This window comes from Jaculus jaculus, chromosome 1 (genome assembly GCF_020740685.1).
Source record: "Jaculus jaculus isolate mJacJac1 chromosome 1, mJacJac1.mat.Y.cur, whole genome shotgun sequence".
Classification (NCBI taxonomy): Eukaryota; Metazoa; Chordata; class Mammalia; order Rodentia; family Dipodidae; genus Jaculus; species Jaculus jaculus.
The window spans coordinates 141,373,656-141,443,004 of NC_059102.1; the positions used below are offsets into that span (position 1 = coordinate 141,373,656).

General features: G+C 49.0%; 3 protein-coding genes and 1 long non-coding RNA gene across 22 annotated transcripts in view; 2 read left to right on the top strand and 2 right to left on the bottom strand.

The window, feature by feature from the left end:
* Positions 1 to 424: 424 nt before the first annotated feature.
* On the bottom strand, positions 425 to 2,967 carry LOC123457630. The gene is made up of 2 exons (XR_006635088.1): positions 2,836 to 2,967; positions 425 to 2,316 (listed from the first exon to the last, which is right to left on the bottom strand). It is a non-coding gene; the product is annotated as an uncharacterized LOC123457630 (long non-coding RNA).
* On the top strand, positions 1,994 to 9,715 carry Kif12 (kinesin family member 12). Of its 8 annotated transcripts, none has more exons than XM_045141654.1 (19): positions 1,994 to 2,133; positions 2,223 to 2,288; positions 2,372 to 2,450; positions 2,725 to 2,846; positions 3,079 to 3,154; positions 3,470 to 3,604; positions 3,766 to 3,901; positions 4,628 to 4,719; positions 4,879 to 5,035; positions 5,697 to 5,815; positions 5,902 to 6,006; positions 6,498 to 6,627; positions 6,726 to 6,816; positions 6,965 to 7,051; positions 7,369 to 7,453; positions 7,529 to 7,627; positions 8,469 to 8,569; positions 8,993 to 9,111; positions 9,351 to 9,715. In XM_045141654.1, the coding sequence occupies exons 1-19, from the start codon at positions 2,108 to 2,110 to the stop codon at positions 9,488 to 9,490; spliced, it is 1,965 nt and encodes a 654-aa protein (XP_044997589.1). In that variant the 5' UTR covers positions 1,994 to 2,107; the 3' UTR covers positions 9,491 to 9,715. The 8 variants fall into 8 exon arrangements, with proteins under 8 accessions (XP_044997589.1, XP_044997593.1, XP_044997588.1 ...); XM_045141658.1 differs by having other exon boundaries at positions 2,779 to 2,846; XM_045141653.1 differs by lacking the exon at positions 2,725 to 2,846 and adding an exon at positions 2,847 to 2,974.
* A 15,107-nt stretch (positions 9,716 to 24,822) lies between these two features.
* LOC101595945 (alpha-1-microglobulin/bikunin precursor) lies at positions 24,823 to 42,283 on the top strand. Of its 3 annotated transcripts, none has more exons than XM_045141489.1 (11): positions 24,823 to 24,938; positions 26,900 to 27,094; positions 27,937 to 28,079; positions 29,779 to 29,855; positions 31,013 to 31,129; positions 31,541 to 31,642; positions 32,323 to 32,369; positions 39,621 to 39,702; positions 40,759 to 40,926; positions 41,241 to 41,414; positions 42,160 to 42,283. In XM_045141489.1, exons 2-11 carry the CDS (start codon positions 26,978 to 26,980, stop codon positions 42,189 to 42,191), a joined length of 1,059 nt encoding a protein of 352 aa, XP_044997424.1. In that variant the 5' UTR covers positions 24,823 to 24,938; positions 26,900 to 26,977; the 3' UTR covers positions 42,192 to 42,283. The 3 variants fall into 3 exon arrangements, with proteins under 3 accessions (XP_044997424.1, XP_044997425.1, XP_004662786.2); XM_045141490.1 differs by lacking the exon at positions 24,823 to 24,938 and adding an exon at positions 26,354 to 26,370; XM_004662729.2 differs by lacking the exon at positions 24,823 to 24,938 and having other exon boundaries at positions 26,749 to 27,094.
* A 3,712-nt stretch (positions 42,284 to 45,995) lies between these two features.
* Znf618 (zinc finger protein 618) overlaps positions 45,996 to 69,349 on the bottom strand; it is a 210,889-nt gene continuing 187,535 nt past the window's right edge. For 6 of the 10 annotated variants that reach the window (XM_045143945.1, XM_045143921.1, XM_045143955.1 and 3 more), the window contains 5 exons: positions 66,889 to 66,972; positions 64,906 to 64,950; positions 63,951 to 64,028; positions 54,260 to 54,361; positions 45,996 to 53,432 (listed from right to left, as the gene is read on the bottom strand). In XM_045143945.1, the coding sequence (XP_044999880.1) occupies positions 51,916 to 53,432; positions 54,260 to 54,361; positions 63,951 to 64,028; positions 64,906 to 64,950; positions 66,889 to 66,972 (1,826 nt within the window). In that variant the 3' untranslated portion in view covers positions 45,996 to 51,915. The remainder of the gene's footprint in view (positions 53,433 to 54,259; positions 54,362 to 63,950; positions 64,029 to 64,905; positions 64,951 to 66,888; positions 66,973 to 69,349) is intronic. The other 4 variants (XM_045143964.1, XM_045143936.1, XM_045143959.1 and 1 more) reach the window with 3 other exon arrangements.

Below are 69,349 nucleotides of genomic sequence, written 5' to 3' on the forward strand. Positions count from 1 at the left end.
TCCCTCACCTAGCTTGTCATATATCCTCTCCTCCCCTCACTCCCTTTTCCCTCTTCTTCTGGTCTCATTCAAGTTCTGTGCCCATATTCCTGGTGCAAACTACTATTTAAAAAAAAAAAAAAGTGCTGTCAAAGCTTCCGGGAGACAATGGTCACCACCAGTGTAAATAAGCAGGGAACTCAGCAAGCTATGAACCAGCCAAGCCAGGAATAAAACACCTGCACAATAGTGGCACACAGCCTGCGCGGGTAACCAACTGCCCTATGCTTGGACAAGAGATCGGCTCACGAGGAGAGAACTTATGCCTGGTATTGGTAACCAAGTTGGTATCCCATGGCCAGTAAACTTAAGAGACTCCAGACAAAAAGCTCCCACTGTTCCCTGGATATCAAGAGTGAACATACACACCAAAAAGAATCTGAAATAACTATGCATGTATATCCTCTTTAATCCAAGCTGCTCCCACTCTTGGTTGGAGAATCTGTTTTACTTTACAGATGACAGAGAATACTAAGAAAATCCAAGATAGTTGTCGGGCCACCACAAGACATCCCATGTCTAACATATCACAGGAGACTCTGAAGAGGAAGCAGAAACTCAAATCCAGCTCTCACTGCTAGCTCAAGAATCAGCAGCGGGGAGCTGGAGACAGGCAACATGAACAATCCAATCCATCAATGCAGAAACTCAGAGGCCACAGAAAACTCAACACTGACTCAGACTTCTAACAGGCCCACCATGGCTCAGGAAAAGTGGTAGAAGAGGGGAACACTGTAGATGAGGGGGCAGAAAGAGCCATAGAGTGGATAGGAATATCCTGAGGCACAGTGCCCCACACAGAGTGACGCCTTCATGACCCCACAGTGAATAGCAACAGCCCCATGGAGGAGGGCCCTCAGGGGAAGGGGAACAGGGATGTGGGTTGAGGGGATATAGAGTTTAACCTTTTACAAAATGAAAATAAAGAAAGCTGATGTGTTGGGGACATAACTTCATGGGTTCTTGAAAATATAACTAATGAATTCTACATGTGAACAAGCCTCACATTTTTCAGAGCCATTATTATATTAGATGAGCTAATAACTTCTTCTTAACAAGTTTATAAAACATATAAACAATATATCTGTATTAACTGACTTGGAACTAAACTGACTTGTAATCAAAAGTATCTCTACTACTTATAAAATGGATCTTTTGCAATAAAAATGTAATAAGAATAAAAAGAAATAGTGACAGAGTCACTTCCCTGTTTATCATCATTAGTGGTTTCCTGGGGAATGAGTCCAAACTCCTGGATGAGCTGAGCCTAGCCCCAAAGCCTTCCTGAAGTGTATTCTGCCTCGAAATCTCATTTTCCCCTCACTTCTTAATCTCCCCAGCTCCTAAAGGCCTCTGTGCTCCCCCACAAAAGCTCCAGCACCCTGAGCCTTTCCTACCTATCTCCCCGGCCCGACTGAGACCTGGAAGGGGCAGGTCAGCTGACAGCCCAGCACCTTCAAACATCTCTGCGGCTCCCTCCCTTAAGCCAGAACAGGGAGTTAACACTGTGCTCGCCTTGGCTTGGCCTTGACATTGCACAGGCAGGTACACCAATGTTTAACCCGACGCTGGTAAGCTGCTGTCTGGGGGCCAGGTCTCCCTCAGCCCGCCCCTGGGCTCTGCACTATGAAAAGGCCAAGCTATTTGGAAAGGGAGGGTCTGTGGAGACAGCAAGGAGGGCCTGGTCCTCATGCTGGCTTTGTGGCTTTGACTGAGTTCTTCTTATCCCAGGCTTTGTTTCCCTATGTGTGACAAAAAAGGCTGGTCTGGGTGGGCCCATGGGTCCCTCCTGATAGGACTAGCCAAGAACAAGGGATCCTCAGACTACAAAACCTCCTAGTAGGGGGCCCTAGCTTGGCATTTTCCCCCACCGCGTATGTGGGGGTGGGTAAATCTTTAACTAGCTAGCCCTGGGATGGCTGGAGCTTTTCCGGATGGATGGCTGCGGGGGTGGGGGGGGGTGAGAGTGTGTGAGGTGTGTGCAGCCAGTCCTGCTGTGGCCCAGGCAGGGTAATAATTGGAAGGAAAGGAACTCAGGGCGCAGCCAACGCGGTGTGTAGGGCAGAACATGGAGGAACGTGGGTCTCCCGACGGGTAAGCACATCGCGCATCTTAGGTCCTTGAGCACCGTGCCCAGCAGACTGCGCTGAGCACAGGCATGGTAACTCCTACTGTGGCCACAGGGACCACGCGCGGAGCCTGGAACAGGGGACAGAGGGGCCGGAAACGCCGATCCAAGTGGTGCTCAGGTGCGTACAGGTCGGCTGGTTGGGCACCCTGGGGAAGAAGGGACAGATGGTGATATCAGGACGAACCATCTGGTCTCCTCCAGGGTTCGTCCTATGAGCGCAGCCGAACTACGTCGAGGGGAGCAGAGCGTTCTGCACTGCTCTGGGACTCGGACGCTGCAGGTGAGAAACCCTTCCCCACCACTGCTAAGAAACCCCGTGGAAGGGAACCCCAGGGCCCGACACCAAGTAGCTTTGCCCTAGGGCCCGCCTTCCCCGAGATCGGAGCCACTTTCCCTCAGCAAATGCACCGCCTACCGCAGGGCGTCCCTCTTAACCAGGTTGGCCCTCCTTTCCAGGGCCCCGCTCACTCCATTGTCCCACTCCTCCAGATGCCCCTCCAGGATGCCTCGCTTCCTCCAGGGTGCCCCCACTGAAAGGCGCCCCTCCCCTCTAGGATGCCCCACCTCCTCCCGGGTGCCCCGCACTGAAGGGTGCTGCTCCCTTCCAGGATGCCCAGCCCACTCCAAGATGCACGCCCATCCAGGGTGCCTTGGTCTCACGCTACCTCCTCCCCAGGTGAGTCCACCAGGCGGGGGCCCAGACGTAGCGTTCCGCTTCGGCGCCGTGCTGGACGGGGCGCGCACGCAGGAGGACGTGTTCCGGGCGTGCGGCGTGCGCCGCCTGGGCGAGCTGGCACTGCGCGGGTGAGTGAGGCCTGGGGAGCCCTCGGCGCGCCGGTCCCCGCCCGGCCCCGACCCCCGCCATCCCCCAACCCTCTTGGGTCCAACCACACTCTTGCCACCCGCAGCTTCTCCTGCACGGTCTTCACCTTTGGCCAGACGGGCTCCGGGAAGACCTTCACCCTGACTGGACCTCCTCCCCAGGTAGACTGCGCGCGCGCCTGGGGCTGGACCCCCGGGGAAGGGGCGTGGCCTACGCAGCCCCGCCTCCTTTGCTTGCAGACCAAGCCACTGAGGACTGGAGGACTTGCCCGATTTGGAACCTTGGTGTTCCAATTTCTGCACCTTTGCTTACTTAGCGTTCTAGTGTGTCCATCTTGAGATTAGTCCGGACTGAGAAGTAAATGACATTGTGTGGGAGCTTGGCACAGCCCAGGCAGGGTCCTGCAAAGACAGCGGCCCTTACAGTGCTGCTGCCTCTGCAGCCCCAGTCCCAGGCTCAGCTGCCTTTTCCCCCAGGGAGAGGGAGTGCCTGTGCCCCCCAGTCTGGTTGGCATCATGCAGAGGACCTTTGCCTGGCTGTTAGAGCGCGTGCAGCATCTGGCCACCCCTGTCACCCTCCGCGCCTCCTACCTGGAGATCTACAATGAGCAGGTACCATGCTGCTGGGGGTGGGGAGGTGCCCTGCCGGGAAGCAAGGCCCTGTTTGCAGAGGAGCAAGAACCCAGTCAGGAGGAAGAAGGCAAGGCGGGACTCTTGTCCACGGGGCAAGGAGAAAATGAAATCTTTGCTTTCCTTCCTCCCTCCCCTTCCAGGTTCATGACTTGCTGAGCCTGGGGTCTCCCGGGCCGTTGCCGGTTCGCTGGAACAAAGCTCGTGGCTTCTACGTGGAACGGCTGCGGGTGGTGGAGTTTGGCACCCTGGAGGCCCTGATGGAGCTCCTGCAGAAGGGTGTGCTGCTTGAGGGAAGCTCTGAGCATGGGGGTGTGGTGGAGAGGGACCAGGGCAACCAACAATTCAAAGACAGGGCAGATGGTGCCCGCTGCCTGGCCTTCCATGCCCATGCCTCCCTTCAGCCCTCTAGGTCTCTACTCTCCCAGGTGGTTGAGAGTAATGGTCATACCCCTTAGCCTAGGCTAGGAGACCCTTCCCTCCCACCTTAGTTCCCTGGAGCATTTATTGAGCACCCCTCCTCTGGCAGGCCCTGGGGAGGCTGGGACTTGGTCTGTCTTTATATGGTATGTTGCATATGTGTATGTGTGTTCGTATGCATCTGTGTGCATATGTGTGTACAGGTGTGTGTTTAGAGGCCAGAGACTGAAATCAGGTGTCCTCTTCAGCCACTGTCCTCCACCTTAGTCACTCATTCATTGAGTTTTTGAGACACTGTCTAGCTGAACTGATCGGATTTGGCTAGCTAGTCAGTAGGCCCCAGCGTTGGGATTACAGGCATGTGCCACCACACCCAGCACTGGGTGTGGGTGCTAGGGATGTAAACTCAGTTCCTCATGCTGGCAAACAAGCATTTTGTCCCCATCCCCTCACACCTGTCTGCACCAGAGCCAGTGCCCCTCACTCCCTAAGCCAGCCCCGCACTCCTGCCTACTTGCTTGTCCCTCCGTTGAGATGGCCAGATCTAAGCAGGTACAGCTCCCCATGCCTCCCCACCCCAAACAGGTCTTAGCCGTCGTCGCAGTTCTTCCCACAGCCTGAACCAGGCCTCCAGCCGAAGCCATGCCCTACTCACCCTGTACATCAGCCACCCAACTGTGAGTGCCAATCCCAGGGAAGGGCTGGCCCAGGGCCACCCAGCAAGGCTCTGACTCCGCATATCTAAACCAACTTAGATGCTCCTCACAAAACCCTTGACATTGTGACTTTGATGGGGCCAATCTCTCCCAAATCTACATCAAGCCCTGGTCCCCTAGCCCCAACAGATACCTCCCGCAGACCCTGGGGACCTCCCTGTTGGGGGGAAGCTGTGCTTTGTAGACCTGGCAGGCAGTGAGAAGGTGGCGGCCACAGGATCCCGTGGGCAGCTGATGCTTGAAGCCAACAGTATCAACCGCAGCCTCTTGGCACTGGGTGAGACCCTGGGGACTCATGGGACTGACTTACTGTGCCTCTCCTCCAACCCCACTGCTCCTAGAGGAGCCATAGGAGTGTACAGGTGAGGGCCAGAGTTGGGGAGCAGCAAGGAGAGGTGCTGTTCTGACCTCAGGTCTGTGGCTGACTGCTCCCCTCATAGAGTGCTGTTGATCAGTTCCTACAGTCTGCTGTCTAAAAGGGATATTCTAACCTGGGAGGTAGGAACACCCATGCAGAGTAGAAACCCTCCCATTTGAAGTTGGAGGAGAGGCCCAGCAATGAGAAAGAAATAGAAGTATGTCCCCAACCGAGGTGACTGGCCCTTGAAGTGGAAGGGCCTGGCCTTGCTACTCTTCTGTGATGTGCATAGGAGCTACTGATAAAACTCCTTTTTACTCACTCATTTGTCGAAGATTTCTGAGTCCCTGCCAGGCTCTCTGCTAGGTATCAGGGATCAGGGCAGACAGGGTATTTGTGCCTTTGGGGAACCAGAGTCTGCTGCTTGCTGCTGGAGACGGATTTGAAGAGCAATGAGGTCACATGAAAAGATGGGGCTAGAGTTATACCAGCATGGATGGACCTCGGCACTCTTCAGTAGCTCAACAGGACAGCTTTGGGCATGTGGTTCAACCTCTCTGGGCCTTGCTGTCCATACCAGGTCATTGCATCTCTGTGCTGCTGGACCCACAGCGGAAGCAGAGCCACATACCCTTCCGGGACAGCAAACTCACCAAGTTGCTGGCAGACTCACTAGGGGGACATGGGATCACCCTCATGGTATCATACATGGGGGAAGGGTCTGGCAGGGAGGGCTGGGTGCTGACAAAGGGAATCCTCAAAGCACTCAGGGAGATCCTTTCCAGGTGGCCTGCGTGTCCCCCTCAGCCCAGTGCCTTCCCGAGACTCTCAGCACCCTGCGATATGCAAGCCGAGCTCAGCGGGTCACCACCCGGCCACAGGGTGCCAAGGTGAATTGCGGGACACATGGGCAGAGGCATAGGCAACAGCTGGAGCCGGAGTTGGCTTTTTGGTTGGAGCCTGGGACTGGGCCATAGTTGAGATCAGGGACAAATATCCTGGAAATGGTGTCATGAGGTAGAGTCCTAGCTAAAATTCCAGCTGGTCTGGGCCAGAGTAGGGTTGGAGGGTGAGTTGGACTAACATTCCAGGTCTATTCAGGATCTCAGCGGGTTTAGTGATTAAGTCTGAGTTGAGCTGAGGTTTAATCTGCTGTCCATTTTGGGTTCAGAATCTGGGCCAAGGTTGGGGAAGATCTGAGTTTGGACTCGGACCCATTTTGGGACCCTTCAGGATGACACAGAACAAGTGCCCACTCCAGACAGGTACAGCCTGCGCTAGCACTCAGGGCAGGTGAATGAAACATGAGCTGCAGCATAGGCCCCACGCATGCCAGCACGCGGAAGCCCTTAGGCAGTACGCAACTTGCCCACACACTAAGGGCGGCCCTGGACAGTCCCCCCGGCAGTCCCCTGGGGCAAAGCAGCACCTGCAAGTGGAGGCTGAGCTGCTGCAGCTACGGGAGGAGAATCGTCGCCTGCAGTTCCAGCTGGACCAAATGGACACCAAAGGTATGACCTTCCTGGGGTTTGAGGGTGCATGTGTGTGTATATATACACGGATAAGGTCTGGGATTGCTACTGATCTAGCCACTCCCTACTTTCCTCAGCTCCGAGCCTCCGTGGGGCCCGTGGGGCCTGGGCCCAGCGAAACCTCTATGGGATGTTGCAGGAGTTCATGCTGGAGAACGAGGGGCTCAGGTAGCGTCCGCTCAGCGCAAGAACTCTGTCTCTTCTCTCTCCCTGCTGGCCTGATGCCACACCCTCTCCAACTCCCTGCTTCCCTCCATCCCCACCTGACTCTTGGCATTGTCCTTGCTTCCTGTCACCCGGAGCCTGCTGTCTCCAGGAAGGAAATGAAGCAGCTGCAGATCAGCAGGGACCTTGCCCGGGCTGAGCAGCGTGTCCTAGCCCAACAAGTCCAAGAGCTGGAGAGGTGAGTGCAGCCACCTGGAGGGTTGCCCTGATCTCCACGGCAGCTGGCAGTGAGGACTTCACGACCTTGGTGAATTCTGGCCTCTGTGGGTGGACCCCCAGCTATGACACACCTCCTTCATGTCACCTTAGACTAGTTGTTTGACCCCCTCACTGCTTGGGCCCTTCTGGGAGATGGAGTCCTGGTTTGCCTGCCTTGTGAATTCTGGGGAACGGGCTCCTAGTGAGGCTTGGAGAGCAGGTTCTTCAGGCCCCGTGATGGTGGCTGGTCTGGGCAGGGTTGGGGACCACAGGCTCAGACCCCAGTCCTCTTCGTAGACGCCTCCTGTCTGCACGCTCCTTTCTCCAGTCCAGCTCTGGCCCAGGATGCCCCTGCTCAGTGGTGCCAGCTCTCCCCTGCTGGGTGAGTCTCTCTGCCCACTCTGAGTTCAGAAGGACAAGCTGGGATGTCTCAGTCAGTGATGTGCCCTCTTTTTAGGCACTGCCACCCCTCTGCTCCTGTTTCCAGTTCTGTCCTCTGTGTCGAGTGCCTCTGTCCCACTGGGCCTGCCCACGGCGGGAGTGCCACCTACCACAGGTAGGAAAGGCCAGGAGAACCCACCTTAATCTGAGGCTTAGCAATCCAGGGATCCAGAACCCCAGTGATCCCAGGACTAGGAGACGGGAGAAAGGGCTCATGCAGGGATCCCTATGCCCAGGGAGTGGAGTGTCTGCTTGGCTTGCCTGCCATTTTCCCTTCTCTCTCTCCCTCTGTCTCTCTGTACTAGTATACCTGTGGATGTTCGTGTCTGTGTGTGCAAGTGCCTGTGGAGGCCTAAGATTGATATTGGGTGTATTCCTCAATCACTCTCTACTTTGTTTCTTGAGACAGGGTCTCTCATTGAACCTACACGTTACTGATTCAGCTAGGTTAACTATCCAGTGACCCCATAGGTTCCCCGTTTCCTCTTCCTCAAGGTTGGGATTAAATCTGAACTTGAGGCTCCTGCTTGAGGAGCAAGCACTTCAGACACTGAGCCATTTCCCCAGCCCCCATCCTGCTTTCTTTTAGGCACGTACCACCTCCTTCACTTATTCTTTCCTTCACATGCCTTTGCCAGTTTGGCGCTGACTTCTTCATCCATTCATCTCCTCCTTCCTAAGCCCCTGGCTTTAAGTCCTGTGCCCGAGCTCTAGGGATTCTAAAGCTGAGCAAACACAGGTCCTGCCCGCAGGGGCCACCTAGGCCCAGGAAAGAATGTTATAAGGATCACCAGGAGCCCTCAGACGAAGCTAGCGAGACCCAACCCCCCTTTATTTATTTATGTAGTTATTGCTGAACTGGTCTTGACAGCTGGGCCAGGGTCAGCACTGGGGAAGTGGGACTCACACAGACAGCTGTGGGGTCAGCCAGTGTGTGGGCTCTGGTCTTTCCGCAGGTGCCAGAGTCCGAGGTTCCAGGTGGCTCATGCCTGTCTATGCGGCCCCCACCCTGGGCCCCTCCATGCAGCCCTGGCTCTGCCAAGTGCCAACAAGAGAGGTGGGTGACAGGCCCAAAAAGCAAAGCGCACATGTTCTCTCTCATATGTGGATCCTAGCTACAGATGATTGGGCTTCTGCATGAGAAGGAAAATACTTGGTAGCAGAGGCCAGTAAGTTACAAAGGAGACATAAAGGGAAGAGAAAGGAAGGGAGGAGGGTACTTAATAGGTTGATATTGTATATATCTAAGTACAATGATTGAGATGGGGAGGTAATATGATGGAGAATGGAATGTCAAAGGGGAAAGTGTGGGGGAGGGAGGGTATTACCATGGGAATTTTTTTTTATAATCATGGAAAACATTAATAAAAATTAAATTTAAAAAAAAAAAAAGAGAGGTGGGTGAGGCCCGGGGCATTGGAAGTGGGAAGGAGGTAGCCTGGGACCAGAAGGCTCACTCCACATTCTTACTCCTTCCCAGGAGCCACAGCAACTGGGCCCAGACTCGAGTCCTGGCCGAGATGCTGACAGGGGAGGAGGTGGTACCCTCTGCACCGCCCCTGCCCACAGCATTCCCCAACACACCACCGATGCCAAGAGGTGAATTGGGGCCCTGTGTCCTGTGAACTTCAGGCTTCACATCTTGTCGCAGGGCGGGGACAAGGGTGATTTCTCCAGGGCTCTCCAGTTCCCCGCCTCAGGAGTCTTCTGGTAGACTCACTGGCAGCCCACACTTTGTTGCAGCCCAGCGGAAGGGGAAAGGGACAGCTGGGGCTCTTTCAGAGGATGCTGGGCCTGGGAGGTGGTCTAGGCAGGTCTTGAGTCTTGCTAATCCTTAGGAGAAACCAAGCTCCCAAGCCTGGCTCAGAGGCTGGAGGCTCTCACACACCAGATTGGCAGTTCTCTGCGCCGCCACCAGAGTCAGCCGCCTCCCAGTGAGGGCATACGAAGCCCTGGCCAAGGCCTCCCTCCATGCTGAAGGCAGAGTGGAACCTGGAGACAGTGTGTGCCCCAAGCTGGTGCTGCTCCTGGACCTGGGTCTCCCCACCTGTGAATGGGGACAGCAGCACTGCGGGCAGAGGGTTGGAAGCCCATGCGAGGGAACAGAGCGAGGGCGCTTCCCCAGACCTCTAACGTGAGGCCAGGTTCAGGAGACATGGACGACAGGCAACGAAACCTGTGAATAAAGAGGTGGCAGCTCCAAGTCTGGTTGGTCCTCTGCTCTGGGGTGGCCATAATGTCCATATGGGGCAGTCCATGCACAGTGAGGCTCTTGAGGGAGTCTGAGAAGCAAGGATTCTTGGTATAGGTGTGGATTCCCTTCTGGGAAGGAATTTCCTGGGCTCTCATCTCCTTTCTTGTATTCGACAGGTTTGATGTTATTTGTGTGCATGTGTATGGGTTTACATCTGTGTGCAGTTGCACATGCACATGTGTATGTGTGCATGTGGAGCTCAGAAGACAACCACCTGTCTTTTTTGTTTTTTTTTTTTTTTTGGTTTTTTGAGGTAGGGTCTCACTCTGGCTTAGGCTGACCTGGAATTCACTATGCAGTCTCAGGGTGGCCTCGAACTCACGGCGATCCTCCTACCTCTGCCTCACGAGTGCTGGGATTAAAGGCGTGCGCCACCACGCCCGGCTGTCCACCTATTTTTGAGACAAGGTCTCTCATTGGCCTGGAGCTCACCAATCATACTAGATGGGCTGGCCAGTGAGCCCTGGGGCTTCTCCTGTCTCTGCCTCCCCACTGCTAGGGTCACAGGTGTGCATTGCTATGTCTAGCATTTTCACATGGGTTCTGGGGATTGAGCTTAGGTCCTGATGCCCGCAAGCACTTTGCCTATTGGGTCGTCCCTGGTCTAGGCAAGTTTTCATTGAGCAACTGCCATGTGCTGCTGGCATGCACAATTCCAACACACTCTGGGAAAGTGATGTTGGCACCTTGAAAGGAGGCAGAATGGAATTGATGTGGCAAGAGAACCTGTTTGCCCTGTCTGGGCTGCGTGTCCTGGTGCTGGGGGCTCAGGAGGCCTCATATGCCACAGGGCTGTTCTGGGACTCCGGTCCAGCTCTGTCCCCTCCTGGAAGTTTTCAGTCACCTCAGGAAGAGACACAGCTCCCTGTCCTACTGCATTCCAGTGAGGATCAAGGACGGGCGAACCCTGGTATAAGTCCTCAGTCGGAGACAGTGAACCTGTCACTTAATGAGAAGTCAACACATGGGGTAGGGAGGTGGCTTAGTTGGTAAATTGCCTGCCTCTCAAGCATGAGGACCTGAGTTGGATCCCCAGTAAAAAATGTTGGGCATGGTGGCACATTCCTGTAACCCTAGCACTTGGGAAGTGGAGACAGGAAGATCCCCGGGGCTCCCTGGCCTAAATGGTGTAGCCTGATTGGTGAGTTCTCTGTCTCAAAAAGAAAAGAAAATGGTTGACAGGGTGACAGTGTGCCTGAGGATGATTCCTGAGGTTGTCCTCCAGTCTTCACACACATGCCCTCGTACACACAAACACACAGACATGACATGTGCACCCACACACAAAATAAAAGTGCAGGCATGACCCAGAGCGGGGAGAGCTGTGCCAAGCAGCCACAGAACCAGCCCAGTGCTCCATGCATGGCTTCAGAAACAAACCTGTGTGGTTAATTTTTGTATATTCATTCACCCATTCCACACATATCGCCGACATCAATTTCAGATCTACTGTAAGGTGCAAATAACTCCACTAAGGAACAAGGCAGATTTTCCAGGTCACTCAGGGACTGGAAAGAGGTTGGGGGGGGGCGTGGACACAGGGTGCTCTGCGTGGAGTAAGGCAGAGGACATACGGAAGTACAAAGGAGGTCACCAATTCAGAAGTAGTTGAAGGTGTCAGGGAAGTTTGTTAATGGAGAGGATGGCAGCAGTGGGTGGGAAAGGTGGTAAGGCTGGCAGGCAAAGGCTCAGAGACCTCAGGTGCCAAATTCCTCTGCGGGGCATCATGACCACATCCAGAGTTGCTGTGTGGAAGGCACCAGGGGGCATGGAAGGCTCTTGAGGAGTCACCAGCTTAGATTTACATCTGGGGTATGCTGACCCTGTGGGAAGTAGGGGCAGGGTACTGGTAAAGACACTTAGAGAAAGAGACCAAGACCCTTGATCTATGGGCTGGGATCCACCCACAGCCCTTGAGCTCTCCTGGGGAGGAACAAGCTGAAGCAGCCAGGAAACTGTTGGGGAGCATCCAGGAGCCTGGGTCCTCTGGAAATTTCTCATCTCTGAATAGGGGACCTGGCCGGGGACACTAGATGCATTTTCTTCACTATGCTCCCTGGGGCAAGACAAAGCAAGGAAGACACAGGGCTGTCCTGCCTAAAATGCTGGAAAGTAGCTCTGGGTAATATCTCCCCAAATCATGTTCCCATACCCCAGGTGAGTCAGTATCTGTTAGACAGCTCCATGTTGCTGGGATGAACATCCAAACCAAACACAGTGGGTGGGAGGAAGGGGTTAATTTCAGCTTACAAATCCAGGGAGAGTTCCATCAGTGGTGGAAGACGCTGCTTCCGTACATCCAAGCAGAGAGAATCGACCAGACAGCCAGCAACCACCACGGGCAGCAACAGGCAGGGACCTGGCCAGAGCCTAGACCTCTCTGCATACCTTTGGGCTGGAAATTGGATCTGCCTCCAGTATATCTTAGGGCTGGACCCCAGGATCTGTGCCCAGTGACCCTTCCTCCAGCCAGGTGCTAGAGACACAAGTTACAAGCTTGAATAAAACACTTGAGTCTATGGGGTACCCACATTTAAACTAACACAGTACCCAAACATAAAACCAGAGTGTCTCAAGACTCCTTTGACCATGCTGTGTATTTGCGGCAGGCTACTAGGTCTTTCTGGGCCTCTCCCATGGCAGGCCCCCTGATCACAAGTCTATGCAGGGAAGATCACTAAAGCTAAGCCTACTGAGTCAGCCCAAGATGGAGCCTGTAGGCACCAGATAATGAGAGGCACAACTTGTGACTGGGCTTTGGGGGTGTTCAACACAGGCCATATGGAACCCAGGGACATAGGGTAATGTTCAGATATGGGCAAAATAGGCTAACACAGTGTTCCAATTCCTTGTCATCATTTATCCATGGCAAGTGGTCCTAGGCAAGTCTCTGAGTCCAGAATGGGCACAATGATATTGCTTTTTTTTTTTGCTTGTTTGTTTGTTTTTCAAGATAGGGTCTCAGCCTGGCCCAGGCTGACCTGGAATTCACCATGTAGTCTCAGGGTGGCCTCAAACTCATGACAATCCTCCTACCTCTACTACCTCTGAGTATTGGGATTAAAGGTGGGAACCACTACACCCACCTCACTAATAGTGTTCTTTTATAGGACCATCAAGGGGATGAAATTCTTTGATATTTAGAAGCAATGTTGCAGAAGGCTTAACTTTTACAAAGAATTTAACCAGAAGAAGCTTGGAGTCAACATGATAACCTAGTGGAATTAATTAATAGTCCAGGTTTAAAACTTACTCACCACACAGGTATCTGCGGGGAACTTGCTTAGGATGTGAGCTACCTTCACAGCTTATAGGCTGTGCCACAGAACAAGAGAGCAGAGTGAGCTCCGCCTGGAACAATGGGCACTATCCTCCCTACAGGATACCAGAAAGTTCTCCCGGAGAGGATGTTTGTGCAGAGACTTGAAGGTGAAAGGGAACCCAGTTAAAGACATAAAGTCCTCTCTGCTGGGATTTTCATGCCACTATGTCAGCTGAAGTGGTTCTGAAGTTCCTGCCCAGGCCCCTATCTGGCTCCCAGAACCCTTACTGCCTCCTGGCCGGCCCGGGTCCACACCTCGGTTCAGGAGGCCCTGGCACAGAGTGCAGGCCTTCCCCGTTCACCTTGGGAGTGGGAGGACAGATGGGGACCATCCAGGGGACCCTAGCCAAAAGGGCAGAGCCTGCCACAGCCAGCCAAGATCCTCCAGGTTCCTGGTTCTACCTCCTGCAGCCGCTCACCCTCAGCTCAGGACAGTACTCTTTCCCCATGACGTGGTGTGCTCAGGATTGGACCCCACAGACCCTGCTTCCTGAGCCGTCCTTCTCTGCACCTCCCCTCTCAGAAATCACTTTTCCAGGATTCCCAAACCCCAGGGAATTCCACAGGCTCCCAGTCTTGGGTGAGACTTTAAATCCATTACACCCCAAGTGAAAACTGCAGACAAGAAGGATGCTTCCAGAACGCTGAAAGCCACCACAGTCTTGAAGATTGCTGGAACTGGGGCACGGGGTTCCAGCCCCAAGTTTTTAAAAGGCTGTCAAAAGAAAGTGGCCAGTACCTCAGAACATTGGAATTGAGGGAGACTCTTAGAAACCTGAGACACTAGGAATTTCTCAGAATTCTAAATCCTTAGATCTCTTGGAATTTTAAAGAATATTGAACTTGGAAGTGATGTGGTGGGGAAGGGAGGGGAGAGGAGGGAGGAGACAGGATATCTGCCAATGCTCTGAAGCCCTTCCATGTTTTTTAAAACACTAATGAATCTTGACAGACCTGGATCTGTGGTTGAATTCCTCAGATCCTTAGGGACCCCAACTTTAGCCAGTATGGAGTGGAGGAGGCATGGCACTAGAATGGTATAGCTCTAGGAAGACACTCCTATGGACGCTGCTTAAGAATCCACCAAAGGGGTCAGGGAGACCTCAGTGGGGAAATTGCTCACCATGCAAGCATGAAGACCCGAGTTCTAACCCTCAGAACCCATGTAGAAGCTGGACATGGTGGTTCATGCCTGTAATCTCAGTGCTTGGGTAGCAGAGACCAGAGGATTCATGGGGCTTCCTACTTAGCTAGTCTAGTTGAATCAGTGAGTGCCAGGTTCAGAGAAGAGACCCTGTCTCAAAAAATAAATAAGGCAGAGAGTCATTTAGGAAGACACCCAATGTATCAGTTACTTTCTTTTGCTGGGACAAAAGATCCAACCAGAAGAAGATAAGGAAGGAAAAGAGTTCATTTTAGCTGTACAGTTTTGAGGGGAAGTACATCATATCAGGGCAAACCTAACGGGCACAAGGTAGAGTCATGCTCACATTCACATGGAAGAAGTGGGGAAAGAGCACCCCAATGCTGTCCGCCAGCCGCATATTTTCTCCAGCGAGGCTCCTTTCCCTAAAGGTTCCACAGCCTTCCCAAACAGCACCACCAATTGTGGATTAAGTATGGTTTATATTGATTATCAACAAGACCTAGAATCACCGGTGAGGGATGATTCTATGTAGGTTAGGTTAGCCTCTGTGCATGTCTGTGAGGTATTATCTTAACTAGGTTAGTAAAGGTGGGAGGAGCCTCCTTAACTGTGGGCGGCACCATTCCATGGGCTGGGCTCCCGGACTGTGTGCAAAGGAGAGCGCTGGCTGAGCAGAGCACTTAGCACCCTGCTGCCTCACTGTGAGCTGAATGTGACCAGCTCCCGCCTCTATGCCTTCTGGAGCTGAAGGCGGAATCAAACCCTTACTCCCTTAAATTGTTATATGTCAGGGGTGAAGAGATGGCTTAGTGGTTAAGGCACTTGCCTGTGAAGCCAAAGAACCCAGGTTCAATTCCCCAGTACCCATGTAAGCCAGATGAACAAGGTGGTGCGTGCATCAGGAATTCGTTTGCAGTGGCTGATGGCCTTGGTGCACCCATTCTTTCTCTCTCACTCTCTCTGCCTCTTCCTCAATCTCTAAATAAATAAATAATAAAATATTTTTAAAATTTGTTATGTGTCAGGTATTTTGTCCCAGCAATAAGAAGTCTAATGCAATAGAGGATATCATAATCATCTTATTTTAACATTACCTGTCTTTATTTTCTAGATCTCTCAGCATCATTTAAACTGTTTTACATTTTGGACAATTGAGGGTATTTAGGTTCAAACCCAGAGTCTTGTGCATGTGAGAGAATTGCTGTATCAATGAGCAACATTCCCAGGACTCAGCACCATTTAATATGCTTAAATTCTTTCTTCTCATTACCATTTTCTTCAATAGTATGTACATAATATCACATTATCAAGATTTCATGTTCCCATTTACATTAACATAAAAAAGTTTGATTAATAATTTATTTCATATTTGATATTTGCAACAATTAAAGATTCATAATTTAATATACTTAAATTTTATACATTTTGATTAAAATAGGAAGTCATCAGTCAGGACTATGGACTTCATTAGTAATTACAGAAAAGATAGATACTATGGATTAGTAAATGGTCCTTTAAAATTGTTCTATTGGTAACTTTAATATATAAGCATACTGTGATTTGGTCATAGTCCCATCATGCTATCCTTTTTGGTCCCCTAGACCCACCCTCACTCCACTGAGGACCCTCCTCTTTCAGGGTAGTCCTTCCTCTGTTTTGCTATCTCATTCCTTTTGTCCTCCTCCACCCTCCATCTTGAAATGTTTATGGGCTGAGAACAGTGCAGGTCTCGAGAAGTTGTCAGTAACTGCTGTGGGGTTCATGAACACACAGTCGGTTCATGTTGAGAGGACAGTTCTCCCCCCCCCCCCCGCCACAACTCTTACGTTGTTTCTGCACACTTTTCTGCAATGTTCCCTGAGCCTTGGAGGAAATGATGGAGATGTCTCCTTTAGTGTTGAGCTCTCTACAGCTTCTTTTTGAGTTTCCTCAGTGACTCTTGTCATCACCATAAAGAAGGTTCTATGATCTTCTTTATGAGAGCAGCTCTCATACTGAACCTGCCACGTCCTCTACTTGGGAACCTCATAGAGTTAGAGATGACTTGTCCAGTGCTAGGCACTGGGCTTTCTCTTCTTGTCATTTCAATGAGTGGTGGGTCTTTTTGGTATTCGGCACCATCTACAAAAAGCAGGCTATCTAACCAAAAATGAGAGTAGCGTTAATCAAAGGGGATAGGCATGTACATTTAGAAGATTTGAAGAAATGCAGACACAGTGCCTTCATTTAGATAAAGAACAGTGGGAGCCTGTCTCTAGGGTCTGTGGCCTTCCAAGTCAGTTCTCAGTAGCAACCCTCAAATCCAATCAGAGAGCAATTGATTACCCCCATAGCCTATGTGCCACTATTACATCCATGGATACAACTTGTCTGACTGCTTGACTTTTTAGCTTGCAGGATCCTCTGTTTGTTCACACTGTAGATGATTTTTATCCCCCAGCAGGTCACATACTATCACAGCTAACCTGCAGTGAGCTGATTTCCATCTCAGTTCCAGCTTAATCTCTCAATGACCTGCTAATGCAGCCTATGGTGTCTTCAGCAGAATGGTCTTACTATTGGGTTCTTGTGGGTAACCAAGTGCTTTGGCCATGGCTTGCATTATTTTGGAGGCCTCATGGGTCTCCCTGACCAACAGCTCACTGTGGGAAGAAGGGTGACCTATTTTGGGCACTGGGATTTACCTGCAACATTGTATGGCTTTAGGGTAAACTTATTTCACCCCACCAGGGAAATTCTGCCCCAGCTCTCTCTCTCTCTCTCTGTCACAAACACACACTCTCTCTCTCAGTTTAATCTTTTAATTATCTAACAAAAAGTAAGTTTCCATGGTACTTAGTCATATCATCTTCAGTTTTTACGTATCCCTCCTTTGCCCCTGTTCCTCCTTAGACTCTTCTACCTTTGTATTCTATCTCTCCACTTACCTATCTACTATCCTTCCCCTAATCCCTCTCTGCTTCTCCTCTCTCCAAAACCCCTTCTAGCTTTCTGACCTGTATCACTGATGCTTACTATAATTTACAAACAGATCTTACTATTATTCCATGTTAGAATCAGCATGTGAGAGAAAAGATGTGGCATATGTCTTTCTGAGCCTGGGTGACCATAGTATAGTTAGTCCAGATCCATCCATTTTCCCATAAGTTTCATTTTTATTTATAACAGAATAGAACTTTATTGTTTATATATGTCACATCATCATTATTAATTCATCAGTTAATGGGCATCTGGGCTGATTCCACTTCCTAGCTATTGCAAATAGTGCTGCAACAAACATGGCTGAGCAACTATCTCTACAGTAAAGAGTAGAGTATTTATGACATATGCCCATGAGTGGTATAGTTAGCTCATATGATAGATCTATTTTTAGGCTTTTGGGAAACCTCCATCCTGATTTCCACAGTGGCTGTACAAGTCTGTACTCCCACCAACAGAGAACAAGACTTCCTGTTTCCCCATGTCATCACCAGCATTTGTTGTCATTTGATTTTTTTTTTATGATAACCACTCTCACCAGAGTAAGATGGAATCTTAAAGTAGTTTTAATTTGCATTTCCTAATGGCTAATGATGTTGAACATCTTTTAGATATTTATTGGCTGTTTATATTTCTTCCTCTGTTCAGTTCCATGCCCCATTTCCTGACTAAGTTGATTGATTTTTTTATTATTTTTTGAGCTATTTGTATATTCCAGATATTAAACCTCTGTCAGATGTATAGCTGGTAAAGATTTCCTCCCATTCTGTAGGTTGTCTATTGACTCTGTTGATGGTTTGCTTAGATATACAAGAACATCTTAGTTTCTTTTTTTTAATTTAATTTAATGTTTTTAAATTTTTATTAGCATTTCCATGATTATTAAAAAAATCCCATGGTAATTCCCTCCCTCCCCCCCACACTTTCCCCTTTGAAATTCCATTCTCCATCATATTACCTCCCCATCTCAATCATTGTACTTACATATATACAATACCAACCTATTAAGTACCCTCCTCCCTTCCTTTCTCTTCCCTTTATGTCTCCTTGTTAACTTACTGGCCTCTGCTACTAAGTATTTTCATTCTCACGCAGAAGCCCAATCATCTGTAGCTAGGATCCACAGATGAGAGAGAACATGTGGTGCTTGGCTTTCTGGGCCTGGGTTACCTCACTTAGTATAATCCTTTCCAGGTCCATCCATTTTTCTGCAAATTTCATAACTTCATTTTTCTTTATCGCTGAGTAGAACTCCATTGTATAAATGTACCACATCTTCATTATCCACTCATCTGTTGAGGGACATCTAGGCTGGTTCCATTTCCCAGCTATTATAAATTGAGCAGCAATAAATATGGTTGAGCACGTACTTCTAAGGAAATGAGATGAGTCCTTTGGATATATGCCTAGGAGTGCTGTAGCTGGGTCATATGGTAGATCAATCTTTAGCTGTTTTAGGAACCTCCACATTGATTTCCACAATGGCTGGACCAGATTACATTCCCACCAGAAGTGTAGAAGGGTTCCTCTTTTTCCACATCCCCGCCAACATTTATGATCATTTGTTCTCATGATGGTGGCCAATCTGACCGGAGATGGAATCTCAATGTAGTTTATTTATTTATTTTTTTATTTTTTGAGGTAGGGTCTCACTTTAGCCCAGGCTGACCTGGAACTCACTATGTAGTCTCAGGGTGGCCTTGAACTCACGGCAATCCTCCTACCTCTGCCTCCCAAGTGCTGGGATTAAAGGCGTGCGCCACCATGCCCGGCTCAATGTAGTTTTAATCTGCATTTCCCTGATGACTAGTGACGTAGACCATTTTTTTAGATGCTTATATGCCATTCGTATTTCTTCCTTTGAGAATGCTCTATTTAGCTCCATAGCCCATTTTTTGATTGGCTTATTTGATTCCTTATTATTTAACTTTTTGAGTTCTTTGTATATCCTAGATATTAATCCTCTATCAGATATATAGCTGGTGAAGACTTTTTCCCATTCTGTAGGTTGCCTCTTTGCTTTTTTCACTGTGTCCTTTGCAGTGCAAAATCTTTGTAATTTCATGAGGTCCCAGTGATTAATCTGTGGTTTTATTGCCTCAGCAATTGGAGTTGTATTCAGAAAGTCTTTGCCAAGACTAATATGTTGAAGGGTTTCCCCTACTTTTTCCTCTAGCAGTTTCAGAGTTTCAGGTCTGATGTTAAGGTCTTTAATCCATTTGGACTTAATTCTTGTGCATGGAGAGACAGAAGACTCTATTTTCATCCTTCTGAAGATATATATCTAGTTTTCCCAACACCATTTGCTGAAGAGGCTTTCTTTTCTCCAATGAGTATTTTGGGCATTTTTATCGAATATCAGGTGGCTATAGCTACTTGGGCTTACATCTGGGTCCTCTGTTCTGTTCCACTGATCTACAAGAGCATCTTAGTTTCATGAGCTCCCATTGGTAGAGTGCTTGTCTTACCCCCTGGGCTACGGGAGTACTGTTTAGAAGACTTTCCCCACAGTTGTGTTCTCCCTACTTTATCCTCTCGTTGTTTCACAGTTTCACGACTTATAATGAGGTCTTTGTGCCTATTTTGAGTTGATTTTTGTACAGGATAAGAGAAGAAGGTCTAGAATCATTCTTCTACATGTAGTTATCCAATTTCTTCAGCACCGTTTGTCAAAAATACTGTATTTTTTTCCAGTGTGTGTGGGTATGGGTTTTTTGGTTTTTTTTTTTTGCCTCTTCAACAAAAATCAGGTGGCTGTAGTTATGAGAACTTACGCCTGAATCTTTTATTCTGTTCCGTTGATCTATGTACTTGTTTCTCTGCTAGTACCATGCTGTATTAATTATTATGGCTTTGTAGTATATCTTGAAATCAGCTATGGTAATATTTTTAACCACTTGAGACCTTTTGTGTCCCATATGAATTTTGAGATTATTTTTGCTATTTCTGTAAAGAATGGTGCTGCATTTTTTATTGAATTTACATTGAATCTGTAAATTGCTTTTGTTAGTATGGCCATTCCCACAATATTAATTCTTCTAATCCATGAGCATGGGAGATCTTTCTATCTTTTTGTGTGTTCATTAATTTCTTTCTTCAGTGTTGTTTTTATTGTAGAGGTCTTCAATTTCCTTGGTTAGGGATATTTCAAGTATTTGATTTTTTTGTGTCTATTGTAAATGGGCCTATTTTTCTGATTTCTTTCTCACTACATTTGTCATCGGTATATAAGAAGGCTATAATTTTTGTGCATTATTTTTTATATGCTGCCATTTTGCTGAAAATTTATTAGTTCTAGTTAAATAGCACTTGGGAGAATGGACACCCCTGTCTTGTTCCAAATCTTACTGGGAATGCTCCAAGTTTTCCCCATCTAGTATGATAATGGGCTTTAGGTAGGTTGTGGATAGCCCTTATTATGTTGAGATATGATCCATCTCTAGTCTGTCCAGTGTTTTCATCATGAAGGGATGCTGTATTTTGTATAAGGCCTTTTCTACATCTATTGTGATGAACATGTGTTTCTGTCCTTGAGTCTACTTATATGATGCCTAACATCTATTGATTTCTGCATGTCAAACCTTTCCTGAATCTCTGGAATTAATCCTTCTTGATTGAAGTGGATGATCTTTTTGATGTGTTCTTTAATTCAATTTGCAAGAATTTTATTGAGAATTTATTTTTATTTTTATTTATTTATTTATTTGAGAGAGACAGACAGATAGAGGGAGAGAGAGAGAGAATGGGCGCGCCAGGGCTTCCAGCCTCTGCAAACGAACTCCAGACGCGTGCGCCCCCTTGTGCATCTGGCTAACGTGGGACCTGGGGAACCGAGCCTTGAACCGGGGTCCTTAGGCTTCACAGGCAAGCGCTTAACCGCTAAGCCATCTCTCCAGCCCTTATTGAGAATTTTTGCATCTATGTTCATCAGGGAGATTGATCTATATTTTGTGTGTGTGTGTGTTTCTGTATGGCTTGGTATTAGTGTAATGCTGGCTTAATGGGAGTTTAGGAGCATTCATTCTTTTTTAACTTTGTGAAATAACTTTGTTTCAGTTCAACAAAGGTCTTGTAGAATTTAGTAGTGAATCTGTTTGGACCATTTTTGTTTGGGGGATTTTAAATTACTGCTTCAATCTCATCACTTATTTAAATGATTTACTTCTTCTGGTCATACCTTTGGTAGATCATGTGTGTCAAGACATCCATCCATTTCTTCAAGATTTTTCAGTTTTGTGGAACAATGGTTCTTAAAATCTTTTTTTTTTTTTTGTAGATTTCTAAATTTCTGGACTGCAAACTCACCATGCCTGGGCCTGGACTACTCAAGATGGTCTGCTTGGGCTGGGGGAAAGGGCCTGTACCAAGCAATCAGGTCCTTCAAATGATCACACTCAACTAGGACCTCTGGTCACAACATAGGTGCATGCACCTGTACATGTTCACATGTACCACACAATCCAAACACATGTGGAGGTAAGAAAACACAAAAGAGCCAGGCGTGGTGGCACACACCTTTAATCCCAGCACTCGGGAGGCAGAGGTGGGAGGATTGCCATGACTTCGAGGCCACCCTGAGACTCCATAGTGAATTCCAGGTCAGCCTGGGCTACAGTGAGACCCTACCTCGAAAAACCAAAAAAAAAAAAAAAAAAAAAAAAAAAGAAAAGAAAGAAAGAAAACACAAAAGAGACTGGTACACAGCTGAGGGTAGAATGCTCGTCTAACTCTCAAGGTCTGAGTCCTAATCCAGCACCCTACCACCAAAAGGTCATGAAATCTCATCAAGGCTAAACCCTCAAATAGATCCCCCAAGAACTGGAGTCAGTGGGAGAGCTGACCCTGCTCCCAAGACCATCTCGCAGCTTCGGTCACACTGATGCCTTCCTCTGTCCCACAGGCTTTGTCTCCTCACTGGGTCTTTCCTCCCTTGACAGAATGACGCGTTTGCTGAATTTCTTATTCAATGTAAACCCCTTCAGCGCCTTCTTGGTTATTTTTTATTCTTTTACTATTCTCATGTCCAATTTCTTCAGCTTGCTAAAGTTCCTTGGCCTCTGTTTTTGGGCAAACAAGTGTTGTGGGCTGGGCTGGGCAAGTAGGCTGGCCTTGTGATGAGTCAGGAGCAAAAGCCAGTGGAACTTGTAGATGAATGGCTGCTGTGGTTGGAACCAGGATTGCAATTAAGGGACCTGGGTCCTCAGCCTGCTCCACCACAGAACTACTGTGTGAGCGAGACAAGGCTCTGCCATTGTGATGTCTGCCCTGACCAGCCAGCAAGGCCAACTTTGACAATTCAGTTCAGCTGTGGACCTGGGCACTCATGCATTGCAATTGCGAACCATTACTTAAAGACCAGGCCTCTGTGTATTGGGTTCCCATGACACTGACCTGATGCTGAGCCACTGCCCTGATCTCAAGGAGCCCCAGCCAAGGCAGGGAGCTAGGGAATGGGGAAACCAAATAACAATAACCATGCAGTGGCGATTAAGAAGGGCAGCACATTTGTCTGTGGCAAACTCGCAGCACGTGCTGTGCTAGCTAACTCCATTTCTCACAGCAGCTAGGAGTTACTATGTTAATTCTCTCCTGTTGCAGCCAGAAAAACATGGTAGGTAGAGTGGAACTTGACTAAAGTCCCACAGTCAGTAGGTGGCAGAAGTGGGATTTTGTGTGTGGTTTTTGTCCCTCTTAAAAGCTCTCAAAAGCCACACTAAGGGCCACCAGTGGGTCCTAGGAGAGCAGGGAGAGGAGCTGCTTCCCTCCAGCGCAGGAACCCCTGAGCAGAGTTGGCAGGTACCCTTCAGCACAGGGCCCAGCTTGTCAGTTCTAAATCAGTGCTCATTGTTATTATTAAGTCATTGCCAACAGACGCTCCTAGCTGACCTTCTGTCAGACCTAGCCTCTTGCTAACACAGATCCAGAAACTTGGTGGCAATCAGCTCTTCTGCCTTGATGCTTCAGGGTGACTCTTCTGTCATAGATTCTCTGGGGAGAGCAGGGGACAGTGGGGAGGAAAGTTCCAAGGCAGAATTCTTTTGTTTTTCTACAGGAAAAGACCAATGAGACTATTCTTGGGGTTTTGGAAAGGTGCAACTTGAGTCCTTTAAGTATGTTGAGATGTGTCCATGTAGTCAGATAAGATTGGGGTGGGCTTTGGTATCCAGCTTCAATGGACACATCAGCCCAGCCTGCAAAACACAATAACAGTGGCTCCCTCTGGGGCTCAGACAAAGCCCTCACAAGTTCCCTCTGGGCTCCAGGTGTCAGACAGAACATGGCCAAGAGGTCCTCAGGGCAGGTCATTAGAGCCTAGGTGTCAGGGAGACAGATCTGGATTTGCATTAATATTTCCTCATGAGCTGATCTCTCAGCCTCAGTTTCCCTATCTGCAAAACAGGGCTACTGGAATAGTAAGGGCCTTGGCAGAGATTTTATTGAGCCATCCAGGGTTCTCAGCAAGATGTGGCAAATTGTAGGTATGGAATGAAATGATCACCCACATACCCCTAAACTTTGTGGTGGATAACCTGTGTATACTCCCAGGGACTTTAGTGCTATTTTGTGTGTGTATATGTATATACATACATACATACATACATACATACATACATACATACATACATACATGTGTGTGTGTGTGTGTGTGTGTGTGAGAGAGAGAGAGAGAGAGAGAGAGGGAGAGAGAGAGAGAGGGAGAGGGAGAGAAAAGGCACCCCAGGGCATCTAGCCATTGCAAACAAACTTCAGACATGTGTGCCTCACCTTGTGCATCTGACTTACATAGGTACTGGGGAATTGAGCCTATGTCCTTAGGCTTTTCAGGCAAGCACTTTAACCACTAAGCCATCTCTCCACCCCCATTACTATTTTTTAGGACGTCTTTCCAGCTTTCAGCTCTGGGACAAGTGTGAGGATTGGCAGGGCAGGATGGAGACTCCCAAGGGACTTACAGTAGGGTCAAGGAATGAGGTTGGGATCTAGCCCTGCTTCTTCAAGGGTTCTTTGCTCCAGACCTCAGCCCCTCCTGTCAGTACAAAACTAGCTCAGTGCAAACCCTGGCTCTTTCTGAAGTTTTCTGCTGCCCCCTGGTGGGCACATTTATGCCTTCTTAGCTTAATTCCAGCTACAGGGAGCCAGAAGCCCAGGGTGCCAAGTGCCCGAGACAATGCAGATCCCTGAAGGATGTCCACTTTAGGGAACATTTTTAAAGAAATATTTTATTTATTTAAGAGAGAAAGAGACAGAGTGAGAATGGGTGTGTGCCAGGGCCTGTAGCCACTGCAAACTCCAGATGCATGTGCCACCTTGTGCATTTGGCTTACATGGGTCCTGGGGAATTGAATGTGGGTCATTTGGTTTTGCAGGCAAGTGCCTTAACTGCTAAGCCCTCTCTGCAGCCCTTAAGGAACATTTTTCCATGAGTATTTATCATCTAACCCTTACATCAGCAGTGTCACATGAGTGAGTATTGTCCTGTTTGGAGGTCCAGATGAAGATGATGCAAGAGAGGGCAGAATTGCCCCATGGTCACCACCAAGTCATGAGGACTGAAACTCAAGTTCAAGGTGGCCGTGATTTTTGAGATAAGATGAGAGAACAAGAAGCAGAGCCTGGAGAACTGCCCATGTCAGTTGCCTTGCTGGTGATGGCGTCAACTTCCCTTTCACCCTAGTGGCCCTGAGGTGACAAGTACAGCACGAGAGTGAGCAGAACCGGGTCAGGTAGGACATATCCCTTCCATGTCCTTATATCCTGTGCTTATCCACTGCCCCTGGTCAGAGTGGGCCAGGGGCAGTGGATAAGCACTCCCCCCTAAAACTCACCAGAACCCTATGTCCTCAGGATGGAGACAAAGCCCTTTGGCCTGGCAACTGCACCATCTGTCCACCGGCCTGGCTTCTCCCCTCGTTACTAGGAGTATTATTATTATTATTATTATTATTATTATTATTATTACATCCCAAATGCAGTTCTTTCTGCGTCTTCCCTCTCTGGGACTTTTGCAGATTTGTTTCCTAGGCTGGAATAACCTCTCCTCTCCCACATCCACACGCGGTGCACTTAGTCTGGCAACACCCACTCTTTGGATGTGAGCCCTTCCCCTGCGTCCTCGCCCTGCCTTACCATGGTCTCCTCACTCGCCCGCCCTCCCTCAGGCCCTGCCACTGTCGTCATAGCGTGCCCAGTGCCAAAAATGAAGGAAACATGTGAGCAAGCGTATTGATGACGAGAAGAGAGCCTGGGTGCGGGAAGAGACGTGCCTGGCCTTTACCCAGGCCATAGGCTGGGTGACCTTAAACAAGTCCCCTTCCCCCACTGACACCAGTGTGTTCATCTGCAACCGGAGGCCTCTATTCTGCAGTTTTTGTGGGCACTCTGGGGTTCCTGCACAGGCTGCACTGCCCTCCTTTTGAAATGGTTCTGAAAACTGGCTGATTCCTGTGGACTCTGGTGCCCTTGGACCCCAATGAGGATAGAGGCCCAGCCAGAGCGTGTGAGGGGGCGAGAGGCTGGGGCCCCACATGCCACTGGCCTTACATCTCTGCAGGCCTTGTTAATTTTTAAAAAGCTGCTCAAAGTCCAGGCGGCCTTGACCATGATTCCCGTTTGCTCTGGTTAATAATACTAGGAGCACAAATATCCGGAGGAGAAGAGACCAGCACCCTGGTCATCCTCACTTCCTCCCTCCCTCCGTAGCTTGTGCACTGAGCCTACAGACCTATGCCATAGAGGGAAGGACCAGAGCTGGGGACCCCACGTGTCCTGGGCTTCCTGTCTGAGCAGTGGCACGGATGACTGTCAGCCAGCAAACCTGCCGTGAAGGCTGGGCAGGCCATGTTGGTGCACAGCACGTCACCCAGGGAGTGGGAGAGACACTCTGGTCACCCAAGTGAGGCATGGACAGATCGAGGGGTGCTTGTACCAGCAGCATTCTTCTGACTTCTCGCTGTGCTAGTTACCTTCCTTAGCTCACAGATTAGCGGGGAGGGAAAGCTGTCCCCAGGCTCACAGGGAACAAGAAGTCAGGGCGCCTGGCTTCCTCTGCTAAATGCTGCCCTTCCCAGTGGGGGATCCTAGGGTGCCCAATCATGTCACTTCTAAGAGACTCAAAGCCTCTGTCTATGGAAGGGGGAACTGTGCGTCCTTCCCGAGGTGGGTGTGGGGGGTAAGTTTGATTCTGGGGTACTCGCACACTGTTGGATGGGAAGCCAGTCTGCAGCAGGGGCGCAGTGAACCGATACTGTTTCTGTCCTCGTTTTTATTTCTGGGAGCAGTGAAAAGGCAGGAGACAGAGTGTCTGAATTCTCGCCCTGCCATAGACTTCCCTGAGGTGTGGTTGGTCACTTCTCTCAGGGCCTCAGTTTGCGAGAAACAGGACCAAGTGGGGTGTGCCTGCTGGCTCACCTGGGTCAGGCCCAGGGGAAAGACCGGAGGGAAAAGCCCGCCACTGCCTATCTCCCCATCCTCCCTTGACCCTTGGGATAAGTTGGGGTGGCTGGAGGCTGAGCCTTCTTGTACTTGGCCCATGTCCCCTGAGAGTCAACCACTGTGACCGTCTGGCCACAAGGCTGACCCTATCAGAGCTTTCAGGGGTTGATGGGTGCTGACCCCAGGCCCTGATTGGCCGCGACTGAGCAAAGCAAACATCAAGGTTACCATCCTCCTCTGATCCCTTCCCTAGCCTCACTTTATAGCTTCTCCTGGAAGCCTGTCCCCCACACCAAGCTGAGAGACACCCAAGGCAGAAAAGCTCAGAGTCATGCAGCGTCTCAGGGTACTGCTCCCACTGCTGGCTGCCTGCCTCACAACCAGGGCTGGTCCTGTGCCAATACCACCAGATGACATCCAGGCTCAGGAGAATTTCATTGAGGCCCAGGTAAGGCTGATCTCTCCGATGAAGGTGGTCACAGGTGTGGAGCTTCCAAGCCATTGCTGAACAAAGCCTGTCTCAGAATCTCAATCTTTCCATCTTCAATACTGGAGCTCTGCCGGTGGGGCCCACTTGCCCAAACTGTGAGGGATAGTGGGGGTTGTTTGAAGTGCTAACTCTCCCTAGCCCTACACTTCTCTCTTGGGATGCTCTCATTTAAGAGGCTGTATGAGTTTGTGCATATGTATATGTTGTGTGTGCGTGCATGTGTGTGGTATGTGTGACAACCTCAGTTCTGCTCTGAGTCATAAAGTGGTCTTGGGGACACCTTGCCTCCATGTCTGTGTGGGGGGGCATCCAGGTGTGTTTTTCTTCCTTGGGTATAAGAAAGAAATGTGGAGGGACTTCAGGTATTCTGAGATGTGAAAGGGTCAGAGGTTTTATGGCCCTTGCTCTGGGAATGTGAGGCGCCTCCAGCTCTCTGACATGTAGCGAATAGGAGGAGGTAGTTGGCCTTCAGGTCCACTGCGACACTTCTTATCATGGAGCCACCAGCTACTTGCAAGGTGGCAAGCACCCTGCTAGGGGACGAGTAAACCCTAGGACTTCTGCTGTTGGCAAGCTATGGCTGATAACCTGCCTGTCCGTGGAGCCACCTAGATGCCTCACCTGTGTGAATCAGGCCCTGTGCGGGGCAGGGGGCTCTGCACACCGAGATACTAACTAAGTTTGAGAGTGCTGGCAGCTCCACTGTCAGCTTGCCAGGGACCGGCCACTGGCAGGAGGGAAGGGAAGAGTCAACAAGTCCTCTCTGAGAAATCCACATCTCCAGTGTGACCTCCTCCTAGATCTATGGGAAATGGTTCAACCTGGCGGTGGGGTCTACCTGCCCATGGCTGAAGAGGGTCAAGGACAAGATGAGCGTGAGCGCGCTGGTGTTGCGACAGGGAGCCACGGAGAAAGAGATTGGCATGACCAGCACCCACTGGCGGTGAGTTGAGGATTACAAGGGACTAGGGTCCCCAACAGCCCCACCTTGTACTTAAAAGCACAGCTCTCTGCATCCAGCCCAGCCCTTGCCTCTGAGCCTCTGTTTCCTCTGCTGTCTTCCTCCTCCCAGGTATCCTGTACCCATCCCAGGGCTGCCCCCAACACTGCACCTCTTATGCAACCTGCCCTTCTTCCTGGGGTGTTCCTCAGCTCAGAAAGCCCACACCCTAAGGCTAGGGATGAGGCTCCCAGACTCTGCTCTTTCCCACTGCCCACCCTAACGTCCATCACGAAGCTCTGCCCCTCTCCGCAATGCCGCCTGTGTGCTCTCTAGTCCCTGCCGCCACCACCCTGGTCCGAGCCTTGTCCCTCCTGGCTGTCTACTATGACTGGGCTATTCTTTTCTCATGTTGCCATCTATCTTCCGATCCATGTTTCACCCAGAAAGCCCTTTCAAAAAGTCAAGCTTGGGCTGGGGAAATGGCTTAGTGGGAAAGTGTTTGCCATGCAGGCACAGATTTGGATCCTTGGCTCCATGCAAAATGCCAGGTGTGGCGGCCCATTTCTGTAATCCCATGCTGAGGAGCATGTCAGGAGGACTCTGGTGGCTTCTGAGGTAGCTAGTCTAGTCGAAGTGGTTCAGTGAGCGAACCTGTCTCGAAGAACAAGGTGGACAGCGACTGAGGACGGCCTCTGACCTTAACTTCTGGCTCCCACACACACCTGCACACACCCGTGCACATCTGCATGCACACCACACATTGTAAGTGTATCACACACACAAGTGACACCTATGTGAGAGCCTTCCATAGCTGCCACTGCCCTCATCAGTGAGACTGGAATCTTAGTGGGGCATCAAGTCCCCTCTCCGCCTTTGCTTCTCCCTGCTCCCTGCTCTCCCCTAGACCTTGTGACCTGCCACAGTCGATATTTTAGTTCGTTGAACCCTTTATGCTCTTGAACTTCTGGGTCCTTGCACCTCTCCCTCCCTCTGAGCTAATTCTGGGTGTCCAGTAGGACTCTAGATGCATGTCACGGCCTATGGAAAGTACTCCCAGATACTCAGGTCACATGACTTACGCGGATGCAGTGCTTCACACAGCTTTGGCCACATCATGTCATCTGGCCCTGGTCTGGCTCACACCATTTCCAGTGCCATGAGAGCACAGGCCCATCTGTGTGACACATGTGACACAGTCCTTGCTGCGTGTATTTGTTGTCCAAGAGACAGTCACTAGCTGAGGCAGCATCATGAAGCAGGAACAACTGGCTCGCCGCAGCACTTTCCTGAACTCCCTTCATTCTGTCCTTCCCAGCTGCCAGCAGGGCAGAGGTGTACCATCCCACGCATGTCCTAGATGGGCCATCAGGGGCTGTCAGGAATGATGGGGAGTTCTTATCACTGCCACTCCCTGCCATCAGAGTAATGTGCAGAATTGATGAAGAAGGTAACCTTAGCACTTACATTGAACCAATGAAGGCATGGACTTGCTTTTCTCCCTGTCACTGTCCCTCATGTGTAAAAAAAAAAAGGGGCTCCCAGGGTTAGGCTGAGCATTGAGCAAGATGTTTGGAAATGTTAAAGACAGAAAAGGACTAAAAGAAAATTTTGAAAGAGACCTGGAGGCCCGATCCCAGTAGGGCGTCAGAGTCATGCTCCCTGCTTGAGGTTCCTTTCTTTATGGTTTGCTCATGGTCAGGAGGGGCATCTGCGAGGAGACCTCGGGGGTTTATGAGAAGACAGACACTGCTGGGAAGTTCCTCTACCACTACCCAAGTAAGTGAGGGGGCCCTCCTGCACTCCTTTCTCACTCAAAGCCCCTTCTACCTCTAACCCCTCTCCCTCTAAAACCTTCCCTCCCATTTAGCTGAGATGCCATCCAGCCTGCCCCAAATACCCCCATCCCTTCCCTTTCCATGGCCCAGTAGCCTCATGCATCTGTCTGGGAAAAGTGAGGTGCTGAGTGCCAACATTTCACCTGTCTGGAGGATTTGCGCTATGTGCTAAGTAACAGGGGATCTGGACATGAATTTACTCTTTGGTTCAGTAAATGTCCATTGAATATGTTTTCTACGTGAGAAGAACATATGAATGTTTGATGGACAGATAATAAACATATGAGCAAATGGTTGATAAGTAAAGGAAGGTATGGATCTAAAAAAATGGTTGATGAGGTGAAAGAAGGGAAAGAAGGAATGAGAGTGGGAAGGAATGAAGAAAGAAGTAGGAAAAAGGAAGGAAGGAAAGAAAAGAGAAAGATGGGCGAGGGAAACAATAAGAGGGAGGAAGTAAGGAAAGGAATGAGGAAGAGTGATAAGAAGTAAGGGAAAGGGGAGGAAGGTTGGATGGGAAGGAGGAAGGAAGCAAGGGACCTGGGAAGATGGCTCAGCAGTTAAATGCTTTTGCTTACAAAGCCTGCTGGCCAGTGTTCAATTGCCAAGCCACCTGTGTAAGCCAGATGCAAAATATGGCACAAGGGTCTGGTGTTCATCTGTAGCAGCAAGAGATCCTGGTGTGTGTGTGTGCGTCACACACACATGTGCATGCAACTAAATAAGCCATTTTTAAAAAGGAAGATGGAAGGGAAGGAGATGATGAGGGAGGAAACAAAGAGAATGAATAATAAAGGAAGGCAAGGAGGAAGAGAGGGAGGGAGGGAAGAAGGAAGGAAGGAAGGGAAGAAACACAGGAAGGGAGGGAGGGCTTAGGGAGGGTCATTGGATGGCATGAAGGTAGCTTAGTTAATAACACACATGTGAGGAGACAAATGGGAGGATGGAGAGCGAATGAAGACGGGCGAGCTAACAGGTGAGCTCACAGAAGGGCTGGGCAGCACGTGGATGGACAGAGCGTCTGCTGTGCGCGGGGCGGTGACGGAGCTCCAGGCAGCAAGGCTCTCACCACTGACTCCCCGGTCTGCTGCTCCTACACAGAATGGAATACAACCTTGGAGTCCTATGTGGTTCACACCAACTACGATGAATATGCCATTTTTCTCACCAAAAAATTCAGCCACCACCATGGACACACCATCACTGCCAAGCTTTATGGTAACGACCAAGAGTGCAAGTCTGCTGATGCGGAAGTGGGCGGAGACCATTGATTTGTGGCCGATGGAGTAGGGGAGGCTTGCCCTTTCCATGGGCCCGAATTCTAGTCCTTAGCACGTTAGGGCTCAGCGTCTCTGGTGAGGAAGAATCCTCTTTATACCCTCTCTAAAGCCAATTCCAGAGTCTCCAGGGCCTGGAAAGAGTCAGTAGAAAGAAAGAGACTTGTGTGAGGGCTGTGGAGCCCTGGGGTCTCTCCTTTTGAGAGCTATCTTCTCATAGCATGTGAAGAGATTCAAGGGGACCATTGTTTTTACACTTTCCCTCAAATAAAAACCATTGGGTAAAGTCACCTTAGCTGGTCAGCCCAGGTACCTGGAGGCTCTAGGTATCTCCCCAGCTTCCCACTTTCAGGGCGGGAGCCACAACTGAGGGACAGCCTTCTGCAAGAGTTCAGGGAGGTGGCGCTGGCGGTCGGCATCCCTGAGGATTCCATCTTCCAGCTGGCTGACAGAGGTACGTGGCACTCCTGCCCCTCCTCAGATTTTTGTCGTTATCCTTCGTGGCCCACAGAGACCATCCCTAGGCCCCGGATCATTACCCATAAAGACACGTGGGGACCACAGACCCCTCGCTCTTTACAGCGACTTGGAGAGCTGCTGGTCGGCTTCACGTCTCCCAGAATGCACTGGCAGAGGTGGCACTTGAGCCTTTCCCACTCTCACCCCAGGGCCACAGTCCACAGAGCAGGAGCGCCTGCACTCACGAGTACAGGAGGTGTGACTTCTGGCCAGTCACCCCTCTGAAGTCTCACTTTCCTCACCTGTCCAATAGGGTCCAGAACTTCTCTTGTAGGCTGCTGAGATAAAGGCACTCGAGACCACAGCGCTGTGCCTTGTAGGTGTGCCATAAATGTGAACTATGGATGCTCTTGTGAGCATGCTGATGAAATGATGCTGGTGGATGCAGGGGGGTGAACAAGCAGTAATGACGGTGCAGCCACCACCTATCTGTTGATTTTCCAACCAAGGAGTTTGAGTAAGTGAAATGGGTGAGGCCATACATGAAGTACTGCCTTGAATAGGGCAGTTCCTAGAAAAATGCCCACCCCAAACACTAACCGAGATCTGGGTCTAGGATCCCCACCCACCTTCCTAAGCCTGGGCCTCTTATTTACTCTCCTGTCTTGTGCCTAGGGGAGTGTGTGCCCGGGGAGCGGGAGCCAGAGCCCACAGCACTCCCGGTGAGTACCTCGTGGGACCCAGGCCCTCTGCAGCCGGGGCCCCTGGCCTTGCTCAGGCTCTGCTGTGGTGGAGGCAGGTTGTTTAGAGGGATGGAGGGGTCATAGAGGGTAAGCTTTGAGGGCAGAACCTCACACTCAGTCTACTAGGTGCTATCCATCTGGATCTCACTTTTCTCATCAGTGAGATGTACTAGTTATGGTGACCTTCTGGGGCTGTGCAAGAATTCAGTGATGTGGTGGAAATGCTCCAAAAACATATCAAGACTTATACCAGACTTACACCTTCCCCAAAAGAAGTAAAACTCTCATTAATGAAATGGCTATACTTGAAATGAATATTAAATGTAATGTGTTTAAATAAAATCTGCTAATTTCTTTAAAACACAGCACACCCAAGAACAAGCGGCTTTTAGCCTCCCTCACCTCCCCACCCTAAGACTTCCTCATTCTCCATTGCTCTCCCACCTTTTGCCATATTGAAGCCTTCTTCCTTCTTGTTTTTTTTTTTTTGTGACTACTGCAAGTTATCTATCCTAATTTATTCTTCAGGTATGTGTATCATGTGCACATATGTTCTTAAATGTATATAATGCTCACTTAGAAACTTTTTTTTTTTTTTTTTTTTTTTTTTTTTTTGGTTTTTTGAGGTAGGGTCTCACTCTGGTCCAGGCTGACCTGGAATTAACTCTGTCATCTCAGGGTGGCCTTGAACTCATGGCGATCCTCCTACCTCTGCCTCCCGAGTGCTGGGATTAAAGGCGTGCGCCACCACGCCCGGCTCTCACTTAGAAACTTTTATTCTTGCTTTGGCAGTAGTGCGGATCAAATCCAGGGACTGTGTATACTAGGCAAGCTCTTTATCACTAAGTTACATCCCCAGTCCCTAGGAACATATTCTCAAAACTTGACTAAATAGAAGTAGAAATAGAAATTTACTGTAGTAACATATTGCATATTTTCCAAGAAAAAATGCCTATGATCCCATAAATCTCATATATAACATTAAAATGGCACTGAACATATAGCTCAGTTGGGAGAGGGTTAATCTAGCACACAGGAAGCCCTGGGTTCAATCCAAGGCACTGTATAAACCAGGCATGGTGGTGCACACCTGTAATCCTGCACTTAGGAGGTGGAGGCAGAAGGATCAGAAGAAGTTCAAGGTCTTTGCTACACAGTAAGCTCAAGACCAGCCTTGAAGATATGAGACTGTTTAAAAAACACAAAAAAGAACTAAACCTATGCAGAAAACATATCAAGGTAAATAAGTAAACTATCATAGTGTTCATATACTTTAGGAATTTTTGTCTGCTTTTCAAAAACTTTTTTTTATAGTAAAAAGACTTTATTAAGAAGGTTTTGAAGTCAAAAAATAAAACTCTTAATACAATTTTTTAAACCCTTAAATCAGTTCAGCAAACATATAACAGTTATTTAGCTGTGAAAGATTAAAGGTCCATTACTTTATTTAAAATAAAATATATTTTACTTCTTAAAATTCACTTCATAAAGTACGTGTGTCTCCTATAAATTCCCTACATACACACACAGGAGGTATAAACTAAAAATAATAATAAAAAAAAACTTTTACAAAACTTTAAAAAAAAATGATAACAAAAACCACAGCAGGGAAGGGGAGTCAGAAAAAAAATAAAAATTAGGAATTTAATGTTGGGATGCCCTAGCACCCCCGCCCCCACCCCCTCAGGCCACCCCGTGGCTCACATACAAAATGATATATATTTGAAAACTTTTTTATTTTTATTATTTATTAGAGACAGGGAGAGAGAGGGCAGGAGGGAGGGAGAGAGAGCGAGAATGAATGGGTGGGCTAGAGCCTCCAGCTACTGCAAACGAACTCCAGACACATACGCCACGTTGTGCATCTGGCTAACGTGGGACCTGGAGAATCAAACCTGGGTCCTTGGGCTTTGTAGGCAAATGTCTTAACTGCCAAGCCGTCTCTCCACCCATTGTTTTTTTTTTTTTTTTTTGAGACACAGTCTCACTCAATAGCCCAGGATGTCCTAGAGATCACCATGTAGCCCAGGCTGGCCTTAAACTTACAACAATCCTCCTGCCTCAGTCTACCAAGTGCTGAGATTACCGGTGTGCTCCTCCACATGTGGCTGCATTTCAGGAACCTTAACCAGAGCACAGAGGAATGAAGGCCAGATTGACAGGCACTCTTAGTAGACTGCTGTCAGCAGGCTTACATTACAGGTTCTGTTTTTAATTTTTAAAAGCACTTATCATAGCTTCACTAGAATGTAAAATAAGAAACTGAAGTGAACTTTATCAATTTCAAATAAGTATTTCCTCTCAACAAGAAACACACCTCCTGGGACTGGAGAGATGGCTCAGCAGTTAAGGCACTTGCCTGCAAAGCCTAATGATGGGGTTTGATTATCCAATACCACTTAAAGCCAGATGTACTAGGTGGTGCATGCATCTGGAGTTCCTTTGCAGTGGCAGGAGGCCCTGGTGCACTCATTCCCTTTCTCTTTTCTCTTTCTTGGTCTCTGCTTGCAAATAAACAAATTGAGGAAAGACTAAAAAGAACACATGCATACTAAAGGAAAGGTCATGCACGGACAGTTAAGGCTGTCATTGCTGATGTAACTTGAGGCAATATTTCCCATCTCTGATTTGCAGAATAGAGTTTGGTACTTAGCCTTTGTCCCGGGTTCATGGCAGTTCTATCTCATTCGGCTGCGGTGATAGCACAGTCATTGGGATGGAAGAATGACTGGCTTGCCATTCTGTGGTTCTGTGGAACTCCTTCTTCTAGTTCTGTCTCTCAGTGGCTCCACAGTGCCCCAACAACGAAGACAGCTGCAGATCTCCGTTCCTGAGCTGCTCATTTCCACAAGTCTTTCAATTTATGCTATTTCTTTGCCAAGTGTGTTTTTTGCATGTATACGTGTATGTAGTATGCATCAGTGTATTTATGTGTAAGCACACCTGTGTGTGTGCATGCATGTGTGCGTGAGTGAGCACGTGCATGGATGCCAGAAGTCACGGTTAGGGGTCTTCCTTGATGGCTTTCCACCTTACTCATCGAGGGTGGATCTGTTACCTTATCCCAAAACATGCTGATTTGGCTAGTCTAGCTAGCTAGCCTGTCCCAGCGATTGTCTGTGCCCACCTCCTGAGCACTGGGATTATAGCAGGCTGCTGCATCCGCCTGGCATTTGGCATTTGATGTGAGTGCTAGTATCTGAATTCAGGTCCTCATGCTATGTGCTTTACTGACAGCCCTTGGCCCCTGCCCAGTAGTTTTTGAGGCAGGCTCGTGGGCGCTTCAAGCCAGGAAGCTGGCCTGCTCGGGAATGGTGCTAGCTCCCTCCACGTGTGCGGATGTGGTGTCCCTGGGTCATGGGCTTGCTGTCCTCAGAGCATTGTCAGTGCTGTCCCTCTAACCCCAGGCACTGAGTGTTTCTGAGAGAGCACTGAGGGCAGCTGGGGTAGTTTGGTGGACAATTAGTTTCTCTTGTCCCGTGTCTGGGGAAACTTTATCATTATCTTAACAAGGGCTTGGCTTGGTGCTGAAAATCATAAGGATTTCCTGGAATACAGCATGACTTTTCTATCAAAAGATGCCAATTCATCTCTATTTCAGGGAGAATTCATTTTCCACCCCCTCTGTTGGGTTTTGCCACCTCAGGAACACCCCTTCTTTCAACCTGAAGTATTTGTGTCTTCACCTCTACTGCTTTCTCCCCCTTCGCCGTCATGCACAGGCACTGGCATCACCGTTAGCCCTTCTTCCATGACTGGCCTTCCAGGTTTACACATTTTAAGACATTCCATTGTGTTCCTTACTGTTTCGATTATTTCTAATTTACTGGCTAACTCCTGATGCATGTTGTTTAAGTTCTCAGCTTACCTAGCCTGGATTCTCTCTTCATCTTGGTCTTTTGTTTAAGCATTTTATCTTTGTGTCCTGTTTGAATAGATACATGGTCCAATGAAGTCAACCTAAGGCATGGAGCCACTGGAGAATTGTGTTCTGTTCCATAGTTTTTTTTCTTTAGCTCGCGCAGGCTGGACTTCCTGGGATCCCCACCTGTGGAGGGGAGAGGGAGTGAAGGCAGGATTGGGCAGAGGGACAAGCAAAGCTACCATAGTCATGTTTCAGCCAACCACAAGGGACCTCTTCAGTTAGGACCACCTTCCAGAGATGTCCTCAAATGGTGCAAGGGCCAGAGCCTTAATTCCCCTGTGGACCAGTCCAAAGAAACTGGGAGAAAGAGAGAAGAGAATTCCTCAGATGCACCATCTTGGTTCAAATACAGTGTTAGGGCTGGAGAGATGGCTTAGCAGTTAAGGTACATGCCTACGAAGCCTAAGGACCCAGGTTCAATTCTCCATGTCCCATGTAAGCCAGATGCATATGGTGGCACATGTGTCTGGAGTTCATTTGCAGTGTCTAGAGGCCCTGGTGTGCCCATTCTCACTCACTCTCTGTCTCTCTCTCTCCCTTTCTCTCTGTCTCTAATAAATAAATAAATATAAATCTAAAAAATATTAAATACACAGTGTTAGTTTCTAGGCCACTCAAATTGGGTGCCACTAATTAGAGCTTTATTTATTTTTGTTTCACTGGGTTTTGTTTGTTTTGAGAGGAGGTCTTACCATGCAACCCAGGCTGCCCTGGAATGTGCAGTCCTCCAGCTCCTGCCTCCCTCATGCTGGGCTTACAGGTGTGCTGGTTACACGTGGCCAAACTAAAGGTTTAAACAACATGACATTATTACCTCACAGTGTGAGAGGTCAGAAATCCAAAATGATGGTGCTTCAAGGTTGTTTACTTCTGATGCTGCCCCTTCACCTAGCCTGGGGCACTGTGGCTTTGTAGCTATTTCACCCTAGACCCCACCTTTATCTTCACATCCTGTGCTACATGTGTATGGGCCTCCATGTCCAAGTCCCCCTTTTAAAAAAACACTTTTTTGGGGTACATTTTTATTTATTTATTTGAGAGCGACAGACAGAGAAAGAGGCAGAGAGAGAGAGAGAGGGAGAGAGAGCGCGCACGCCAGGGCCTCCAGCCACTGCAAATGAACTCCGGACGCATGCACCCCCTTGTGCATCTGGCTAACGTGGGTCTTGGAGAATTGAGCCTCGAACTGGGATCCTTAGGTTTCACAGGCAAGCGCTTAACCGCTAAGCCATCTCTTCAGCCCAAGTCCCCCCTTTTATGAAGACATCGCTCACATTGGATGAGGTTCTACTCTAATGACCTCACCTCCATTAATTGCACTGGCAGCAACCCTATTTCCAAACAAGGTCATGTTCTGAAGTGCCGGATTTGACTACAAGGCATGGGCTTTGGGAGGGACAGAATACATCCTGCAATCTTCATTCTTGTGTATGTTGAAGGGCACTTCTAGGCAGAGCTCACTGCATCCAGCTGGGACGTGTGAGGCACAACTGTTTTACATAGTGCGCCCTGGATCATAGAATTGGAAAGAGACAGAATCTTCACTTCTATCAAAATGGGACGTCCTGTCCTCAGAGGCCAGTTTCACTATCCCTTCATTAGTAAAACAAAAAGGTTTCCTATCCCTGTCCTTTTAGGTTGCCCACATTTTGGTTTTTATGGATATGTTCTGAGATTGAGTTTTACATTTTCTACCTTTTTAAAAGATATTCAAGAAAATAATTACATGGAGTTGTACAACCACTTTAGCAATTTTTAAAATGCATATTCCATGGGCTGATAGCGTTACTCTTAAATTTTTGTCTCCCTGTATTTGGAAATTTTAGGCAGAATTCTAAATTCGATGAGCTGGAGGTAGGAGGGCACAAAAGAGCTGCTCTTTGCAGAACTGTGCTGCTCATATTGCAGATGTTTCATTTCTTTCCTTGATTGCCAGTTTCAAGGTTTCTACTTTTTAGTCATGTCCCCTTCATTGATGGATGTGGATGGGAATTTAGGGCTTTTAACCGTCTTTCATTGACTTTCTAGCTTACCATGATTTATTTGTTATTATGTCTTTTTCTTTCTGGTGTTTTGGAGACAGAGTCTTATGTGTATCTCAGGCTGGCTTCAGACTCACAGTGATCCTTGGCCTCAGCTTCCAAATGCTGGGATTAAAGGTATGTGCCACTATGGTGACCAATTTGGGGCATTTAAATTCTTTTCTTTGGTAAGAAGATTTCTATAAGCAGTTTTTCAGGAAAAAAAAAAAAGAAAAAAACTTCAGTGGCAAATTTCTGGATTCTTGCCCAGCTGAGACCATCTTCCTATGGTTCACTCATGTGATCAGCAGTCTGGGTGAAGAATCCCTGGGTCACAATTTCCTCTCATAATCCTCTGGGACTGCTCTTGGGCTTGTCATTAAATCCTGTCATTTATTCCAAGGACCACTAAGCTCCTTGTCCTTTGTCTCTGAAATGCCTAAAAACAAAAGCTCCTCATTAAGTTTGCCTATTTTTTTCCCCCTTATTCTTGGGTAACTCATGTCGTTCAACTCAGGAATGTTTTCTTCTATTAGTTCTGAACTGCTTGTCTCTCCTGCTCTGCAACTCTTGCTGTACGGATTAACTCCCGGTAGCATCTAAACTGCAGCTTATTATCTATACTGTGTAGTCAAATCCAACATCTCCCCATCTCTTCTAATTTTTAACTTTGACATATTCATTTACATTGTTGGCTCCTGTAATACTGATGTATATCATTTTGAATTTCATTGATGGCTTATGTTTTTCCCTGTTTCTTGCTGTCATCCTGTATTAACAAGACATTTCTTCAGTTCAACCCAATTCTTCTGAGCAACTGTGAATTTTAACTTGTCCTCCTTTCCTCCATCCCTCCATCCCTCACTAAGGGAGGCCTAAATGCCACCAGCTTTGTTCTGGAAGAGATGAGGCCTCTGACAGTTTTCAGTTGTAGTTTAAAAGGAGCAGGGGAAGTTAAAGGTCACTACAGTTCTGCCTTTTCAAGTTGAAGGTCTCATCTGTGATCATAAAGGCAGCCTGGTGGCCAGCAGTCTCTAGGCTCATCCCTTTATAAAAGCAGGGATCCTGCTACAGGGGACTCGACAGCCAGTCATCCTTTGACCATTCAACCCTGTGATGTTGGGTCTGGAATTCAGGTCAATATATTCAATGGTTATTAACCAATCCAATAGTCATGCTTATGTCTCTACTGATTCCCAAGGCAAATGGCTGTTTACATGTTCCAGGGGCTCAAGTGAGCAATGGTGACAAGGTGTCTGCCAAACCTTCTCTTTCTTTCCCCAGAGAGCCCGGCGGGCTGTGATCCCCCAAGAAAATGAAGGATCAGGGGCTGGCCTACTGGTAACTGACCTCAACAAGAAAGAAGGTAATGACACCACTTCCACATGTGGCAGAGAAGACGGCCGTGGCTGGCTCACTCTGGGGGCCTTGGCACTGAGAGCCCGTCTCTTGGCTGGGGGCTGAGGACTGAGCACAGACAAGACAAATGAAATTCAACACTATGCAGGCTGGGGAGAGAGGGTCAGCCCAAGTCCTGAGCCGAGCTCTCAGGTCCATCATGAGGAGTGAGAGTGAGATTTTTTTTTTTTTTTTTTTGTCTTAGAAGTTAGGGTCTTACTTTAGCCCAGACTGACCTGAAATTCACTATGTAGTCTCAGGGTGGTCTTGAACTCTCAGCGATCCTCCTACCTCTGCCTCCCAAGTGTTGGGAATAAAGGCATGCACTGTGAGAAGTGAGTTCTTATCCTGCCTGTGTCAGTGTGTGGCCTTCAAGCCACAATTCCCTCATCTATGCAATGGGCTAATCACCTACTGGGCTGGCCTTTGGGGCTCTTGGAAATAAGTAAAGACATGAGGATGAGTGTTCATGAAAGAATTACTCAACTTCTTCAGAAAACACCTAAACCTGCTCTGCCCAAGGCCTTGGGCTGGCCATTTTAGTCTTCAGGCTTAGAGGAGTGTCTTCCAACAAAGAAAATGACGAGTTCAAAGGAGATGGCTGGCAAAGGGCTGGAGAGCCTAGAGAATGGGGTCAGAGGATCAAGGACACTTGCTGGGCCCAGGGGACTTAGATCCGCGCACTCAGGGAGGGCTCATGGAGAGCATTCCCAGGGCCAAGGATCACGGAAGCCAAGGCACGGGGTGCCCAGTCAGTGACAGCTGTCCAGCATGGGGCTGGGGAACCTGTCAGCTGTGATAACGAGAGTCTCTGGGTGGCTAGGAACATCTGTGGGCCACTGTAACGCCCCAGGTTACGGAGTGGAACAAGCGTTGGTTTGGGAGAAGGTAATGGCACCTGCTTGTCATCAAAGCTGAAGTGCTACCCTTCGCGTGTGCGGAGGTGGAGGTGGTAAGGGATGGCGCATGCTCTGTGGCACACAGCAAGCAGCGTAAATGCTGCCTCCCTCCTCTTCCCTCCTAGATTCCTGCCAGCTGGGTTACTCAGCAGGTCCCTGCCTTGGGCTGATTGAAAGGTATTTTTACAATGGCTCCTCCATGGCCTGTGAGACTTTCCAATATGGAGGCTGCCTGGGCAACGGCAACAACTTTGTCTCTGAGAAGGAGTGCCTGCAGACATGTCGGACTGTGGGTGAGTGCTGTCCTGCCTCTGTGTCCTCCACACGCCCCTGCCTGACCACCTCACAGACCACCTGCCTATGAGCTGGAGCTGAGAGGTTTCCCAAAGGTGGCATTCTAGGGCAAAATTACTGAACTTACTGGAATTCCACAGCTGGTTATAGTCAGTCCTAGGCCAGTCATTTCTTTTCTATGAACCCTAGTTTCCTAGTCTATAAAAAATGGCCCATGTGCTGTTTAAGCAGGTTTCCTTGGCTCAGGAGTCTCATGTATGTCCCACCAGCAGTGACAAGGGTGACTTAATGCTTGTCCCTCTCCACTCCACAGCGGCCTGCAATCTCCCCATCGTCCAAGGTCCCTGCAAAGCCGCCATAAAGCTCTGGGCATTTGATGCCGTGAAGGGGAAGTGCGTCCTCTTCACTTATGGGGGTTGCCAAGGCAATGGCAACAAGTTTTACTCTGAGAAGGAGTGCAAGGAATACTGCGGAGTCCCTGGAGAAGGTAGGAGGCCCTGGAATTGGCAGAGGTCCAGAGAGAGTTCTAGAAGGATTGGGGTCTGCACACCTGACATCTAGACTGGCTGATGAGGCCTGTCCAATCTCCAGGCCTCAGATTCCCATGTGAGATTGAGGCAAGCCCCAGTGGAGCAGGCAGGTCAGTGCTGGCCTCCAGCTGTCACTTCGGGCTGGCCACATAGGCCAAGGGGCTTCACATACCCCCACCCCCAAAACACACATAAGTTCATGGTTTTGGGGATTGGCCCAGGGCCTCCCACATGCTAGGCAAATGCTCGACCACTGGGCTACTTTCCCAGCGTGTCTTTTATGTATTTGTCTTAGGCAAGGTCTCGCTAAGTTGCCTAGGCTTCTTTGAAGTCACTCTGCAACCCAGTCAGGCCTTGAACTTGCCATCCTCCTGCCTCATCCTCCCAACTATGTGGAATTAGAGCCCTAGGTCACTTGGCCTGGTCCAAAGGGCATTTAGAAACCTGCTTTTCTGTCTTATAAAATGGACAGCATTCTCACCTCTTGGATATCACAGTACCTGGTAGGAGGTTGGTGTTCAGATGACAGTAGCTGCTGCCTACACAGATGATTAGGGAGATGTAGCCTCTTACCACTTCTAGGCCTTGACACTCCCTCTGGAGCAGGCATAAAGTCGGGCTACTATATGGAATGGCCTTGGGAGAGAGATCACTTAGCAAACAGATGTTTTGTCACCAACCCAAACTCTTCTGTTTCTGCAGGGGATGAGGAACTGCTGCGCTTGTCCAGCTGAAGGTGCCACTCTACAAACGAGAGAGGGGCCACTATACCCCAGTTCAGGCTGGCCCGTTACCAGTCACAAATAAAACACATATCTAATCTAAACTGGCTTTCCACATCCTGAGGGTTCATCGTCATCACATGTGTAACAATGTGGCAGGAGGGGAAGATGAAACTGGGGGGAGCTTTCCCCGTAGGAAACGATGTATGGCTGGAAATGTGACCAAACTGCCTGCAGTACAAGACCCTGGCTGTGCAAAGCATAAAACGCCCATCACATGATGATCCTACAATAGTGCAGGATGGGATTGCTTCATTTTAATATTTTTCTTTTGTTTTAAAAAAAAGATTTTATTTTTTATTTATTTAAGACAGAGAGGCAGGAAAGGAGGGGAGAGAGAGGGAGAGGGGACGAATGGGCACACCAGGGCCTCTAGCCACTGCAAACAAACTCTAGATGCACGCACCACCATGTGCATCTGGCTTACATGGGACCTGGAGAATTGAACCAGGATCCTTTGGTTTTGCAGGCAAACACCCTAACTGCTAAGCCATTTCCCCAGCCCCTCATATGAAAGATTTAAACTTTGTTTATTGTGTGGTTGGCACAGTTACCATGGTGTGCATGTGGAGGCCAAAAGACAAGCGTGTGGTGGCTGTGTTCCACCTTCTTTGAGTGGGTCTCCTGCCATTGAAAGTGAACTGCCAGGCTGCAAATGGGCATCAGACTAGCTGGCCCTCCAGCTCTGCCTCCCATTGTGGTGGTGCACTGGGACTCATAAATGCCTATGCCACTTTGCATCCAGTGTTACACAGGTGCTGAGGAATTGAACTCAGGTTAGCAAGGTTTGCAAACAAGCACCATTAACCATGGAGCCATCTCCCCAGCCTCAATTTTAATAGCAAGGGGCAAAAAAAAAAAAAAAAAAAAAAAAAAAAAGGCATCAGTACTGGGCAACATCTTGGACAGGCTGGGGGAAGAGGAACTGTCACAGTGACCCGAGGTCAAAGTAGTAGTACCCAGGGCACAATCTACAGGTGCCAGAAGTCATTCTGCATCTGTGCACACAGCTCCTTTCCAGTGCTTTCCTCCAGCTGTCACTTTGTCTCTGTCCCCACCCCTTCCCTATCTTTTAAAAAAATATATTTTATTTATTTATTTATATAAGAGAGAGAGAAAGGGAGTGCCAGGGCCTCTAGCCACTGCAAACGAACTCCAGATGCATGTACCTCCTCGTGCATCTGGCTTATGTGGGTCCTGGAGAGTCAAACTGTGATCCTTTGGCTTTGTAGGCAAATGCCTTAACAGCTAAGCCATGTCTCCAGCCCTCCATCCCCATCTTGACCTGCCTGGAGTTACAGCACCTGGCTCTTCCTCCAACCTGGAGTGTCATCTCCTGGGGCCCTCACCCAATCTTTTGCCCCAGGACACTTTCCACTGTGTCCAGGTCAACCAGCTGAACCATGAACCAGAGTTCATGGGCTGGCCTGGCTTCTTTTCACAGGGAAAGAAAAGAGGTGAGCTGGCCAGGGTGGCTCAAAGACCATCATGACCAGAAGCATGACCTTAGAAGTCTCCTGTAAGTGCCTCATGATAACTGCATCCATCCACCCAGAGCCCTGATGGTTGGTGGGTACTGGGGCAAAAGACAAAGACCCTTGCTCACAGGATTCTGAAGGGCAAAGTTGACTGGACAGCAGAAGCAAGGCAGGTTTGGTCTCTGGGCAGTGACCACTGTCCTAATGGCCAGTAACCAATTTGGCTGTCACCTTGGCTCATTTGTTGAAGAGACCTGTGAGGCAGGAAAAAGGGAAGGAATTGCTGAGATGAACCCAGAGGCCAGGACAGGCGTATAGATATCTTTGTATTCCCCTCCCACCCAGACATGAAAAAACACCCCTTGGTCTCTAATGTCCAGAGCTTGGTAGTCTAACAGAGAAGGCTGTTGCAAGGGACAGACTATTTGGAGTCATGGCCCTGGGCAGAAGTAAATGGATTAGAAGACTCTAGAAATAGGCAACTCTTCAGAAAGAAGCGACAGGGAGGTTCCTCAGTCCCCTGCCCCCACCAGCTGGGACTAGCAAACATCATAATTTATGTCCATCTGGGTCACCTGCATACATATCACATACCATAGCCAGATGCTGGTAAAGTGTGAAGGTGCTTCTCTGGGGAGTATTTTGAAGTGACCTGAAGGACAAAACCTCAACCAGGAGGCCTAAGTTCCACATACTGACTAGATCTCCCCAGTGGGCAGAAAGTCAGGCTCACAGTACTTTTGTATAGTCTGTATTTAATTCCTTATTTAAATAAAAATCTGTACAGCTTTGTTCTTCATGGTTTTGTTTTGTTTTTGAACAACGTCTCTATGCAGCTCAGGCTGTCCTCAAACTGGTGACCCTCCTGCCTTCACCTGTTGGCATATCACTATGTCCGGCCTGGCCCGGGCTTCTCAGATCTTGCAAAGATGACTCCTGAGGATGCTACACCTGGTGAGCGCCTAACCTTGCCTCTGCCCGTCTGTCTTGGGACAGTTCCATGCTACTCTAGCACTCAGGACAGTCCTTCATATCAGTGTATCCTGACCATACCAGTATAGCTGAGCGGCATAGTGAGTGCCAAGAGGGGTTGGTCTTCTGGCTGGGATGTGGGTGAGTCCTGTCCGTGACTGTCACAGGCATCCACAGTGCTCATCTCAGTTACCAGGAATCTTTATTGAAGGCTCATCTCAGATGATTTTCCTCAGTGATATTACATTTGTTATATAATAGATAAGGCCACTTAATAAGAAGACACTTTTTTTCCCCCCTCTTAACGATTGTAAAACCCAGAAGCAGGCCCTTTAGTGGTAAGGGCTTGTTGGGGCCATGCCCCTCCTCTATGATCTGGTCTTTTTTGATCCCTATGGTCAGGAACAGGCTGAGGAGTCCTTTGGCCCCACAGGCCTTTTTGTTTTAGATGGCAAGAAACTCCTGCATCTTCACTGGTCTTCACAGTGGCTGGCGTGGGGATGCCCACAGTTCCCTTGCAGAAGCTCCCCTCCCCAGGAGAAGGCCCAGAGCCAAACAGAGTTGTCACATGTATCATCTGGTGAACTGGTTTTCGTGAGGTCCAACTGGCATAGCCTCTTAGGAGTGAAACTAACCACTGTGGAAGGGGGACACAGCTGGTGAGGGCTCTGTCTCACTTACCTGGAGAACAGCAAGGTGCCGCTCTAAGATGAGCTCTGGCCTAGGGATGCCTTAGCTTCTCCCTGCTGTCCACACAGCCTACAGTACATCTTCTGGTGCACTCTTTGCTCCACTGGCTTTGGTTGGAGTCTCTGAAAGAAATGTGTGGATATCCTGTGTCTTTCTGGCTGGTCTCCCCCAGCTCATGAAGGAAGGCAGTGATTCTCCACACGTGTAAGAGTCTTGATGTCACCAGGAACTGGGCCGAAGTCATGGATCCTCTTCCCCAGGAAAGAGATGACACCCAAGTTTTAACAGCACACACGTCACGGGTGGGAGGGTAGAAGACCACCGCCAGGCCAGGCACGCTCGTGTGTGCTTTGGAACTGCACAGTTCAGATTAACTCCATCTCAGCCCACCTCCCTGCCATGTCCCGCCCTCATCTGTCAAACACTGGCTAAGCCAGGTCTGTGCTGGAGGAGACCAATGACCCATGAAGGAGTAGGCAAACCCAATAGCAGGATGGGATAGACCCAGGCTGCTACCGCCACATGCCACCATCTCCTCACCAGCCCCAGAAGGGGCTCTGCAAAGAGGATGTTGTAGCCTAACTCCAACCCCAAGAAAAAAAACATACACAGGAACTTCCTAAAGGTTGTTTTATTGTAAAACCATAAATACAACACTGACATGAACTCGCTTAGGCGACCGATCCCCTCTATCATTACAAGGATGTCTTTGCCTTGGCATGAACCAACTGGGAAGTGGGGGGGCAGGTACTGAGCTCAGGGCTGGGGCTTTTGGTGATTTAAGGAACCCGGTGGAACCTTCCTCTTCTCCCAGGGAATATTCCACTTTTGGACAAGAATAGACAGGTAAAAACAGCAACATTTAAACAGTTCAGTTTTAAAATTTTTATTACTTTGTAAAAATCTCTCTTTTTTTTTCCTATTCCTTTCCTCCATTTGACATCAGTAAAAGTTTTCAACATCATGAAACTGATTTGGCTGCAAATGGAGAAATGGTACCAAAATAAAGTGAAACAAACAAACAAAAAAACCCAAAAGACACAGAGAAAATTCTAAATAAACCCTCCAGTTTGGTCTCGGAGGTTTACGTATCACGAGAACCATCAACTCAACTCCCATGCAACGGGACTCCTTGGAGAACTGTTGGGTCCATACCAACCATACAGGAGACCGCCAACAACTCTTTCTTAACACAGCAAGTGTGACACTAGGAAACTTTAGGTAACTTTTTTTTTTTAAATACAGTACATGGTCCACAGGGTCCCTAAGATGGCCCTGCATAAACCCCCGTGAAGACTTGAGCCAAGCACTGGCTATTTATAAAAATATTGTGTTGCTACAAAAGTATAAATTAATGCTACCGGTATTAAGAAATATTAAACACATAAAACTTATAAGGATTAAGAAAAATATTCATTAATACCTGTAGAAAACTCTGGCCTAAAAAAGATATTTTTTTGTTTTTTTTTGTATTTTTTTTTTTAAAGATGACTTGAGTTTCTTGCACTTGAAGCGAGACACTGATGTGTCCATGGTATTGCCTAGAATGTCTTTACTACTGAGAAAGAATGGGGTGCACACACATGGTCACTGAGTGGGGGGTAGGAGGGACAGGGCACCAAGGCGTTCTCAAGGTTTACCTGATGTGAACGAATCACTAACATGAGGTTGTGGGGGAAAGAAGGGAGGATCTGAAAACTGAAATTGATGCTTCTTATGAAGCATGTCCGTTTTGGGTGGTTGTACAATGACTTCCTGATGCTTAGGGTCTGGAGGGCCTGGCCTCGTGGCTCCTCCTCTGCCTTGGCTGATGAGGTTAGCTCAGGCCAGGCCACTTAGCTCACTCCCTTCCTGGGGAACCACCCACCCTGGCTGTGTCCTAGGAAAGCCGGTTGGCTCCTGAGCTGTGGGAGGAGCGTTCCTTCTGGCAGGCTTTGGACCAACTGGCATTTTAGGAAATCCAGGCTCCTGAGACAGTGGGCAAGTTGGTTTATGCCTCTTTAAGGAACTTTGGTTCTAAAAGTCAAAGTGTCCTGTGGAGTGCTTGGGCGGGTGGGACCCTGGTGGGTCATGATGCTCTCGTGCCACTGCAAGCCTAGCAAATTCTCTATGCAGGAGTGCAGCTCTGAAAGGGACGCCTTCTGCCACGCTGCTGCCTCACACCTGCAGGGGCTCTGGTGAGCGCAGATACCTCTTTGCCCAGAAACCACAGGTTCCCTGGTTCAAAGCCAGAGCTTCTGACTACTGTCCTCAGACCCGAATGAGAGGAAAGAAAACTACAGCAAGAAAATCCCCCTAAAAGTCCTGCAAAGGGGAGACTGGGAAGGAAACATAAAAGGGAAACACTGTATCATTGGTTCGCCATAACTGGCCTAGCAAACATTAGCCACAGTGAAGGCGAGGAGTGGCTTCCTTGCCAGCCCTCCCACTACCCTGGGGACAGGAGTCCCCACCTATAGTCCACAGGGCGTAGCCTGAGCCTCACTTAGTCTTGGTTCTGCCTCCCTGGGACCGTCCTCCAGATACATCCCAGACACAGCGATGTCACATTATTCCCAAGGCCAGGGAAAGCTAGGTATCTGGGGAGGAGGCGGCCTGCTGTGCCCGCTTCAAGCACCACCAAAGGTGACAAGGTCTGGGTATCTCAAAGGGCCTCCCTTCTGTACCCACATCCTGGCCTCTCTGTGAACCTTTCTGGTGTCTCTGCGTCCCCAGAGCATAGCTGTATCCGGGTTCTCCCCACGTGCCTGTTGTTAAAATAGCCTGGCCCAAGTACAGGGTGCCTTGTTCAAGAAAAGGGGGTTTCCTGAGGCAGAAGTTTGGCTTCACAGTGGAAAACATGCCTTGCAAAATTCTTCTCTGGTGCTTCTTAAAGTGCAGGAGATACAAGTTGTGAAACTGAGAGGACTGTGGGCAGCCTACACAGAAGTGTTCAAATGAGTTCCCAGATAGATGCTGGAGATCCACAACTTGCCATCTACAGAAGCCCCTCCCCCACCCCTGCATGCCATGTGTGGAGAGGCTCCGTGGTGGATGGTGGTGACGCATCTTTGTGAAGCAGCAGGAACCACTTCCCAGAAGGGAAGTACGTACAGTTCTGCTCAGGTAGTGCCCTTTCTGCTTCCTGGTTTCTAAATGCCACCTGGCCCATGGACAGAGGTGTTGGGAACTGGAGAACTGTGCTGGGATACACAACTGCTTCCACACACAACCTGGGAGGTCCCACTGCGCCTCACAAACATGGGACCTCTGAGGCGATTACAAAGCCAAGACCGTGCCTGATGCTGCAGGACTTGGCTTAGGCTTTGTGGGCCAAACAAAGTGATGTCATATGAGGGTCTTAGAACAGCCTGCTAAATGGAGGTGGACTTTCTCCATCTTTCTTCTTGGGTCCGTGGATGTCAATACAAAGATCATTTCTGTCAGGCAACCACACAGCTCCAGGCAAGCTGTATTCAAGTCAGCAGTGAGCACATGAGAGAAATGGTCTGACTCCCTGGCCCCCAAAGGCCTGTAGTAGAAACAGCTACAGTGTTCACAGCACTGGGATGACAAAATCCTTCCAATGGTCAGGGGAAGGCTGGGCCCCAGGAGGTGAACTGGAAAAGCCCTAGCGCTTTGGCAGAACTAGAACTTGGTAAGGTGGGTATTGCTGTTAAGGGGCTGTGGCTGGACCTGGGAGATCTTTGGGTTTTATTAAGCTGTTTGTTGCAGGATTTTCACTGTGGGGATGGTCTTCATGAGGGAGCAGGCAGGGAGGACACCTGGGTATAGCCTTCCTTGGTTTTGAACCCAGTTTCTGGAGAGCCAGAGGATGCAAGAGAGACATGACTGCTTGCCATCTTGCCATCTATGAGGAGGAGGCAGCCCAGGAGACAGGCTTCTGAGGAGCTAGTGAGAGACAACACACCCACAGAGGAAGGCTAAGCTTTAAGTGTTAAACTGAGGTGCAAAAAAGCTGGACGTGGGTTGACAACCTGTGACCAGATGCCTGAAGTTCAACATGACTTTCTCTGATTTTTTTTCTGGAGGGAAATATTCTATGCTCTGAAGAGGAGAATGCTCAGGGCTCTAAATGAACATCTGGGCTTGGCTGGCAGCTTGTGGGACAATATGCCTGGTTTCTATGGTTTCGCATTCACAGGCCCAATGGCAGCAGCCCCGCCCAACTGCTCTCACTGACCCTATGAAGTGCCCAGCTCCTGTGCTTCCAATGTGGCTATGAGTGCCAGGTCAGGGCCCATCTTGGACAGTCAAGCAAGGCTGGAGATATCCATCATCAGCAGTGCAGAGTCCACTTTCTGGAACACCCTGAGACATCCATGTTCCCATATGATCCAGGGAGCAACATTCGATTCTTGTCTGAATAATTCCATTGTGGATGAGTCTTTTTTGATGGTGTAACCCAAAATGAAGACATTGTGGTAGAAACACCTAGAGCTTCTCCAAAACCAGAACTGGATGGTGGTTCCTGAGACCATGGCTTGCCAAAGCAAATGTGGAAATGACCCCTGTGATCCATCCATCTGTGTGTTTAAGAATATGTAGGGATTCTGGGTTAGCTCTTGTGAGGCGAAGAGTGCAGGCTTGGTCCTTGAGGACAGCATCCTAGGCCAATGACCGTGATCCTAAACCTTCTTGAATCTTTAAGCCAACGTCACTCCCCTCCTGCTGGTGACGCGGGGAGAGGACTGTAGTACAGTGCTTTCGTAATCGAGGTATCTCATAGTTGAGTAATGCTCTGTGACCAGGAAGGGGCAGTGCAAGCCCCAGGATAGCAGAGGTGCCTTTGCAAATAGCCCCCAAAGGGTGGCCATTCTCAGCCTGAAGCCCCATCACACAGCCCTGGTCACCTGGAGGGACCAGGGACCCCAAGATTTTTATTCCCAGAGAGGTGTGGGGAGGGATTTGAGGGTTGACCTTTCTCTGGTAAAGAGAATGCTATTCCCTCTTCTTGGCATCTGAACTGTGTATAGAAGCATGTGCTCCTGGCTGGGGATCAGAAGAGCGGCCTTCTGACCCCTTTCACAGCATCGAGTCGAAGGTGTCCACGGCGGGACACCAGCTATTTGGTCCACAAGGCATTATGCACCCACCGCTGTCTTGGGTGGAGCTCTGAGGTGCCTGTGGGGAACCCCTGAGGGCTGTGGACCCCTGAATCCCTGGGGCCCTGGGGAGGGGAAAGGAGACTGTGGGCCTGGGGTGTGGCAGATGTAAATATGGACAAACACAGGAGTTCCTGCCGAGCTGAGAGTGGGAATGTGGTGAGGAGTGCAAAGCAGTCTGTGTACAGAGGCAGACCTTAGCAGAACCCCATGTGAACCAGGAAGCCACTTCTGCTTCCATTCAGGACCCCTAAGCCACTGCTGCCTCTATGGCTTCCACCAAGCCTCACAGCCAAGTGACCCACAACTCCTTCCCACCCACCCTCACTCCAGACAGCATAGCCACAACCTTGGCCTTGTGAATATGTGAAAACTGGACTGTGCAGGTGGGAAGGATCCTGAACGTGCCACTGAGATGAGCTAGTTTACAGTGTGACTTGCGGAACAAAAAGGGCAAGTAAGACAAAACAAAACAAAGGAACATACATACATAAGTTATAGACATTCAGTGCCTCCTAGCAGAGTCTAAATCAAATCTGGAAAAAACTGAAACCCCCCAAAAGATAAAGATTGCTAAAATGTTGGAAAAAATATTGAGTGGAGACAGTTTTCTAGACTTCTCTGAAAAATGTCTTTTTCTCTATGTTAAAGAACAAAACGTCCACTTTATATTCTTAAAGCCTCCTCTCCTGATGTGGGGAGACAGATGGGTGTGTTCTAAGGCGGCTGCTCGTGACACCCAAAGGCCGTCACGGACGCAGCGGCTCAATGCCCTGAAGGTGAACGAGAAACAAAGTCCAGTGCAGAAACTGCCCATCAGATGCAGCCTGGAGAAGCTGTGCAGAGCAGCTGGGGGCAGTGGGTGGGCACCATGGGGTGGGGAGGGAAGTGATGAGAAGGAGTCTGAGGGTGGAAGAAAGGGAGGGTCAAGTCACTTCAGATGTCAGCTGCCTGAACATTTCACATCAGCTTCTCCCAATCCGCACACCTGAAAACAGAGTCCTTAGAGCCCCTGCCCGAGAAAGGTGAGACTTCTCCCGCTTTCCCCATCGCTCGGTTTTCCTGACACACCCAGCTCACTGCACACACGCCTGCAAGCAGGGGCGTGTACATGCACCAGGGTTGTGTGTGTGTGTGTGTGCACGTGTGTGTAGAGCTTCTCTGGCTGTGCAGATGAGCATGGAGTTCCCCTGCACCCCACACCATGGCATGCATGTTCACGCCACACATGGAGGTATGGACTCGTGCACACACACACACTGAAAAAAAAAAAAAAGCACTTAAGTTTCCAGGGGGCGTTTACAATGAGGTCCACAGTGTTTAGAACTTAATTTTTTTTCTTTGTGACAGTGTTGTGTGTTTTTCTAAGGTTTTCCTTTCTTTTTGTTTTGTTTCTCTTTTTTGTTTTTTTCTTTTTTCTAAAGTCAAGTCTTAAAGCATGTTAGACTTCAGAAACATGAGCTTGTTCATGTCTTCTGGACTGAGCAGTCGTCTCCTTTTGATCAGAAGTGCTTGTTCACACATATTCACACACCCGCTTCGCGCTCCCACAGCAGGAACTGCCAGGAGCCAGAAGGCGAGCTTGGCGAGTTTCGTGTGCTTTTGGGTCACACATGACCAGTACTGGAAGAGATCTGGGGTGGCCTGGAAGAGGGGCTCCTGCAGGTAATCGTACACTTCATTCTTCCCCAGCCGGTCGTCCTCCTGGGCCACGGGGTGCTCGCCGGCAGTGGAGCGAGCCTTCTTGGTGGCGGGCTCAAAGTCAGCCTCCTCGGCCCAGGACTCCTTCACTTCATTGATGAGCTCACAGACTTTGCCGATGATCTCCTCGTGCTGGTAGGGTGGCACTGGCCGCAGCTTCTGTTGCGGGTCCAGGATCATGGCCACTTTGTGGGCTGGGTGCACCTTGAAGTTCTCCTTGAGCGCTTCCAGGAAAAGGTGGCACAGTTTGCTGACGGTGCCCGCGTCATTGGCCTTGGCCGTGAACAGCTTCTCCAGCCGGACATAGGTGGGCAGCACCAGCTGCAGGGTCGGCTGGCTCTCATTGCTCAGCTCGATGACTGCCTGCTTCACGGGTGTCAGGATGGCGGCCAGGTTGCTCAGCAGGTGCTTGTTGAGGCTCTGGATGAGGTTCATCTTCTTGGCCCGGCTGTAGAACTCACAGATCTGCTCGTAGCGCTCATGCACCAGCAGCAGCGAGTCTGTCACCGAGTTCCAGCAGGGAGGCGGGGATGTCTCCTCCAGTGAGCCGAAGGTCTCCTTGGCGAGGCCCGTGGAGCCAGCCAGGTCCTCGCACACATTGAGCAGCTCGATGACCTCGTGCATGCTGCGGGCCTGCAGTGTCCGCTTGCTCAGCACACTCTGCACTACGGAGTTCAAGGCACAGGCTGAGCAGCGAAGGCACATGCCGGCCTTGGAGAAGGCAGACGCACTCACACGGCAGTCGGTCACGTACACCGTCCGGATCTCTGACATCACGAACTCCGACAGCACGTTCTGGACCCAGTGGTGCACCAGGTCACCGCTGTCGCGGATGTCTGCGCCCTTCACACCCAGCACGTAGCTCTTGATGTGGTTGCCCTCGGCCTGGTAGGCCGTGAGGATGTAGCAGGAGTCCGGGCCAACACTCTGAGAGTGACAAGTGACACCGATACCCAAGCAGGCGTTGCTGCCCAGGGCACATGTCACCTTCACCTTCACCTGGTTGTACATACGTGGCAGGTGTTTTAGTGCTAGTGTGTTAAAATTACCCAGGATTTCAGTGACTGAAAAGGCCCCGTAGCGAGCGCCACTGTCTACCAAGGTCTGGGCCAACTTGAGGAACTCCTTGCCACTGACCACACTCAGTGCGCCCAGGTCGGCACACATGACCCGGAGCAGACGCTCTGCGATGTTCTGCCGCTCCTTCTCAGGGATCACACTGTTGGGTGTCAAACCACTGGTGGTGGCTGGTAGGGGGACACAGAGAGAGACATGATTACTTGTGGCACTCAAGGCTGCTTGGTCTAGCAGCAGTACAATCCTCTAAACACCTAGTATCAGGAATAACAAAACAGGAAAAACAAACTGGAATGGGCTAGTTTTAACATGTGACAGCATCATATGAATAACATTCTAAGATTGATTAGTAAGGCACATGTGTCATTCTCCTAGACCTTTTAAGACAACCGGTTTCACCTCTTCCTCACACAGGAACTGCCATTACAATAGGGATTCTATTTTAGTGCACAGTGTGTGCAGTGTGTGCCCTGTGCACGTCGGTGTGGTAGTCTGTCTCCTCTGAGTGTGAAGCTGTAGTTTTCCTAAGCCCTGGTGATTCTCCACTCTGTGATCCCCACAGGACTGGGGTTATAGGAATAAGTGGCCATGTCCAGCTGTTTTATGTGAGTGCTGGGGAAAATCAAACTTGGTGTCAGATCCTCAGGCTTGCATGGCAAGCACTGTAACTGCGGAGCATCTTCCCAGCCCCAAACAGAAATCTTCAGTGAGTAAACTCTAAGGGTCTGTTGTCAGCAAAGCCAGCAGAGATTGTATACGTGTGGGCTCCAGTTGTGACTCTGGTTCTAAGTGATGTTCTCTGACCTCAAATCATCTCTTCTCCATGGCCTCCTCCTGCCTATGAGGTAGGCATTCCCACCATGAAGCCCTACATTTCAGTGTGCTTGACTGCCATGCGCACCATCTGCAGCCCCGCAGGTGGGAATGGGAAGAGGACAGACACAATAAGGCTGCGGGACCTCCGGGGCCCTGTGCTCCAGCAGCCAAGGACACCTACTGTTGTTGGCACTGTTCCTCTGGGCCTGAGGTTTCCACTTCTCTTCCACTGCAGCAGGTGGTGATCGGGACTGGTTGGAGGTGATGTTGTTTTCATTGTCAGCTGTGAGCACAATGGGGACAGTGTGTTACCTTAAAGGGTAAGAGGCCACTGATGAGCAAGATGATAACAGTGTGGGAGGTAAAAGTGACATACAGTGTGAGGGACTTGGGCCTGGGTTAAATCCCATCTCCTCCTTGGGCAACTGTCTATGTTTACAAAGTCTTATTTTCATGGTCTCAGAAAATGAGGACAAATGCATGGCTGCCACACCTGCAGGAAGGTATTGGAGACCAGAGCATGGTTGATGGTCCTAAGACAGAGGAGACACTCAGCTGGTGGGAGCCCAAGCCTGGCCAGACACCCTGTACTCACAACTGCAGTATGCACCAGTTACACCCCAACCCAACTGCTCCAATGCCTCATAATCTCTCATTTCTTTATGTAACTTATTTTTGTGTGTGTATGTGGTATGTGTTTGCATGCTTGTATGTTTGTGGAGGCCAGAGAATGATATCAAATATTTTCTGCTATCTGCTTTTTGTTTTTTTATTTTATTTTTTTGAGGCAGTGTCTTTCACTGAATCCAGATCTCAGTGGATTGAGCCAGAGAAGCTAGCCAGTCAGCTCAGAGGATTCATCTGTGTCTGGCTCTGCAGCGCTGGGTTACAGGGACATGCCACAATTCCTGGCAATTTACGTGGGCACTGCAGACCTGGACTCAAGTCCTCATGTTTGAACAGCAAGCACTTTACCAACTGAGTCATCTCTCCAGCTCCAATCTCACTCCTTTAAAGTATAGTTCTTTCTGTATCTATGATTGTATTATAGTAAGGAAAACCCAGTCCCTACCTACATGGTATGAAGCACTAACTTCCCCAACCCCTCATTGGAAGATGTGGACACCGAGGTCCAGATTCATAGCAGGTTTGGCCAAGACCACAGAGAGAGAGAGAGAGAGTGGCGGCAGGGCTGCGCACAGACCTGGGCAGAGTGCAATTCAGACCTATGAAACCCAATCTGCCCGAGCCTAAAGGCTGATCCACACTTGTCCTAACACCTTCAAAGGGAGACTAAGTAACTCCACAGCAGACAGGGGCTAGCATTTTCTAGAGAAAAGGTATAACCCAGCTCTCAAGGATGTACAAATGCACAGTACCAAGTACTCACTGATAGCAACGTATGGCCTCTGACCAGGAGAAGAAAAAGCAATCACCAGAACCAGACCCACACTAAAACTTGCTGTTATAAATATCACACATGTGTCAAAAACATGAAGGAAAACATGCTCATGAGGAGAGAAATGGCAAATGTAAAAAATAATCTCATCAGAACTAATCAATAAACATCAAAATTAATCCATTGAAGTGCAGCTAATATGTTAAATGTATCTCATTTTTACAGCCACTCAGATAAAAATAGGCTGTGTGTCATGGCAGAGAAGACCACTGAACTTAGAGACAGGACCACCTATCTATCATCAACCACAGGGGTTTATAAAGGGTAGGGAAATGAACAGAGCATGGACAGTATCAAGCAGTTCAATACACACATACAAGCATAAAATGGGAATCTGAGAAAAAGACAATGGAACAAAAGAATATTTGAAGAACTAGCAAAAAAAAAAAAAAAAAAATCCCAAACTGAGTTGAGAAGCTAGTTTAGTCGTCAGAGTACCTGCCTCTTAAGCATGAGGAGCTGAGTTCTATTCCCAGAATTCACTTAACAGTTAGGTGTGGTGGCACATACTTGTAATGGCCGTGCTGAGGAAGCAGCTTTTCTAAGACTCGCTGCCCAGCCCGCCTAGCTTACTTGGTGAGTTATAGACTAGTGAGAAACCCTGTCTCAAAAAAGGTGGACAATTCTGCAGGCACAACACCTGAGGTTGTCCTCCATCCTTCTCTCTCTCTCTCTTTCGTACATGTGTACAAGTAGCCACACACACATGAATGCCAATGTAAACACACACAATTTTCAAACTGGATAAAATGTAAAAGCCCAGATTCAAAAATCTCACAGTTCCAAGCAGGATAAACATAAAAAAAACACTATAAGCACATAATATCACTTCATAATTACTTCTTGAAAGCCAGTGAAAAGAAAAAAAAGGCTGTAAAAACATCTACAAGGAGGAAGATTATGTATAAATGAGCAAAACCAAGAATGACAATAGTCGTCTTATCAGAAATTATGTAACTCCAAAAGGCAAGAGAGTAAATGTTAACATAGCATTCTACATCTAGCAATAAAATCTCTCACAGATACAAAGATGAAATGGACTCTTAGGACTAAAAATTGAACTTGTATTATAAGAAACATTAAGGTATGTTCTTCAGGTGTGAGAAAAAAGGAATCAAACAAGAATGTGGGTATGGAGAAAGGAAGAGTGCCAGAAACCACACACTTATGGATGAATGCAGAAACACCCCCCCCACTTCCAGTCTCTCCAAGTTAACTGACGGCTCATTGAAGTAGAAACAGTGAGCTGCAGCAACCTGAAGTAAAAGCAAACTGCACAGCAAGGGAAGTATGAAGACCAGGGTGGAGAACCAAAATGTATTGCTGAAAGGTTCACAGGTAATATGGACAGGAAAATAATATTACTTGAAGGCACACTGTGATCAGTTCAAACTATAGAGCGTAAGAGCCAGATAAACCATAAAGAGTGACATAAAAATACAGCTAGTTATTCAACTGTGGAGATAAAAATAATCAACCTAAAATAAGTATGGAAATTGGAGGGGAACAAAGACAAAGAGCAAAGGATGGGTAGCAAAAAAGCACCAGTGGGGTCAATTTATTCCCAATGCACAGGGAAATAAGAGTGGACACCACTGATTCAAAACTCCTAAGAGGTAGAGACCCATATTTTAAAAAAGGCCTGACAATATATGATGTGTAAGAAAGCCACACGGGGCTGGAGAGATTGCTTGGGGGTTAAGGTACTTGCCTGAAATGCCTAACAACCTGGGTTCGATTCTCCAGTATCCACATAAAGCTACTGCATAATGTGGTGCATGCATCTGGAGTTCATTTGTAGTGGCTGGAGGCCTCAGTGTACCCATTCTCTCTCTCTATCCCTCTGTCTCCCCCTTCTTCTTTCTCTGTTTGCAAATAAATAAAATATGTTTTAAAATGGAAGCTACTTAAAAAGAAAAATTAAATGTACAAGGCTGAATAAAGATGTACCGTTGTAGGGGTTTGAATGAAATGTCCCCCAGAGACTCATGTGTTCTGAATACTTGGTCCCCAGATGGTGGCAATTTGGGAAGGGGAAGAGCTTTTGGGAGGTGGAGCCTTGCTGGAAGAGGTTGAGGGCCCTGGAATTATGTAGCCAACCCCCTGGCCAGTGCTGCTCAGTCTTGCTGTTTGCTCCCAGTTGAAATGACAAGACAAGATGCCCAACCTCTGCTCCTCCTCTGCTTTTCCCACCACGATGAAGCTTTCCCTGGAAACCGTAAGCCAAAATGAAACTTTTCCTTCTATCAGCTACTTCACATTGGGTGTTTTTCTTCTATCAATGCAATGTGAAGATACGTATTACAACCATGCTAACAGAGATGAAATAAAAGCTGAATATGGGTGTTGTATCATTTCAGAAAATCAGACCTAGAACAAGAAACATAACCAGGGGTAATAACAGACCCTGCAAAATGGCAAAGAAGGCTATTTACCAGAGTGTAGAATGATCCTAAATGAATATATAGCTTCAGATATATGAAGCAAAAACTAAACAAATTCAAAGAAAAATGGACAAAAATCACAACTATAGTTAGAGATTCAATTCGCTTTGCCCAGCAACTGGTACTGGGAGAGGAGAGTGGGTACAAAAGACCAAGTATGTGCAAATTGAACAGACAGCATCAAGAAGTCATATATATGGTCCCAAACCATACACACACACACACACCCCCCACATACATACATACACATATATAAACATAAAACACCATGTTCCCACAAAAAGAAGGTGGACAGCAAACACAAGAATCATATAAAGTACTTTAAAAATATTTTATGTATTTATTTGAGAGAGAGGAAGAGGCATAAATATATATATATATATAAAACGTAGGTGCACCAGGGCCTCTAGTGACTGTAATAGAACTCCAGAGGCATGCACCACCTTGTGCACCTGGCTTTGCATGAGTACTGGGGAACCAAACTTAGGTCCTAATGTAGGTAAGTGCCTTAACCACTAAGCAATCTCTCCAGCCCTCATAAAATACTTTTTTGACTAGCCACAAACAAAAGAATACTTAGTGGTTCACTTGCAGTTAAGCCCTGGTGTACCCATTCTCTCTTTCTGTCTGTCTGCCTCTTTCTTTCAAATAAATAAATGAAACTATTTTAAAAAAGAAAAAAAACACTGAGAAAAGCTACAATTACTTGAGTACTAAGTATTGTACTTAATTTTGAGCTTGTGGTTTACATAAAAAGGTCAAGTGAAATTGGAAGAATATTTTTAAATATTTTACTTATTTGAGAAATAGTGATAAAGAGGCAGATAGAAAGAGAGAGAATGGGTGTGCCAGGGCCTTTAGCCACAGCAAATAGAATCCAGATGCATGTGCCCCCTGTACATCTGGTGGCTACTGGGGAATTGAACTTGGGTCCTCAGGCTTTGTAGACAAATGCCTTAACAGCCAAGCTATTTCTCCAGCCTGGAAGAATGTTTTGAACTTAATGAAAATAAAAATGTAACACCTCAAAATCTGTGAGTCAACACATGTAAGAGTGAAGCTACTGCCTTACCACAGACCACATGCAAAAATTAACTCACAACGAACACAGACCAGAATGTAAGAGCTAACACTGTGAAATTCTTATATAAAAACAAAAGAGTTAATTACACACTTGTGACTGGCACTAAATGGTGGGTTTTTAGATGGTACCCAAATCACAAATGACGGGAAAAAAAAATCCAGCCAAATGGGCTTCATCAAAACTAAAAGTTTTAGACGTCAAAGAACCAGTGCGCGTGGTGCTCCAGCTGCAGTCCCGGCAGCTTGGGAGGCTGAGGCAAGAGGGCAGCAAGTCCAGGGCCAGCGTGGGCTGCAGAAGAGACAAAAGAAGGGAAGGATGGAGGGAGGAAGGGCAGACTAACACAACGGGAAACAACTGCAAAATATACCTGAAGTGGTTTTATATCTAGAATATATAAAAAAAACTCTTTCAACTCCATAAAAAGATGAGAAAAAAATTGCCTCATAGGTAGAGGATGTGAATACCCATTTCTCTACAGATAAACAAGCAGTCACTAGCTGTCAGAGAAATGAGATATTGTTTTATAAACATCAGGATGGCTACTATCAAAAAGTACCAATGTTGGCAAGAACGTGACGAGGTCACACACGGCTGGTGGGGGCATGGAAACAGGCAGGGCCACCACACCTGTCTCAGCACCTCCCTTCTCCACTCAGCTTCACAAAGGAGTGAAAACACATGTCCACAAGGACGGGGTGTGAAGCCCTTAGCCCCAAGTCAGGCACCGTCTCAATGTCCTCAAGTTGGTGAATGGGTAAATAATTATATCTTTAAACAATGGAGTATTTAACAATACTAAGGAACTTCTGGTAGCAGGGAACACAGGTGAATTTTAAACATTTTCAAAGTGACAGATGTTAGATACAAAAGGAGTAGACACTCTATGAAGTCCACAAACCCAGTGAAAGCAAAATGACAGTGACAGTGAAAGCAAGCTCAAGGTGGTGTCGCTTACAGCAAGGCTGGGACTGGGACAAGGGGTGTGAAGGAAAGTTTGGGGTTGATGTTACCATGGTTTTGAGTATGATGGAGAGTAAACCACTAGATACATTTTTCAAATCCACAACACTGTACTCCTTCAAACTGATAAATTATATATATACATAATTTTGTTGTGTGTGTTCAGTTTTTCAAAGTAGGGTCTCACTCTAGCCTAAGCTGACCTGGAACTCACTATGTAGTCTCAGGGTGGCCTCGAACTCATGGCGATCCTCCTACCTCTGCCTCCTGAGTGCTGGGATTAAAGGCATGTGCCACCACGCCCGGCTTGCATTTCACTTTTTTTTTTTTTTTAAAGGGATCCCTTCTATTTCAAGAGGAAACAAATTTTCCTATGAGAATAAGCAGATTTTCTGACTTTCTCTACTGTAGTACAGAGACTTTTCTAATTGTACCATGGCCATGGGGTGTGACATTTAGTCATTCCAACTTTCTGGGCCTTAGTTTCCTCTCCTCTTGGGCTAGGAATGATTTTCTTGTTCTCTACTTCTCGATAGGGCTTCAAGGTGAGATGATTCACCTGAATACTAGATAACGGTGTCTGGTGCCCATTGGCTGAAACCATCCTTCTCTCCCACAGAAGCAGCTTCCCACACAACACAAACAAAGTTCTTGGTCAAAGCTCTGTGAAGAGGCTTGATCAGTGCCCAGGCTGGGTAAGCCTTGGCACATCTGTACCGCCCTGGCGCACAGCTGGGATGAGAGCTATTGTTGGGGGACCATTGTGAGAAGGAGAAGGCACAGGCTGAACATCTGAATATTGACCTTCCAAGTTCCAAAATAGTTTGAGCGCCAACATGACGACACACAAGGAAATGCCACACGTGACCTCATGCAGTGGGTCTCAGTCCAGATGTAGATGCACAAGAGCCAGGTGTGGTGTTGCATGCCTGCAATCACAGCACTTAAAACGGATGCAGGTGGATTGTCAATTAAAGACCAACCTGGGCTACATAGCAAGAAGCAAGACTGTTGACCAAAGAAAGCAGGTCCACTAAGAATACAGTATGAAGCAGTTACCTTCAGGCTAGCTATGTATGAAGTGTGACTGAATGCCACACTCAGATTTGAGTCGTCTCCCATATGACAATATCCAGAAGTCAAATTACCTGAAATCTGAAACCATTCTGGCACCACACTTTCAGATGAAGGATGCTCAACCCAGACAGGAACAAGTAGCAGGCGCCTGCTGTGGTAGGTCTTGAAATATACCACAGCCCTTTGTGTCCATCACCCTCACCATCCCTCACAGGAGATGTGATCAACTCTCTTATAGGTAGGGAAACAGAAGCCAGAAGTAGTCAGATCAGAAACCAGGTGTGGCCACTTCCTCACCTAAGTCAGAGAGCCACAAACTCCATTTGCTGCCTGCCAAGTCTCTGGGGGCCACTCAGCAGTGCCTTGTCACCCCCCCCCACTGGACTTCAGTAAGGACTGGGAAGCTCATTTCTGGGGGAGATTATGTCCACTCTCCCCCCAGGGAGATCCCCACCAGGGCTGCCCACAGCTGCAGAACATGGGCATTAAACCTGGGGGTTCCAGATGGAGCTCACCTCCAGGGATAGAATCCTGGTCTAAGGATCACTGATTTCATAACCTTGGGCAAGTTACATTATCACTTTGTGCTTCAGTTTCCTTTTCTGTGGAGTTAATGATACTTGGGGCACCGTGCTGAGATTACTTAGTGAATTAGGTATAAAACTCAAGACCTGGCACCAAGTAAAAGCTCAAGTGATGCTGGTGAGTGTGCATGAGCTGTACAAGTTTGGGCCAGTGGTTATGTTCTCTGGGCCTCGGTTCTTCATTTGTATAAAGGGGATGAAAATGTCTATAGCTAGTAAGTTTGTCTGGGACAAGCTTATGAAACAGCTCACATAGAGCTCTCAGGTCTGTGCCCTGCACAAGGAAAGCACTCACTACCATTGGCACGACTGCCAACCCTGCTCCTGAACTGTCGCCAAGGCAGACAGGAACCCTACAGCAGAGAGGAAGTTGATTAGTGCGAATTAGCCTGTGCCATTCAACAGCCTTTTAATGAGATTGGTGTTACTCGAGGCTGATCCCCCTTATCGGCGGCACTGTGAACTGTGCAGCTCATGACGCTTAATTTCCCTCCACAGGGCCAATCCTTTAATCCCGATTCAGTCTGGCTGGGATTCCGCCTGGCTTTGCACGGGGTTGCCGTGGAGGCATTCTCTGGTAGCGCTGGACCAGAACAAAGCAGCCTGCAGCTCCTTGGGAACAAGTCAAGATGCTGGAAGAGGTGGGGCCACCTCCTGGCTCAGCCTCAATTTGCATTTTAATGGCCTCTGTCTTTTAACTGTCAGAGGGATGGGAAGCACCTACCAGATGCTCCCCTAATTACAGCTTCCCCCAGCTGGCAGGGCCTGGGGCACACAGGGTTCCAGAGGGAGGGCAGCGAGACGCTGGAGACCACCGCCTGCTAGTCCCCATGGGGCATATCTAAATGGTTGGAGTCTTCCCTGGAGCGGGTTGGCTGCCAGTAGAGGGGACTGGGAGACACCAGGAAAACGATGGGGAGAGCAGTGGAGTACCTACGGTCCATGTGCCCTTGTTTTAGAGATGAAGACAGTTTCCCATGGGAGGTCACATAGCACCAAGGCACACCAATGGAGCACAACCCACACCCACTGTCCTGTCACTCAGAGCTCAGCTGTGACTGTGAAGAGTGCGTTTGGGGAAAAAAAGCCATCTCAAAGGTCAATGAATTAGTGCCTTATACAGCTGACACCCTGTAAATGCACGTCGAACGAGTGAATGAACCAGGCTGTGCTTACAGCACCTAGTGTAACAGAGCCTTGGGGCACTTGGTGCTAGTCAGGCCAGGTCTAGAGGTGATCTGAAGGGCTTGTGAGCCTTAGGAGGACACTAATGATGACACCAGTAACTGGAAAAAAAAAAAGCAGCCACCGCTGCTATAGGCACATTTCACATTACTCCCTCCCCAGTGCATGCACGCAAGGCTTGGATTGGTGATCCTCCTGCCTCAGGTTCCAGAGGGTAGGGATTATATGCATGTACCACCACACCTCATCAAGTTATTTTTAATGCTTCTAGATTACTCCAGGGATGAGTGGAGGGGCAGTAGCTGTCTTCTACCCCGACACATATTTCCCTTTTGTAGAATGCTGGTTCTCTTGGGCAGAACACTAGGCACTAACTAATCTACCATGGATAGATTCGGGCTGTCATGTGCCTACTTCCTATCACTGAGATTTGTCACTTGTGGCCTGAAGTGGCGGATGCTTACAGGCGCAGGCTACAATGCTGGAGACCAGTGCCATGAAGTGGCAAGGGAGAGGACAAGGCTCAGAGTGGCTGACAGCGGCTGGCTGAGCTTGAACACTGGGACGGTGGCTCAGTGTGTCATGGGCTCAGCAGCACCAACACAACCTGCAGTGGTGTCCCCCTAAAACAGCCCTCCCGATGCTGCCTCCTCACATTAGGCTGAGCACGCATTCGGGGAGGGCAGGGCGTTCAGTACGCAACACTGCTCAACATGACCTGGGAGAGGTCTGGCACAGCTGCCGGCTTCTCTTCCTCCAACTCTACCCCTAGTCTCTGCTCCCCGTGACCTCAAACCACCTTTCAGTTCCATCTCCAGGTCTCTTTACTTGGCCTTCTGCTCAGCCTGGGCACTCCTACCTTTGGGAAGCCATTTTCTGCTCCTCTCGAGAGTGAGCAGAAAGCCCAGCCCTCAGACCACCCTGTGTGGCAATGGACTGGGGGGTTGAGGCTTGACCGGTAGCTTCTGTGTCCTTTCCCCAGATTCCAAGAAGGTGCAGTGTTGGGCAGGGCCCTCAGGATGGGCTTCGCTCGCCTCTTCCGTGTGTGGGGAGGAGGCCGGGCCGAGCGAGGAGCTTACCTGCGTGGGACTGCATGTGTTCTAGCAGGTTGTTGTAGAACTGGAACTGGATCCCACAGGCGCCGCAGGTATAGGGCTCTGGGGGAGACGGGCAGCATGTGAGGAGTGGCCCAAATTCAGACGCCCTGCCACAGGGCTGCAGGCAGCTTTGGAGGTGGGGAGTCAAACAGACTCAGGCTCTGGGTCTAGCCTGTCCACTGCCCTGTCACTAGCCTGTGACTAGAGGTAGGAGCATGGAGAGAGGAGGACACGCAGCTAGAGACCACTGCCTCAATGGAGTGGCTGCTTATTGAGTGCTTACTGCGTGCCAGGCACTGTTCTGGGCACATGGGAAGGTGGGAAGGACAACATCCAGGGACCAAGAACTCTCAGGGCATAGACCATGTCCCTCGGGGTTCACAGCCTAACCCTCTGCCAGAGAGGACAAATGAATAAATGCACAAATCAACACAAAACAAGGTAACATACAATGCAAGGGTGGTGTGGGAAGGGAAAAAAGAATGAAGAGAAAGGAGAGGTGGAGAGAGCCACGCGAAGTGGGGAAATGGGATCTGGTGGAAGAGGGAGGGGTGCGGCCAGAGAGCAGGCTGTGGGCAGCAGTACCACCTACATGGCCAAATTTGCCCAGTCCTCACACTAGTGCCTGGCAGACAAGAAGGAGGAGAGGAAGAAGGAAGAGGAGGGAAAGACAGGGAGCAGGGTGGCTAAGCTAGGCTTGGAAGAGAAGTCCTGAGGCTGCTTGGGATGGCCAGGAGAGGGGAGGCCTGTGCTGCCACCAGGCTGGGCTGACAGCAGCAGCTGTGACCTCAAGCTCTTCCCACTCGTCCACCCTCCTGGACCTGCCCTTGGGCTTTTCCCATCTCACCAGACCCAAGTCCGTGCCCTGGGGAGGCCAGGGGAGTTATTCCCTGCCTTGCCCTGCCCTCTCCAGCCCCCCGACAGGACCAGCACTTACTCTGCAGGAGAGGGAAAGGATTGGAAATCAGGGGACTTGCAGTTTCTGCAAAAGAGAAACAGTTTAGCTAAGTCTCTTCCAGTCCTACTGCTGTGAGGCTGTCATACCTAGAGAGCCAGGGGTACCCTTGGCAGAGGGGGAGCACCTGCCAGCACGTATACAAAGCAGGGGGGGGGGCTGGGGGCTGGCAGGGAGGCCACACCCTTCATAGAAGGCAGATTTTGTGTGGGCACTGGGACCACCAGATATGGCAAGATCGAGCACAGCCATTCCTCTATGATACACTCAGCTCCTGAATGAGGCCACAGGGCTCTGAATAAGGGTATCTATATGTGGCTACCCACTTTGAACAGGGCACCGGAACTGCTTCCAGGTTCTGACATGGACGGGAGTATCTGGTACCAAGCATACAAAACAGCTTAGAATGGGGCTACTTCTGAGGGCTGTTTGCTGGCATTTGGTATTGCTGGGGGTTCAAGCTGGCAATCACCCAATGCAGCAGGGAGCCAAGTGGGGTGAAGACAGTGTAGGCAGGAATCCTGGCTCTACCATTTGCAGTTTAGGGGGACATAGGGCTACAAACAGTCTTTCCTGAGCCTCAGTTTCCTCATCCAGAACATGAGGGTCACAGTCACACTGCCCCTGCGGGGCTGTGGTGAGGGGAAGAACACGAACAACACACAGAGCTCTGAACACATGCTCGGCACACTGTAAGCGCTCAATAATGCAACGGGAGCAGCCCGTGATGGCGTCGTTAACTGACTGATTATGTTGTCCCGGTGGCAGTGGCAGTGGCAGTGGCAGGAGAGGCACAAGGGATGCAACACAGCTTTTCTGGAAGCCCAGGGCATGACAGAAGACCCAGGTTCAAGTTCCTCACTGCTGCTTAACTCTATGTGGCACCAGGAAAGTCATTCCATCCCTTGAGGCTCACCCCTTGGCCAGGCTGGATATATTAAACCAACATTTCTGCTCCACCCATGGGCATGTGGGCCCCATTTCTTGGTTTACTACAAAGCAAAGCAAAACCACCCAACAACTACCTACATACTCTCTGGGCAGGGTGCTGGCTAAGCGCTCACAGGCTTCAGGCTGTTCATGGTCCTCGAGCCACTTACAACTGAGGAGGAATTTGGGGCTAGCCTAAGCCACCCACTGGTAGGCAGTGGAGCTGCATTCAAACCTGGGATCTAAGGAGACTGGGGCTCCTAGTGGGCAGAAGCCTCCAACTTGTGTCAGCTCTCCTGGGCATTTCTTTGAGTCCATGATAGTCAAGACGTGCCCACCATCTGTTTATACCAGGCAGTGCCCAGCATAGCGTTGGCAAATACTGAGGTAAATTCAACTTCAGCTATGGAGTGAGCATCTCTCATACAACCACAGTGGCAGAGTGCCTGTCCCCTCCTGTCCTAGCTGTCACTGTGCATATCATCTTGCTGTCCCTTTCTTTGACAGAGGCTGCTCCCAAAGCTGTCTGGCTGTAGGCTCCAGGGCTCTGCAGGGTCCTGTACGAGGCAGCCACCAGAGGGTGCCAAACACCACTGGGAGACTTCAAGTGAAGCCAAGGGCTGCCCAGGCTAGAAGGTAATCTAATACAGGGTCCCAGGTCCAAGTGGGGCCAGAACTTGGGCCCTCTGGCTCTCCTGAGAGCCCTTTCTACTATATCCCCTTTGACTCTCGTGGACAGAAACAAGCTAGGATATTACCCTTAACTCAGCAATGGCTCTCTTAGGCCATGCATCTGGGCTGGCTGGGTTGCCAAAGGGCTGGCTGAGAAAGGGGAAGTTCCTCTCTCCATGAGTAAGGGACAAAAAGGAGCCACAGAAGGGAACCCATGAAAGTAAAGGCCCCTTTTGCTGCTGCCTGGCCCTGTCGTCTTTATTTCTAGGCTCGGCCTCTTCCCCACAAGCATGCACCCGAAGACCTTCAGCACGGGCACTACCGGGTGGGAGGTGCGTGCGGCTGCATCACGGGCACACTCACCGCTGGAGTTCTGCGAGCTGCTATTGGTCTCTTCAAAGTGGTTTTGTGCTTTGCCTTCTACTCTCCGACTGAAGGCGCTTTCTGCTGGGAGGGGGCAGGAGAGAAAACAGAATGCCATGGGGAGTGGTCAGCACAGGCTCTCCCTGGGGGGCCTGGGCACAGCGAATGCAGGGGACTCTACTTGGGAAAGCAGCAACTGGGAGCTTCCAGAACTGTGGGCCACACTGCCCTGAGTTGGCTGGTGCTGTTCCAAGGCCCTAAGAGATGCTCTGAACCAGGGTCTGGGAGGTACAGAAAATGGGGACGGTGACCTACCCAAGAACATAGTTATTTTGCCAATGAGCAGATGGCAAACAGGCTGGGTGGAAGTCCATCTTTGACTTTGGGGCCATATGTGTGACTCCATGTCATTCGAGCCTGCCCTCCACTGCTCCCACTCAGAGATTCTGCTGCCACAATACCCACAGGAGGATGGCCGCCTGTCCTCTGGGGGTGGCTCTGTCCCAGCAGGAGACTCAGGAAGCAGGGGTCTGTCCTTTCTGGGCTGCAGGGAGGGGATCCTGGGGCAGAAGGCATGACAAGGGGAGGGAGGCCCCACATGGCTTCAGGAAAAGGTCAAAGACCACGTGAGGAGGGTCAGAGTGACTGGCTTCCCCTGAGCTATGTCTGGCACTTTCCCAAGTGGCTTACCCAGGTTCTCTGTGGACTTCTCATAATGGAGAATTAGGATCCACCCATGTGGAACTCGCACATGCATCCCCAATCCTACGTGCAGAAGAGAGCCCTGCTCTTCTGTGCTCCTGACCCCACAGCCCTGGCTAATCCAGAGGAAGAAAACAAGTCGTTTTGGGATGTTGAGCTGATCCTTCACCTTTAATAAGGAGAAGAAGCTTGCATGAAGATATAAAAGGCTCAGAGAGATTCAACCAGAAGGGGACCCATTGGGCTTGATTTAACTGATCCTGCCCTCCCCCCCAGATATCAAGGGTTCTGGCAGAACACCATTTCAAATATTAGATTCTGTAATATCCTCACTTGGAGAAATGCCCTTCCTCACCCAGTGACCTTACCCCACAGTGGTGCTGGGCGTGGGAGGTCATGGGGTGACAGATGGGAGAAGAAACCAGAGGTGGCTCTACAGGCCTGCACAGTGCTCTCCCAGAGCAGCTCACAGCCTCCTTCCTATGGAAGATGCTGCCTTCTCAAGGACCACACTCCTTTCTGCCTGAACTGAGCACTTCCAGACAGCATCAGTTGGCTGAAAGCCTTTTGGCCCTATCTACAGGAAGGCACAGGCTCCCACTCCTGCACACCTACTGAGTGCATGGCCGGCACGGGTTCAGAGCCTTGCCAACGAGCCTGTGTGGACACGCCAATTGACGGGCAGAGCAGCAGGGCCTGGATGTGCTTCTAATACTAATAGCAAGCAAGGCTTCCCCTGGGCCGATGCTCCCTCTGCAAGGTGCTCTGAGGTAGAACTGATTCTTTCCAACTCGACCTTGTATGCAGGGAGGCAGATATGCAGGATTTGTGTTCTGAACGGCACCTGGGTAGGAGCTGGCACAATCCACGTCACCTATTCCTACAGTAAGCTTCCTAAATTCTGAACTTTCCCTGCCCAAAGCACCTCTGGCTCGAAACTGACGTGTGGTGTTCCAGGTGAAGCGTGTGTGCATCCCCGTGCATATGCACACATGGAGCCCCATCCTCCGGCTCCTGCTAGCTTCCGCTCCCAACCTGGTGACACCAGCAGATGGTGACCCCGTGTGATCCAGCACAAGTCTTCCGAGCCCCATGGAGGCGGACCCAAGCATGTCCATGGCTTGTTGGACACTTGTTTGGAGACAGGATATTCAGCTGCACTATGCCACTGCAGTCACAGTAACCACCCCCCCCCCCCCGACCCCTGCCCCAGTCACAAAGCTCAAGAGCAAAGTCACTCCTCCGCTTGTGCTGAGTCTGTGGCTGAGGAGACCGCCACAACCGGGCTGTTTTCCACTTTTTGTTTTTGTGGCACTTGAAGTCAAACCCAATTTCTCCCCCACTGAGCCATATTCCAGCCCTCTTCTTTTACTAGGAGACAGGGTCTTAACTATGTTGCCCTTGCTGGCTTTGAACCTACTCTGTAGCTTAGGCAGACCTTGAACTTTTGTTCTTCCTGCCTCAGAGCCTTCTGACTGCTGTGGAAATACAACTGTCGTATCCCCTTACCTGAAAAACCTGACTTCAAGGTTGACTGACTCTCCTACTTCAGGAGATCCAAGTACAGTACACAGAAGAAGCACAGTTTGGCCCAGATTGGCCTCTTGAAGCAGAGGAAGGGCAAGCATGGCTAATTACTCAGCTAGGTCACCAAGACCCCAGTAGCTCTGTCACCTGAGGTCGGTGAGCTCACCCTGCAGGCTTTGGCCTCCTGAGGGCACCTAAAAAATATACAGCCCCAGCACTGTCACTTCTGGCC

Excerpts from the sequence above, each read along its gene's own strand:
- Kif12 (XM_045141653.1), top strand. The coding sequence starts at position 2,108 with ATGGAGGAACGTGGGTCTCCCGACGG. Across the intron at positions 2,134-2,222 it reads GAACGTGGGTCTCCCGACGG|GGACCACGCGCGGAGCCTGG; the intron begins GTAAGCACATCG and ends CTGTGGCCACAG. Across the intron at positions 6,628-6,725 it reads GGACCAAATGGACACCAAAG|CTCCGAGCCTCCGTGGGGCC; the intron begins GTATGACCTTCC and ends TACTTTCCTCAG.
- LOC101595945 (XM_045141489.1), top strand. The coding sequence starts at position 26,978 with ATGCAGCGTCTCAGGGTACTGCTCCCACTGCTGGCTGCCTGCCTCACA. Across the intron at positions 29,856-31,012 it reads GTTCCTCTACCACTACCCAA|AATGGAATACAACCTTGGAG; the intron begins GTAAGTGAGGGG and ends GCTCCTACACAG. Across the intron at positions 41,415-42,159 it reads CTGCGGAGTCCCTGGAGAAG|GGGATGAGGAACTGCTGCGC; the intron begins GTAGGAGGCCCT and ends CTGTTTCTGCAG.